The sequence below is a fragment of the Coenobita brevimanus genome, chromosome 75 (genome assembly GCF_032717465.1).
Source record: "Coenobita brevimanus isolate Jiangsu-jjx chromosome 75, ASM3271746v2, whole genome shotgun sequence".
Taxonomy (NCBI): Eukaryota; Metazoa; Arthropoda; class Malacostraca; order Decapoda; family Coenobitidae; genus Coenobita; species Coenobita brevimanus.
In genome coordinates this window covers 14,196,602-14,264,160 of record NC_137028.1, presented here as the reverse complement: position 1 = coordinate 14,264,160, position 67,559 = coordinate 14,196,602, and the positions used below count along the sequence as shown (strand labels likewise).

General features: G+C 41.3%; 1 protein-coding gene across 1 annotated transcript; it reads left to right on the top strand.

The window, feature by feature from the left end:
* The first annotated feature begins 7,130 nt into the window (after positions 1–7,130).
* On the top strand, positions 7,131–62,643 carry LOC145408000 (solute carrier family 49 member 4 homolog). Its single transcript, XM_080278803.1, has 11 exons — positions 7,131–7,218; positions 24,252–24,376; positions 25,661–25,814; positions 32,795–32,885; positions 33,587–33,699; positions 39,888–40,049; positions 50,306–50,441; positions 52,110–52,215; positions 52,460–52,646; positions 59,958–60,143; positions 62,439–62,643. The coding sequence occupies exons 1-11, from the start codon at positions 7,176–7,178 to the stop codon at positions 62,588–62,590; spliced, it is 1,455 nt and encodes a 484-aa protein (XP_080134929.1). The 5' UTR covers positions 7,131–7,175; the 3' UTR covers positions 62,591–62,643.
* The last annotated feature ends 4,916 nt before the right edge of the window (positions 62,644–67,559 follow it).

Sequence of the window (67,559 nt, the reverse complement as noted above, 5' to 3'; positions counted from 1 at the left end):
AAATAACATTGAACTTCATGCAGCCACGACTATGTTCATGCTGTTGGAGCGGCCCAGTTCCGTCTGATAAAAAGTAAACGAACTAGGGTCAGTTTCAAATAAGAACTAGGAACGATGCGTTTTCTTTCAGTAATTTTTTCTTGCTTATTGTGGGTTATGTGTCTGCTGTCTTGACTAATAAACATCAAAGATTTTTTTTTTCCTGATGGTCTGGGAAAAGTATTGGCACGATTCAGAAAAAGGGGGAGGGGGGTTCGAACTGCCCTGGACACTTCCCCCCATCTCTCTGGATCCACCATTGGACAAACGTAAATGGTAAACGGTAAGTCAGTCCTATCTTGCTTCCTCAGAGATGTAAGGATTCGAAGCTAAGCATAATCCAGTATGATTAAGAGTAGTGCCCATCCTACTTCCCTTGGTGGCATTACATGACCGAAAAACCTCTAGTCACCTCTTGTGGATGGAACCTTACATACAAGGTCGTCAGTTCGACTGGGACGTTCACACCACTAGACCACCAAGCGTAATGTAGCCTAATAAAGAACAGGTTGAGCTCATATCTGTTGTGGCCTACTCAACAAATCTTGCAGGTATATATTCATTACAAGGGTTTTACATACTAGACCTGAGTTGTAAAATAAATGATTTTTTTTCAGCGGTGTTACAGACATGCCTACTTTCCCTCTCTCCTCCTTTGTGCTCTAGGACTACTGACAGCTCTTCTCCTTCCCTACGAGAGCGTCTTTTCTGTTTTGTTTTCCCTGTCTTCAGATGGTATTATTCAGATTAGAGGAAACATCTGGAACAGGACTGATCAGATACGTTTTAATCAGTTCCTTCACTGTTAGAACATTAAATTCATGGTGTCATATGACTGAAACAGAGTCCAAGGGCTGAAGTGAATAAAGCACATCAACCTTCCTATGCATCCTATGTAGGTAATATATTTTAGCCTTCGGACTGCATACGCCTAACCTGAGCGAGAAGCTCGATGGGAAAACTGCACTTTGTCACCGGAGGGATGCTCCATTCCCACCCAGTGCTTCAACACATGTGTAGGCCTATACAGTAGATGTGAAGGACTTTTGGAGCGTAGGGTAAGAAATGCACAAGACAATGTTTTACCGGAGTGTTTGCGCTTATGACTGAAGTCATTGTATCATCAAGGGACCCCTAACAGGGTGGGAACATGTGAGAAATTACGAAAGGAAAATACTTCAACATCCTCATAGGTATCCGCCCTAGGGCAAGATAACGTAAGTCCGAACAGAGAGCCGAAGTGCGACGTTACGTAACCATGAGATGACAACCGCCGTGCTGGTCCTGCACAATAATCCGTCATTGGGGCTTATACATTGTCGTTTCTCGTTTCCTTCTTCTGGGAGGAAGGCAGTCAATAAGTAAGTGCGAAAACCACTATAAATATATTCATAAATCAACCTTCTCATACTCAAGTGGTGTAATATTAGGTAAAGTTAAGGTTAGCCTCAAAGAAAGTTGACAAAACTAGGGTGTCTAGAATGTATCAGGTTTGGCTGCAGACTTTTACTTAATATAAACCTTTTCGCTATTTCATGGTAAAATTTATCAGTGCTGGCAGAAACAAAGTTTATGCAGGGATTTCATTGCAGCGTTTTTTAAAATTCGACATAATACTGGAAAGGGTCTTTAAAAATGTTCTTCCATTCCACAGTAAAGGACAGTTCAGTACCAATGAAATGAAAATGGAAACAAATTGTGCCAGGTACAACAAATCTCGCCCGACAGCAGTTATTTTACTGCTGTTAAATACTGGCTTGTTTCTGCCATTTAGTGTCAGCGCACAATTAAAGTTTAAGGTAATGACGCAAATCTTTTCAAGTTACACCTTCTGAAAATCCGTGATCTTGTTTGACCTTTCAAGGTCATTCAAGGTCAAAGGTCATGCTGCCAAACGAAAGCCCACATGAGACTTCCTATATCTTGGTAATTGTATCTTCAACGAATTTCGAGTTATAGCCCCCTAAATACCCGTGACCTTGAGCTTGACCTTACAAGGTCACTTACAGAGGTCAAGGTACCAATCAAAAACCCATAATTATGGGATTTCCTATATGCAGAAAATGGGTAAATATCTCTTTCATCAACTAGTTTCGAGTTATAGCCCCCTGAATATCCGTGACCTCGAGGTTTACCATTGAAGATCATTCAAGGTCAAAGGTCTTGGTGCCAAATGAAAGCCCATATTACGAGTTCCTGTATGTTCATAATAGTAAATATCTCTATCTTCAACCGTTTTCAAGTTATAGCCCTCTGAAAATCAGTGACCTTGATTTTGAGCGTTCAGGTTCACTCGATTAGGCCTACCTCCACAATTTAATCACTTTCTTTGGGGACCATTGCCCACATATCCTGAAAGTTTCATACAATGTCATTTAGTTGTTTTTCCATAATGTTGCTAACAAACAAAGAAACAAACAAACGACCAAAAACAATACCTCGTCGGACTCCGCCCGGGTGAGGTAAAAAGAATTCCTGGGAGCAGAAAACATCCCAAAAGAATAAACTTGCGCTTGAACGAGTAAGATGTCGAAATACAGTACAGTACCGTAAATACCAGCATGTCTCTGGTGTTATGCAAAACTCTTCGTATAACCGTGTGCAAGAGTTTTATACCTTCTAAAGTAGAATGCAGTAGCTACTAATGATAGTATTGACTAAAGCAATCATTCGTCATATTACTAGCCTACCACTAAACCTAACCTAACCAAACTAAACCAACCTTGCTGATTGATCTAGACTACCGCTGGCGCTAACCTAATCAAATCAAATTTCGACCACTAGACCTAACACTAGCTGGCTGTCACTAGTCCAAACTAGCACAAACTGTCACTAGACCTAACTATATCAGATTCTGACCTGACCTTACTTATTACAACTTTGCCCGCGAACAAAACCCAACGGAACCTATAGAACCGGAAGTAATAGTAAATGAACCTGAAATTGGCTGCTGGACACAAAGTGTTTGTAGTGTGACCTAGCGAACATAACTGTGGCAAAATATAAAATCAGATTAAGCAGTTGAAAAGATAATTAATACTACTGTATCTACTATTCTGATAAGAGCCTTTGCTTAATTCATGGTTTTCTTTGAAATTTATATTGCACTGAATTCTAGTTTGCTTTCTATGTTACAGAACCAAAGTTCAGTACTTATCATCTGAGAACGCATTATATTCACCGACTTAAGCTTTGCAATTCAGAAAAAAAAAATGGTTACATAAAGAAACTGCTGCCAGTGATGGCAAATTAAATATGACCATAAAGTAACGAAAAGATGTATATTAAGAAAATGTTTGCAGCCAAACCTGACACATTCCAGACACTCTAGTTATTTGAGGGTAGCCTTACCTTTACCTAATATAACACCACTGAAGTAAGAGAAGGGATATATGAATATATAGTGGTTTTCGCACTTACATATTTATTTCCTTCCTCCCAGAAGAAAGAAACAGGAGTTGATATTGTTAAGGCCACAATCTTTGATATTTTAGAGCCAGTAAATCGTTGCCATGGTAACCTAACGTCATGATATACACAGTGGACACTCACACACATGCTTTGCTAAGTTTGCTTCACTGACCTGAAAACGTCTGTAGGCACCAACGAATAGCTGGTGAATGAACGCCGTGGATTATTCTTGTCTTGCCACTGTTGTAATGCAAAATATAGTCACATTGCCGTAAATCTCTGTGTGCATATTATCAACACTGATGTTCACTTGCTATGAAACAGTCGAAACTGATGGTAGGCTAAATATTTACATGTGTCGTTACTTTTAGCATCATCGCAAGTGGAATCCTCATGTAGCCTATGCGACATAGTCTTCTGCAACTTGAACATCTTAATGTTTAGTTCGTTTTGTGTGAACTGTAATAAACAGAGACAAAACCAACGCCTCAATGCTGAAGTTATGAGCATTATGTGGAACTGAGAAATTCTTATAAAAAACGACTCATTAAATTCTTGTGACGATGAAATATAGTTACTAGAGCAATGGCAAATTTTCTCATTTTAAGTTCTTTGTCTTAGTTCTTGTTAAAAGTGTACCGTCACTTCAGTCACATGATTACCGTCTTTCTCTGAATAAAAAAGTACATTGGCCAAAGGTTGCTTATATTTGGAGACTTTAAGCAGGAAACATGTATTTATATGTTAAACAATTTGCACAATTGGTCGTAGATATACGTTATATTAAACAGTTGATAAAGCTCTGCCCACACGGGTCCGAACACCGTAAACAAAGCCACTCGCATCAGCTGATACAGTACTGTGATCTCACCTCACCACGGGATAGCGTCATCCATATACGCTGTTGTATCTACTGTACAGTAATTCCCAGACCGTGGTTAAGTAAGTATCTTACCGTGATAGCTGCAGTCTGATTATAAATACAACAGAATACTAATAATGGACCTCACAGATCCCTCTTTAATGCCTGAAAAGAAAATGAATGCCCTTCGTAGTACTGTGTACCGACTACCGACCCCTCCCTAGGTCAGTTTGGTACAACCATACGACACGCATAATTTCATGATGCGTCACACTGCCTGTTTGTACCACTTGATTGATTTTGAAGAGATAAGGGTAGGCTACACAAGGCTGGCTGTTACCAGTTCTCAGTCAGGGGGCTTCTGTTTCTGAGAGGATGAAAGTTAGGTCAAGCTTGAGTTATAATGCAGATAGATACATTAGGCCCAGTAGTAAGGTAATTATATAAGAGATTAGGGCCACCTTAGTTTTGGTTCTGTTTTCCATCTTTTGGTACTTTCACTATGCTGCCATGGTCAGTACAAATTTTAGTAAATGTTTACAATACTACAACACAGGATTCCAGTGGAATAATAATGCGAATCACTTTGTTGCACAGTTGTTAGTCAGCTTTTTTCAGTGATGTTTCTTCTGCAAATTAAGAATAAGCAAAATATTGTCGGGTCTGTAATGTGGTGTTAAGGGTTTGTAAACATTAACTCCAACCTGTTTCTTTTTTTTTTTTCTTAGTGATGAAAATAAACAAACAGGAATTTTAAGCCAAGTTAGTCATTAACCTACCCAATCATGACATACCCTTGTCTAAATTTATGTCATTCATGCCTGAGACCAATTTCCCATCTTACCCCAAGTTGTCGGCGGAGTCCATTTTGACATATCAAATTTGAAAACACGTGACAGACCCAGTTCCAGCCCTGTGACTGGCTGAACAAGAAGTGTAATGCACCAGCAAAAACAAAAGCATACCATTTATGACCATAATGCACCACCGAGAAACAAAGTTTCATCATTTTTAATGGACGAAATTTAAGTACACCACCAGCACAGGCATACATTCAAGACCCCACAATATCTTGTTTATTTTTAATTTGAGGAAGAAACATCACAGAAGAAAGTTGACTTAGAAATGTGCTATGAATTAATGCACGTTATTATTTCTCAGGAATCTGATGTTATGGCTTTGTAAACATTGTCCCAAATTTAGATTAGCATATTTATGGTTAGAGTTAATTTTAACTCCTGTAGCATAAGAACATATCTCATTGGTTGAGTAAAAATGTTTGTGTAACCAGCGATTTCATGAAATCCCTAGAGATTTCATGAAATCACGGGTTACACAAATTCCCTGTAACATAATTATCAATCTGTCCATGAGTCTCTCTCTCTCACTAGATATAGATAGATATAAAATCCCAGGCATCCAGTTTGGGCTTGGATATTATATATCAGCTACCGCTATGGTGTCTGCCAGGTCAAGTTGTCACTACTTTTTTCCTCGCTTTTTTTTTTATTAATACTCATATCTGCAGTTACATGCATACTCCCTTACTCTAATAAACATCCAGTGCCACTGCCACAACTGTAAAAATGAAATTCACTCCAGGCAACTCATATTACAATATTCGCCACTTAAAAGAATCGCATCTCAAGTGGTTTCCTACTTTACTGACAAATGAAACTGGAACATACTGGTACACAATCTTAAAGGCTCAGCACAAAATTTTTATCTCATTCTTAACTCTCCTTGTGGCTCTGTAAAATCTCACCCTAAACACCACATAGCTACTGTTAATAATTATGAACTTAGTTTGAGAAAATAGCATACTAGTATTAAGTACAGTACTGTACAAATATTATTTCAGCAGTTTCATGACAGTCTAAATAATATTGTCAATGCTTTTTTTCATGACATACTCAAAAGGATCTGTTATTAGTACCTAAATATTCAAAATAGCATGTACCCATACCATGGATCCTAATTAAGAGTCACAGAGGGAAATTTATTCATTCATAAAGTTACCTAGTGTAGTCAAGTAGTGTCTGGTTTACTGGTACTGTCTACACAAACTTATCCTGACAGCAGCGCCCCTCAGGTGCGTGTTCACTCAAGCTGATATACCGGTCAGTACGGTATTTGTCTAGACAGAATTAAGCTAACAGATAAGGTCTTGTATTACTGTGAGTTCACTGTGTCTGCCAGACATTCTTGTGCTGTGTCATGTACATTATAGCTACTGAATGGTATGTGTGTAGCAGGTGTTGTGGAAAGTTGCTTTGTTTTCTACCATTATGAACTCTATATGTCCACTAATATTTCTTCATATAAAAAGCAAGGAAAAGGGGTGGGAATGGAGGTTGGGAAATTGTCTTTTTGTGAGGGTCTTTAGATATGGTGATCCCATTACCCTGCGGTCATGTTGCAGCCACCCTCATAGATATATACAGTACCTGGGAATGGGAGGTGGTTGTACATGGAGATTCATTTCTCATTTGATTAATGTCCCCAAGCAGATTGCAAAACCATACTCTAGCTATTTTACCTAATATCTCTTTCTAATGAGACCAGGCAAGATTGGATTATTATCAAACCATAAATGACTGTTGTGAACCACTTGAAGTAAGCGAAGTTAGCTACAGCATCTGTGATGTATGTTACCGTATATACCGTACTGTAGTTACATTATTAATTCCATCCACGATCCAATCCTATGTTGCCCCATGAGGAGCGTTGGAGCCTCAGGCTAGGCAAGTTGTTCGTGACATTTCAGATGAGAGTGATACATTATTAATATGTTCATATTTTCAGTGTGTGGGCAGGGCAGGGAGTGAGAGAGCAGCAGTAGGCTACATCCTCAGGAGTCAAGATGCCTGCTGCAGAAGATTTAGAGGCAATTTTACCTGCTGAAGGTACTGCTTCCTTACTTGACACTGATAATGCAATTGCAAGTTCTTTTTAAATATATATACCATAGCTATACAGCCACTGTTTAAGACAGTTGGGTTGCATTATAATGATGGTACAGTACTACTTTATTTAATCAGGCCATTATAGTGTACTGTCATTGCTTGGTATTTGTATGTTTCCATTGCTGGAGTGTTTAGTGTACTTGTACCAGAATTTTCTGTTGTGTTAGTTTTTCTGGTACAGTACTACAGTAAGGTAAATGCAAGTTCCATTTTTGCATCACTAGAATATGCCAGTGAAGAAAGGCAGTGTACAAAATTTCCATTAGTACTTACAGGCACAGTATAACTCTCTTGTGTACTTTGGTAATACTGTATGTGCTTCATTTAAGGACATGGCTTTTTTTTTTTTTTTTTTTTTTTTTTTTTTTTACTAAAAAGTCAATCTTCCATGTGAAATGAGTTAAAAGTTCCACCTTTTAGCAACATCTTGTAGAAATTTACAATGTGGCCCAGCCATAGTTACTGTTTTTATTCAATATTTTTTTCTTGGAGGCATTTAATTAGATATTAAGGACAATATGCCAACCCATAATAAAAGCCTCCATGGTTAGATTTGGAAACTACCTTAAAGTGCAAAGTCACAGCTGGTCCGCTCTTGACTTTGCTGTGGCAATAGCAACCCTGATAAACATTCCTTATGAGGCAGACCGCTTGTCAAAGACCTTTGTCACAGAGAAATATTTAGGTACTGGTTTCATAAAGACCCCAAGGGAATGCAACATAGTCAGGGAGACAGTACGGTACTTCAAAGCTAAGAAAAGAGAAAAGAAAGTTGGCAGATAGACTGTGCTCCTGGAACATATGGTACCGGTAGCATGGCTAGAAGTATTAACTATATGGAGACTAAGGAAGTGGTCCATCACATGTAATAATAAAACCCTGGCTAGTCTGTGAAGGTTATAATCCTTCACTAATGCCCCAGTCTCTACTTCTTCAGAATTCCTTACACAGTGTTATATGTCATTTGCATTTTAGTAATGGCAGGTAAAAGGAGAAAAATCAGAAAAAATAATATTCTTAAAACTAAGATTTTTATGTTGAAGTCTCTTTCCATCCCTGCTTAAGGATCAGTTTTAATTCTGTTGGTGTCATTCCAAAACTCTTGAGATTGTCTACACTTAGCAAATAGAAAATGTCTGTCAGTTTCATATTTTTTGTTTTCTTAATTTTTAAAGTTGCACTTTTACTACAAGCACAGATGCATTCTCTCTCTCTCTCTCACACACACACACACACACACACACACACACACACACACACACTTACTTTTACTGTGAATGTTCATGCTTTATTTTCACACACAGACACTTTTGCTATTCACCATTTGGTCATCCAGATATCTGTATTTATCCATATATATGTGAATAGTATCATTGCTCGAAATTTTAATCAGTCTTTAAAAGTTTGGGGAAAAAATGCAAAATTTTGTTAAAAATTGGTATCAATATATGCCAAAACTTTATTAAGAACAGTCAGAATAAGTGTGGCCATCCTGTAACATTAAGTCCAAGTTACATTTTTAAGTTATAGGTGAAATATCCAAAATGCCCAAGACCCAAGAGTGTATGAATCTTTCTGTCTATGGATTCTTGACTGGATGTAGGTGACTGGTTATGTAATGGTCTAAGGCACCAGTTAGGGAGAATGCAATGTGCTAGTTGTGCATCAGTTTGAAACCTAGAGATGGCTGGAGATTAGTCATTGATGTAATACCACTAGGGACATAGGCCAGCCACCTACCTGTAACTGTTGTGGATTATGGTAGCCTAGCCTCAGGCCCCTAAACCCACACCTTGGGACTGAGTGTTATTGTTGAACAGATGTGTTAAAAAAAAAAAAAAAAAGGTGCATGCACAGAAGTAGGCACTGTATGTTTCATTGAGTAAGAAAAGTAAAAGGTGAATTACATTGATCCTCTGCCAGCCACACTATTTTGTCACTAAGAGATCATATGACTGCCTCTGCCATATACTGTCTATAAGAGATCATATGACTACCTCTGCCATATACTGTCTATCTATCTATTGCCAGACGAATTAATCCCTACAGGGTGGCCACAAACGAATCGCCTCCACATTGCCCTGTCCCCAGCCATTTCACTGCCCTGCTCCCAACTCACACCCCCCTCTCTCATATACCTCTCCACTCCATCCCTCCATCTCATCCTCGCCCTCACCCTCCCTCTCCCCCCCCTCCACCTCACTCACATACACTCTCCTCGTCAGTCTCTCACCCTCCATCCTCTCCATGTGGCCAAAACACCTCAGTTTGTTCCTCCTAACGCTTCCTATCACATCCACATCCACACCACAATGCTCATTTATATCCTCATTTGTCAGCCTGTCACTCCATGTGACTCCACAGGCTCCTCTTAAATAACTCATTTCCACTACTCTCACTCTTGACTTGTGTCCTTCCAACAACATCCAAGCTTCACTTCCATATGTTAGAATTGGTATCACAATACTGTCATGCAGTAACTTTTTCACTTCCATGCTCACTTCCCTGTTTCTTATCACTGCTTTCAAGGAACCAGCAACCTTTCTTCCTTGTTGTACCCTTTCAAGCACTTCACCCTCCAAACTTCCATCCTTACTCATCACACTCCCCAAGTACTTAAACGTACTCACATTTTCCATTTCCTCACCATCCAACCTCACTGTACATTCACTGACTTCACCTTTCTCAAAGACCATCACTTTACTCTTCCCTACATTCACCTTCAGATTCCATTTCTTACACACACTTCCAAACTCATCCACCAAGCCTTGCAGCTTCCCTTTGTCTTCACTTAACAACCCAATATCATCTGCAAACAACAGTACAGGGAGTTTCCAAACACTACGCTTTCTCACTAGGGCCACTCCAACATCCACTGCCCTACCATGTATCTCATTTATTATTACCCCATCCTTGTACAGACTGAACAACCATGGAGACATGACACATCCCTGTTTCAACCCAACCTTCAAAGAGAAAAATTCACTCAGTTCACCATCCACACATACTGCAGCCTTAGCACCGTCATACATACTCTTGACAGCATTCAACAACTTCCCATCTACTCCATATATTCTTAATACTTTCCACAATCCTTGTCTATCCACCCTGTCATATGCTTTCTCCAAATCCATGAAAGCCACATACAATTTCTTTCCCTTCTCTAGAAACTTTTCCACTAATGATCTAAGAATGAATATCTGATCTACACAACCTCTTCCCCTCCTAAAGCCTCTCTGTTCTTCTCCAACTAATTCCTCTGTTATTTCCCTAACTCTGTCAATAAGTATCCTACCATACGCTTTTCCTATTACACTAAGAAGACAAATGCCCCTATGATTACCACACACTTCTTTTTCCCCTTTTCCTTTGTACAAGGGAATAATTATACCTGTCTTCCAATCATCCGGGACTATACCTTCCTCCCAGGCCAATCTGTACATCTTCCACATCCATTCTACTACTCTCACTCCCCCATGCTTCAGCATTTCACCTCACACTCCATCAATTCCTGGGGCTTTCCCCATTTTGACTTTCTTCATTGTTTCCACAACTTCTATCGTGCTGATTTCTTCGTCTCTCACCTCCTTTCTTCTCCCAGCCATTCCCCAGCCTCTTAACAATTCCTTAAAGTGTTCTCTCCATCTGCTCACTTTTTCTCCCTTCTCCACTAGTAATCTACCATTTTTTATCTTTCACTCCCCTAATAACTTCACTACTACCCTGTCTTACTCTCTTCACCTTTTTCCAGAACATTTTCTTACAGTCCCTACACTTTACACTCAAATTCCTTCCAAATTCCTCATCCACTCTCTTCTTACTCTCTCTTACTAATCTTTTCACCTCTCTCTTCCTTTATACTTATAACTTTCTCTTCCGCCTCTCGCCTTCTTCCACGCCCCTATTTCTCATCCATTCATTGTATGCTTTCTTCTTTTGTGCCACAGCCTGTCTTACCTCTTCAGTCCACCATGCTGTTCCTTGCACCCCCTTCCGTCTACTCTTCACCCCACACACCACATCACATGCTGCACATATTTCTTCTGTGAATATCTTGCACACACCTTCCACATCCCCCATCTGCTCCAATTCATATTTACCCTATCGTTCCTCCACTTCTCTCTTATATTCTGCCTTTTTCCCATCCTCTTGTAACTTTTCCACTCTCCTTGCAACTACTCCTTCCTCCCATCCTTCCCTTCTTCTATTTCTCCATTTTACTTGGATCTTGATTGTGGCCACCACCAAGTAGTGGTCAGAAAGTAAACTCCCCCAACTTCTATAAGATCTTGCATCCATTACACATCTTTGCATCCTTTCATCCACACACACATAATCAATCATTGCCTTCCTTTCATTCAGTTTACCACCCACCCTTCTTATCACTTGCCATGTATACCTGTGGATCATTTTGTGCCTGAGAGGGTATTGGCTATCACCAACCCCCTCCTGGCACAAATGTCCACTAATGCACTGCCATTCTCATCTGTCTCAGCAGGCACACCCCATTCACCAACTATTCCATATACCAATTATTATTATTATTATTATTTTTTTCTTTTACTGTTACTGCTGTTTTTATGTTATATGCACTTTATAATATACCATACCAGGATATCATTGTGATTTCAACTCCTACTCCCACCTGTGTTTGGGATTGTCAAATTTTAGATCCTGAGCTTTGGCTGTATTGATGTACAGTAGTATCACTAAATGTGACCTATATATAAGTATTGTCATTATTATTAGTCTTTCCTTCCATTAGGACAAAAGCCCCTCCTAACTTTTACCACTTGAATCATCTGAGTGTTAGCTTGTTAAGAGTGGCCTGTGTTTCATTTTGTTTCATTTTTAAAGGCTCCAACATGCTTGCATGCATTGGCCTTGGTCATCTAATGGCTGCTGTCCATGCTGCTCGATCTATGACAGCCTCCCTGTTCAGTCCCTTAACCCTAACGTCACACTTAATGACCTTGTCCCACATCTTTTCCAGTCTACCCCATGCAACCCCACCCCCATTATTAACCCCTTCGGTACCGGACCTCCTACTGCACGTGATGTGGTGTATCCCAGCATTTTCCCATGGTGTACTGGTGCAATATTATACCAAATAAAAGTGTCATGTATCTTATGTAACAAGGAACTATTCTAAACCACTTTGTAGTAGATCTGAATGGAGTAAATTAAATAATAATAATAATATAAGAAGAAGAAGAAGAAGAATTATCATCATCTACACTACTAAAAGAACAAATTACAAAACTTCCATAAATAAATGTAATAATGGTGACATACCTTTCTAATGTAGCAACACATCAGATGTATCTATTTTGCAGTCTGGCGCCTCCTCTTGCGAGGAGGGTCTCCACTAGGTCCTGGTTGGGTGTCGTCTGGTGCCTTTTGTTCTTGCCACACACAGTAATGATCCATTGACACAGTCCTGGCTCTCCAGGGCACCCAGGGCAATGGTATGCAGTGTCTTTCCTTTTGGGGTAGCACACACGACATCTCTTTTGTCTTCCTTTTTCAACACGCACAAACTGGTGTGTGTCACTTGGCATTTCAACCTTTGCACTTACAGTTTTCTGGGTTTTATACATATCTAGTACAACTGCTGCACCCAAGCTATGTTCATTTAGCACTTCATAGCAAGTGCCCAAAATGAACTGCAGGAAATCACCACTGTACCCTGTAGCAGCTCGCAATGCAATATGTCCACTAAGCATCACATGTAACATAAAATGAATGCCTATTTTCTTGAACCATGCAAGACTTTTCTTATTTGGTTCGTATGGTTCAAGCGACTGATCAGCAAGATCTACACTACCCATCATCTCACTGTACCTTTCTATATGGAGTGGCTTATTCATAAAAACTGTCTTATTTCCAAAGTATGTTTTAGTTTTCTCAACTAATCCTGCATCATACTTTGTGGTTAGCACAGTCACCTCCTTATCCTGCCACTTCACAAGCAATGTATTTCCTTGCCTTGCAAACAAAGACTGATTTCTTTCCAACTTTTCTTGCACAACTGTCTTTGGTTGGCCCCTCCCACTTCTTACAACACCAGTCAGCACTGTCTGATGTCGCTCCAGGTATTCACTCAATCTCAGACACGTGTACCAATTGTCTGTCACGACATGACGTCCAGTATCAAGTAAATCTTTCATCATGTGCACAACGATTTTCTCTGACACTGACAACGGCGATGCAGCAGAATCTGTGACAGCAAAAGTATCTTTACCATAATATATTTCAAAATTCCATGAGTACCCACTCCACTCCTTATCAGATGGACACAGAACAAATGCCTTTATCCCAAACCTTGCACGTTTTGTCTTGATGAACTGTTGGAAGCCAAGACGACCTTTCCATAAAATTAGGGCTTCATCAACTGCTATGTGTTTATGTGGCCTCATCAGTTACTGACTTCTGTCTCTTATCAAATCTAAGTATGATTCAATCCTTGTACCAGGTTGGTTTTTCACTACTGTGGATGGGGGAGAGAACCTCAAAAATTTCAAAATGCTAAAGAATCTGCCTCTTCTCATGACCTCTTTGCAGAAAATAGGCAGCCCTGTATATATAGCACCTTTGGTCTAGTACATTTTCATTTGTGGTAGTTTAGTTATGGCCATTCCCATCACATGACCAAGAAACATATAGATTTCATCCTGTGTAACCTTGTGCCATTTCAGTCCGTTGATTTTCCCATTTTTCTGGGGATTTTTTCAGAAAAACACTTCTGCTTTTTCATTACACCACTCACAGAGAGAGGAAATTACCTCTCAGTCAAAAAAGTATTTGAAAGCATCTCCAGGCGTTGTAAGGGGTGAGGGACCTAGCGCAGGATTTATGCCTGAGAATTGTGCAGTGAAGCGTGGTTTTTCTTCCGGCCGCTTATCATTGAAAATGTCCGACACCAAGCACCAGCCTCCCTCCACGACAAGTTCCTCGATATCACTCGTTTCGTCACTTATTTCACTGCTTGAAAGGTCATCATCACTCTCAGATCCACTATCATCTGGTACAAATTCTTCACCAGAACTATCACTGAGCTCCTCCACCACGTTGAGAAAAAGACCGCAGAAAAAAAAGCGAAAAAAACAGCTCAACACTCCCCAAACTGACCACAGTAGGCAACTGATTGGTTGTGCTGGCTTGCTGATAGATCATAGACGTCACAGAGTCCCTAACCAAGAGTTCCCTGTGATTGGACGAGACCGAAAAGGGGAGGAGCTAAAACTGGACTAATAGCTGTGTCCTGCATTCTGGATCAACACCTGGAAGCCTGGGCCAGCTGCTCTGTACTTCCCAGACTCATCACAATAAACTGACGTCTGGGAAACGTCATGGCCCTGCCGACCGGATGGATCATGACGTTGTATTTACGTCATGGTACTGAAGGGGTTAACGCTTCTCACCCTCTGTACTCAATTATCATCCCCCATCCTCTCCATATGCCCAAACCACCTCAATCTACCTCTCCTCATCACAACGTCAGTACACTTCAGTCCCATCCTACCTCTTAACTCTTCCATCATAAACCTAGCCCCCCCCAGGCCTTGCACGCAGGGATGCAGTACACGTCCACCTAATCATTGTCATTTCTGTACATTTGAGCTTGTGAATATCCTCTTCCTTTACTGCCCAGGTCTCACTACCATACAGTATTACATTCCTAACGCATGCTGCATACAAAGACCCCTTAGCATGTAGGGAAAGCCCTCTCAGTGTCAGGAGAGGCAACAGCTCCCTGAACTTCTTCCAACCACTTCTCACCCTAGCCACAGAGCTAGCTCCAGCCCCACCTTCAGCACATAACTTGTCTCTCAAATAACAAAACTCTTCCACACGCTCAAGAGACTCGCCAGCAAGTTCAATCCTTTCATCCCTGACAATCTCCACCTGCTCTCCCTGACACGCCACACAAATAAAGTCAGCATTATCTCACAGTCTGCCTCTAATACCTCTACATCGCTTATCTATCTATTCTATCTATTTATTGCCAGATGCCTCAATCCCGTTTGGGGTGGCCACAAACAAATCACCTCCACGTCGTCCTGTCCCCCGCCATTTCACTGCCCTGCTCCCAACTCATCCCCCTCTCTCATATACCTCTCCACCCCATCCCTCCACCTCATCCTCAGCCTCCCCTTCCATCTTCCCCCCTCCACCTCACTCACATACACTCTCTTCGTCAGTCTCTCACCCTCCATCCTCTCCACATGGCCAAACCACCTCAGTGTGTTTCTCATAACACTTCCTATCACATCCATATCCACACCACAACACTCCTTTATGTCCTCATTCGTCAGCCTGTCTCTCCATGTGACTCCACAGGCTCCTCTTAAATAACTCATTTCCATTGCTCTCACTCTCGACTTGTGTCCTTCCAACAACTCCAAGCTTCACTTCCATACGTTAGAGTTGGTATGACAATGTACTGTCATGTAGTAACTTTTTCACTTCCATGCTCACTTCCCTGTTTCTTATCACTGCTTTCAAAGAACCAGCAACCTTTCTTCCCTGCTGCACCCTTTCAAGCTCTTCACCCTCCAAACCTCCATCCTTATTCATCATACTACCCAAGTACTTAAACGTACTCACATTTTCCAATTCCTCACCATCCAACCTCGCTGTACATTCACTGACTTCACCTCTCTCAAAGACCATCACTTTACTCTTCCCTACATTCACCTTTAGATTCCATTTCTTGCACACTCTCCCAAACTCATCCACCAAGCCTTGCAGCTCCCCTTGGTCTTCACTCAACAACACAGTATCATCTGCAAACAACAGTACAGGGAGTTTCCAAACACCATCCTCTCTCACCAGGGCCACTCCAACATCCACTACCCTACCTTGTACCTCTCTTATACCCCATCCATGAACAGAATGAACAACCATGGAGACATGACACATCCCTGTTTCAACCCAACCTCCAAAGAGAAAAATTCACTTAGTTCACCATCCACACGCACTGCAACCTTAGCACCATCATACATACTCTTGACAGCATTCAACAACTTTCCATCTACTCCATATATTCTTAATACTTTCCACAATCCTTCTCTATCCACCCTGTCATATGCTTTCTCCAAATCCATGAAAGCCGCATACAACTTCTTTCCCTTCTCTAGAAACTTTTCCACTAAAGATCTCAGAATGAATATCTGATCTACACAACCTCTTCCCTTCCTAAAGCCTCCCTGTTCTTCTCCAACTAATTCCTCTGTTCTTTCTCTAACTCTGTCAATAAGTATCCTACCATACACTTTTCCTATTATACTAAGAAGACAAATGCCCGTATGATTACCACACACTTCTTTTTCCCCTTTTCCTTTGTACAAGGGAATAATTATACCTGACTTCCAATCCTCCGGGACTCTACCTTCCTCCCAGGCCAATCTGCACATTTTCCACATCCATTCTGCTACTATCTCTCCCCCATGCTTCAGCATTTCACCACACACTCCATCAATTCCTGGGGCTTTCCCCAATTTAACTTTCTTCATTGCTTCCACAACTTCTATCCTACTGATTTCTTCCTGTCTTCTCACCTCCCTCCTTCTCCCAGCCATTCCCCAGCCACTTATACTCGCATTACTTCCATTGTTTATGCAACCACTTATCACAAACACTGCACAAGATGGAATTACTTCCCACACCCGTGTGGCAAATTGCACATAGTCACTCTCCTTTTTCTTTGATAGTACAGCCACCAACACTAGATATCATCATATTTGTTTTATCTGCATTTACCCTTAAGCCCTTGTGCCCCATACCATCTCTCCACTTCCTAAATGTTTCCTACCCCTCTTTTTCATTCTCTGCAATCAACACCAAATCATCAGCTTACAACATCTCCCACTGGAGTCATTTCTTAAGTCACATGAGAGGGCTTCAGGTACCATGATAAACAACAAGGGACTCAAAATTGACCCCTGATGCACACCAACATTCACGGAAAACTTATCAATCAAATCTCCATTCTCTCTTACCTGGGAGCAAGCACCCACATACATGGCCATAACCACCTTAACCAGCCACTCCTCCAACCCAAGCTTTCTCATTGCCCACTCCACCACCTCTCTAGGGACTCTGTCAAAGGCCTTCTCCAAATCAATAAAAACAAAGTACAGTTCCCTTTTCTTTCCTATATATTTTTACTGAAGCTGTTGAACAATGAATATGGCATCAGTGATCCCCCTGCCTGACATAAACCCGAACTGCATCCCATCAATATTCACTCCTTCTCAAATCATACCTTCTAGAACTCTCTCCATTACCTTCATTATCTGACCTAAAAGCTTTATACCTCTATAATTTCCTCTTTCTAGGGCATCACCCATCCCCATGTACACATTTACAATTACACTCTTCTGCAAATCATCTGGGACAACACACTCATATATAATCCTATTTATCAGGTCAGGGACTGCCCCCACTCCTATACCTCCTGAGGCGTTCACCATATCAGCGTCAACCCAGACACACCTGCTGCCATTCCCACCTGCATCCTGCTTATTGCCTCACACACAGTAGCAGTGTCAATCAAAGGCCAATAACCTTGCCTGTCCCAGTCAAACTCCTCATTCAAAAACTGGCTGTAATGCTTTCTCCATGCATCTTTAATATCCCCACTGTTCACCACTACCCTTCCTTCATCATTCTTGTCACACCACTTACCTGTAATATCCTGATTATCCCTCTTCACTTGATTTGCCACCTTAAATATTATATTCTTCCTTTCCACATGATTTAGGTTATCAGGTAAAAGTCTCTGTAACTCAGATTTCGCCCTGTATACCTCTCTTCTAGCCCTACACTTGGCAGCCAAGTATTCCTCTTTGTTACCACCCTTCTTCCATTCCCGGAAAAACCTTCTTTTCTCCTTAACTACAGCTTCTACACCCTCATCCCACCACCAAATTACTTTATGTCTTGATGGGCCTCTTTTGTCCAACAGCATACTGGATCAGTAACTCTCAAGAGGCTGTTCTTGAGGGCTCTTTACTGTTCAGTAACGCTTCTGTCAATGGCTCCCTGTTCAGCCACCACTCTCCTCATCTCACAATAGAAAGCATCCCTTACTGCTTGATTTTCCAGCTTCCGTATTTTCCTTCTAGGAACATAAGTCCTTTTTGTAATCACTCGTTCTTTAAGCACCATGTCACATATCAATAAGTTGTGCGGCTGCACACACTCCTCGCCTTCTATAACTTTAACATCCCTCACTAACCTCCTGTCAGCCCTCCACACCAGAAAATAATCTGACTGCTATTTCCTTCAGACTCGTATGTAATTAACCTACTCTTTCTTTTCCTAAAATGAGTGTTGCACGCAATCATGTTCATTGCCTCCCCAAACTCAAGTATCCCTTCCCCTTCCGCATTTCTTGTACCACATGCACATCTCTGTAGCTGCTTCACCTACATGACCATTTAAGTCCCCTCCCAAAACCACTATCTCCTCATCCTCCTTACTACCTACCCCACATATTAAGTCATCCCAAAAGCTATCCTTTTCCTTACAGGGAATTAACATAGACACAAAAATGAAAATTAAGAGTAAGAGTAGTAGAGGTGGGGTTGTTGAGGATTGTGTGTGGAGTGCAGGGAGTGGATAGTACTGTATTAGGAATAATGTGATCCGTGAAGGAAATCTGTGAACATCAGAACTGAAGAGAGTGAGCTTAGATGGTATGGTCGTATGGAGAGAATGTGTGTAATTATGGTTGTAAAAAGGGTAAATCTGAATGAGTTTGAAGGTGAGATGAGGTGTGGCAAGCCAAGAAGGTGGATTGCATTGTTTATAAACACTTCAAAATGCATGCATGCATTGGCCCTGGTCTCCTAATGACAAATCTCATGCTACTTGATCTCTGGCAGCCTCCCTGTTCAGTCCCTTATCTCTGAGGTCACACTTTATAACCTTGTCCCATTTTTTTTTTTTTTTTTTTTTTTTGGCTGCCTCTTGCAACCCTACCCCCAACATTCACACTTCCCACTTTGCACCCAATTGTCATCCCTCATCCTCTCCATATGCCCAGAGCATCTCAGCCTCTCCATATCAGAACACCAATACTCTCTAGTCCCATCCTTCCACTTAAGTCTTCCATTGTAAACCTAGTCCCCCAAGGTCTCGCATTCAAGGGTGCACTGCACAGCCACCTAATCGTTGTCATTTCTGTATGTTTATCCTGTGAATATCCTCTTCCATTACCTCCAAGGTCTCACTCCCATATGGCATTACATTCCTAACACATGAACACGTGCCGCATACAAAGATCCCTTAGCACACAGGGAGAGCCCTCTCAGTGTCAGAAGAGGATAGATACGGTAACAAGCGTGTAAAAAAGAGTTGCATGAAATCTGTTGAGGTTAGGGAACTGACAAGAGGTTAAGCTGGCTGGGTGACATGTACAGTACCCTCGCGTCCAACACAGTAATATTGTAATGCATGGGTCCCGTGTTGGACTAAAAACGTGTTGGACAAACAACAGAGCTTAAGGGGAAAAATGAATTATGTCAGCAACCCTAGGAAACGTCACCCTAAATACCTACCATAAACCTATACATATATTGGTACTACTGTAATTATAATAAATGATACTGTACTATGAATGATAACTAACCTTTTAGGATAATGTTGGTGGGCTTGCTGGGAATGGAAGGTGATATCCAAGACTGTAGGTAGTCCTACTGGGTCGGTCCTTGGAGGATGGGTGCTGGTGTCACTAGCGGGTAATGGCTGCTGCTCCTCCTCAACCTCCCTCATAAATCCTTTGAAATTCCTCTTCCCTTTCTTCTGCCTCTCGATGAATTCTAGCTTGGTGGCCTGAGGGAGGTGCTGCCGCTTCTTGGGGTTCTCTGAAGGCTTCCTAGGCATCGTGAGCATGGTAAAATGCAGTAACAAGGGCAGAAAATGCAGCAAGAAGAAAGCACCGTCCAATGCGAATTATGCGACTGATTGGCGCTGTGGCGGGAGAAATTTAAACAAAACATCACGTGAGAGCAGAAGCATTTTTCATTGGGCGACATCACGATCTCGTCACGATAGCGGGCGGGGGAGGCTACTTGATCAGAAGTTTTGATTGGCTGTCAGCGTCACGGGAACGTCCAGTATGACCATGTTGGACCAGGGGTGATCGTGCTAGTGGCGAACACTGCGGATTTCGCCCACTTCTCGGAGCTCCATCAGTGTTATGCTTACACACCTGTTTTACAGTACTTAAATCATATTAAATCGTACTAATTTTTTGCTCTCCGTCCTGGATGCGAATCGTGCTGGACAAACACGTGTTGGACGCGAGGGTACTGTACACAGAAGTGTATGACAAAGGCATCCCTTTCTAACTTAACTGTAGACAAATGACTGTCTGATACAGTGACCAGGTGTACCTATCAAGTGGAGCCAGGATTAGGGAGGCTTGAACAGTAAATTGAACAGAATAATGGATTTCTGGTGCCAGGTATCAAAGACCATATGGCATTAATTCAAAGCAAAAAGGTATGGCTTGCAATGGAAAAGAAATGGGGAAGGAAATTTAGAAGTCAGTAGAGTCAGAAGAGTTTTGTTATTTGGGAGACATGTTGTGTGCTGGAGATGGGGCTGGAGCTAGCTCTGTGGCTAGGGTGAGAAGTGGTTGGAAGAAGTTCAGGAAGCTGTTGTCTCTCCTGACATTGAAAAGACTCTCCCTACGTGCTAAGAGGTCTTTGTATGCAGCCTGTGTTAGGAGTGTAATGCTGTATGGTAGTGAGACCTGGGCAGTAAAGAAGGAGGATATTCACAGACTCAGACATACAGAAATGACAAAATGTGGATGTACAGTGCGTCCCTGTGTGCAAGGTCTGGGGGGGCTGGTTTTACGATGGAAGAGTTGAGAGGTAGGATGGGACTGAAGTGTATTGGTGTTGTGATGAGGAGAGGTAGATTGAAGTGGTTTGGGCATGTGGAGAGGATGGGGGATGATAATTGGGTGCAGAAGGTGAGAAGTGTTAATACTGGGGGTGGGATTATGAGGAGTAGACCGAGAAAGACATGGGACGAGGTCATTAAGTGTGACCTCAGGGTTAACCCCTACACCGCGGGCATGTTTACCAATGTTTTGCGTGTGCCGCGGGGTTATTCGGGCTCCGACAGACTCTCAAAAAATATTTGCCAAAAATCAGTTATTAGTCCTAAAATATTAAAATTACATATGCTTATGGCACATACCTTCAGCTTTCTCCTGGAATGTTTGTTGAGCCTTCGTTGGTTACCGTAGGACTTGTGGAGACCTCTGAAGTTGGGTAACGAAGTCTTCACTTTACACTTCCCGACAACCTGTAATATGATTACCACAGCCAGATATTAACACTATAAACACTACTCTATGATTTTCAAGTAGTTTGGGATCCATACACCAAAAAAAAAACACTGTGAAAGCAATGAAAATTACGAGCGCGTCTGACCGTCGCACTTGCGCTAGTTCGCTCTTGGTACTCTGTCATTTATTATTCATAAAACCCCTCACACTTTATATTTCTATTACTATATAACACTTATATATATCTACAGTCTTTATCCATAAGTTTCCTTCAGTAGTATTAGTTTATTGTCACTGTAGGGATTGAGTTTCTTTCAGTAAAATACGTAGCATTCACTTTCTCGTCCTGTATACTAGCATTGAGAGTGAATGTCACTTTCACCTCCCCTCTCATAACTCATAGTATTTAGACATGCTCGAGTGAAACTTTCACTTTCATTACTCCTAGGGTATATACTCGTATTCTTATAATACTACTCATTTACATTTCTATTTACGTTCTCTATTTCATTTACGTTATTTACATTTCTATTTTATTTACACTGTGTTATGCACTGTCACTTGAAGTAACTTATAAAACTATTTTCCACTGTTCACGTATATTTACATCCATTACTTTCACTTGCTGTTTACACATTATTTACACATTATTTACAATTCCACTTGCACTGTTTTACTCAATAGAAAGTTCGTAGTCACTCTTTTATCAATTGTCAGCTCTTTACCTCTTTCCACACGAGGTTTAGTAGGGGGAAAAGGTCACAGGGCCCTTTGCATGGGGGTGAAAAGTCCTTGAAGCTAGCAAGAGCGAACAGACGTACCTCCACTTCGGAAGATGAGAGTGAACTGATAAGGGTGGGCCGGGGTGGTGGCATACCTAGGGAAATTCATTACTACCAACGTGAGCCTCTTGAAACAGCTATATATAGCAGTGAAATGATTGGCAGGAAATCTAGACAATACATTATAAATTAGGTAGTTCCAGGTGAATGTAAATATCACTTAGGCTTCTCCCTTCCCTCCTTATATGTATATTTATTACGAAAATAGATTATACGGCATATTTCAAGGGGAAATAAACAGCGAAAATTAGCGAATGAGTGCACATGAGGTGTTGTCAGGTGATAATTAGCCAATTCCAGGTGTATGGCACTCTCACTTACCTTATTTCTTTCTTGTATATATTATTTGGTATAAGAATAGGGCATAGGGCTTATTTCAATGGATGAAATCAGTGAAAAATTCCAGGGAAGATTTACTTAGCATAGCACGGCCGGGCAGGCGAGAGGATAGGGTAATGGAGGGGGGGTAGGGAGGGGAGTCAAGAACGGGGAGAAATGGCTAAATTGTCAACAATGGATGGGAGTACAGATGAGATTAGGAGTGCTGACTAGTGTTGGACATTGGCAGTACTGATAGATGATACAAGCCCCCACTTGGAAGCCCGGGTGAATTCAAAATAACACAGAATCACAAAAGCGACACTCTGCGGTATGATCCCTCGCTCCCAAGTGTCACGAAAGTGACGCCCCGCAGTTAAGGAGTTAAGGGACTGAACAGGGAGGCTGCAATATATCGTGCAGCATGGAGAGCTGCCATTAGGTGACCACGGCTGACGCATGCAAGCATGTTGGAGTCTTCAAAAACGAATGCGAACGAAAATGAAATGTAGAAGTGGTTTTGATGTAGAAATGGTGATGGCATAGAAATGGTCTTGGTGCAAAAGTGGTCTTGGCATTGAAGTAGCTGTAGTCATGGTGGTGAAGTGTTTTTGGCATTGAAGGAGCTTTGTGATAAAGTGGCTTGATTGGTCAGCTGGCTGAAGGGCTTGACCTAGGAAAGGAGAAGTAGTTGATGTCAGTGGAAGGTCCGTAAACTGTTCATGCCACGAAACCAAATATCTAACATGATGGGAATAGAGGGAAAATAAAGGCCAGAAGAAATATGGAAAATATGAAGAAGAGCGGTAGGACAGGAGAGAAAGACTGAAGACAAAAGAGACCCCTTTTAGTTGCCTCTTATGACAAGCTGGGATACTGGGGAAATATTCTTTCTCCCTCATCCCATGGGAGTTCAGTGGTGGATCAGTGCAAGTGTGGCTCATTTCTTTGAGCATGTTGTTGATTAGTTCTCCCACTATTGTATTCTTTTGTTCATGTGGCTTTATGTACACTCCCAAAAAAGTATCGGCACCATTGGGTGTGATAGTTGTGAAAATGAGCAACTTCTGCAGATGCACATGAGTCTATAGATGTGGTGCCTCAAAACATATACCACCCAGTAAGTGAAACTTTTTGCAAGTTTGAGTTGTTCTAATAATTATGAAATATAATATCTGCACAAATAATTACAGGATGCCGCATAAATCACAATGCTTCATCCATGTTTCAGAATGATACATGCTGTAAGAGTGCTAATACTTTTTTGAGAGGGTGTACCTTCACCCCACCTAGAGGTGGGGAAAAAGAGTGTGAATAATGGTATGGTAGTTCCTTCACTAGGAGAAGGCTCTCCTAAGTTTAATAAAATTATTTGATAATAGCTAAGATAGAGTATGTAAGGTGTCATTACTGTATTGTGAAGGAGTTAAGGATTAGAAATTAGTGAGGTGAGATTTAACTGTGTTGTGAGCTAATTGTTGTATCATTGTGGTATGCAGTCTTTCCTGAGGATGGCCATGATGGTGCCACTGTGCCTTCTCCCATGACCTCCAGTGTTGAAGTTAAGGTGTACAAGCGACGATGGTATATCCTCTTTCTCTTCGCTGGGATGGGCTTCATGCAGGTATGTTGGTGGCAAACAGATTTCATGCTTTTTTCTGTAATGTACAGTGCCGTGATTCCTCCTGGGAACCTGCCCAACAGGTGATGGCTGTAACAAAACTACCATCTGGTTACATTGTTCTTTCCAGTAAGTGTTGGGAGTAGGTAGCTGGTTTTGGTGAAATGCCAAGGTCACTGGCCAGTCATTTACCATTAAATGTTGTGGAATATTACAAAGGGTAATATGAAGCTAACTTTCTCATTTCTCATGTAGCATGTACTGTATTGTTCAGCAATATCATTCATAACACCTCTTCAAAATCATTGTACTACATCCAGACCTGTTATGTTCTCAGTGTTTCATGTAAAACAAAGGTTCACACTGGAACAGTATTTTTCAGTCTTCATTTACCTGCAGCCTTCAGTCTTTTAAGCAGTATGCCCAGCCATCTCTAGATTCACAAATCTTGATATTGTAGTGCTGCTTTGGGTGTCTCCCCTTTCCTCTCTTCCACCCTTCCTCTTCTGTCTTTCTTTCCTTCATTCTTTCCTCTTTCTTCCGCTTACTGGTGGCTTTACACTCCCACTTCTATCTATCGTTCCTTCATTCTGTCCTCTGCTTTCTGCCTGTGGGTGGCTCTACACTGAGTGACCAGCCAAATGGTTTCCTGTACACCAGGAAACCATTTACTACGCTGGGTGGTAACCACATAACCAAATTATGGCGCCTGGTGATTTAGCGGTTAATTAAGGTACCCCAATTGGATTGAGCCTGTGTAGGTTTATACTCAAGGGTTGGTTGGGGTTTATTGCTCATGTAATGCCACTCATGGATGAGTGAGGCTGGTCACTCTCATCTTAAATGTCGGGACCAACTTGCCTAGCCCCGGGTTCCTATGCTCCTTATGGGGCAACATAGGATTGGATGATGGATGGATATTGTCCCTCTTTGGAAGGGACACTTTTTGTTTTTTCTCTTTCTTTTTCAGACCTTGGCCAATGGTTCCTTCTTTGTGAATAAAGGAAAAATTCAGTTTTGTTTCATATTGCATCAAGATGACAGAAGCACTATTTAACCTTTTCAATCTGTATTTTGAATTTTATTCCTGATAACATCATACTGGTTCGTGATACTTTGGGGAAAACTTTTGTAGTGAAGGAAGTAATAAATGCAACACTTATTCTTTCCCTCCAGTTTTGAGAATTTTCTTCTAGCAGAATAACAGCATCTGGTTGTTGAAGAAATAAACTGAAAAAATATGTGACCAGATTCAAGGCATTTAGATAGTTATTATGTTGTGTGCAGTGTTCAGTGTGGAACACATGGGGTCCCATTGTGGAGTCCATGAAACTGGCGTACCCCAACTGGGATGATGGGGAGGTGGCTCTGCTGTCCATGTGGGGCACCATCACCATGATCACAGGACTCATACCAATGACACTCCTCCTCCAGACCAAAGGTACTGTACACCATTGTTCCCCAGGAAATAGGATCAAAATGATTAATGGCTGAGGAATTAGTCACTAAAGTTACGTGTGATTCATTGTAAATTTTTCTGAAGTCAGAAGTGAGATTTTCTGCTTGCATTTTGTGTGTATGTGGGTGGGTGAGAGGGGAGGCTGCCTGCTTGATTTTACAGTGTTGTGGCCCATGGCACACACAGTACAGTAGTTTGATTGAAAAATAATGCAAATATCTGAATAGCTCTCGCATGCTCACCATGAAAGAAGAGGCATGCAGAGTTAAAACAGTGTCTGGTGTAACGGAATAATCAAGAGTGTAATACAGTGTAACACTGTGGCAAAGACAAAGAGACGTAAGAGAGTTTTTGAGTGGTGGGGAGTTGATGTGATGTATGGTGCACAAAGAATGCATGCTTTGGTGTATGAACAATGTTATGCAGTACTGTTTATAGATATATGTGTTATGTATCTGTATTATGATATTTTTCACCCTGGATCACATACAGATGAACATGATGGGCTGCATAAGTGTGGGTAGTCCCCCAAAACTCCTATAGTGGTTGTTTTGAAGGAATGTACAGGAGTATGTTGGATTAAAAAAAAAAAAATAATTATACAGTACATCTATAGTCCTTACAAAATATCCAGATCATTTAGGCATTGTTCCTCACAGGTATTCCCCTTCGTGCAACGCTGCCGAATCTATACCAAAACACACCTCTCTGTCTCATGTCAGCTATTTACCATTCCTAAATGAAATTTATTTACAGTATATATATATATATATATATATATATATATATACAGTGAAATCTCAAATTTCGACAATTTAGAATTCGATGAATCAAATTTAGATGCATTTTAGAGGGGTCTGCCTACCTTACTTTTCGATGCAAATTCACGAATTTCGATGTTCTCAGGGCCAGACTCCAACCAAAACCAGCAAATATTTTTTATGCAAACCAAAATGCTAGAAGTGAAGGAAAATTATAAGAAAAAGTATGAGCATAACCATATGTGGACATGCATTTCACTGCAATTTAGTTGTATGCATTTTCTTTGTATTTTCGTTGCAACTTACCTGTTTCAAAATGGCAAGCAAGAGTGGTTCTTTGGGTTGCAGTGGTAATGTACGAGAGCAGCCTGGCACCTCTAAATCTTTGAAGGCAAAGGAGAAATGGCAATACAGGAAAGGGCAGAAATACACCAAGTATACACTTGCTGACAGTATGGCAATACAATGCAGAACTACAGTTACTTAACCACAATTATAGTTCATAAAGTTGACAGGGGGTGTGGGCAAAAAATCATGATTCTAGGTAGTTAGGTTCAGAGGCCCCAGACCCAAACTAATTTTTCCCATAAGAAGTTCAGTTTAAATTTTGATGTTTTCAATTTTGATGCGGTTTTATGGTACATATCCCCATCTAAATTTGAGATTTTACTGTATATATATATACTGATATATGTATATAATTCTCTAATAAGGCTATATAGTGTAAGAAAATGCCTATTGTTTTTAATAATAACAGTGACTTTTTATAAATACCTCAGCACTTGGCAACGTTGCTTTCCAACGCTGTCATGCTTGTAGGTGAGTCAATGGGCGTAGGTCAGGTGTCAATTCGCAGGTCACTCTAACTGCCATCAAAGATGGCGAGAGGGGGAGGGAGGGAGAGAGAGAGAGAGAAAGTCAGGAGGTATATCCTCAAATTCTAATAATTCATAAAACTGTATAGACTTTTTATAGAAATGAAAATCTCCATAAAATGTTGATTTTAGATGCAGAGAGTGAGAGAGAGAGGTAGTGAGCTGGGAGTGAGGGCTAACCCATGTCTCTAATCCAATAATTGGCCTGGTAGAAACTGTGGCAACGTCGCACGTAGGGGAATTCCTGTGAGGAACAACGCCTAAATGATCTGGATATTTTGGAAGGACTATAAAACTGTAGTCTTGTTTACCATGTTCCTATGGGTTTGAGAGATCTACAGCAAAGCTCTTTCATCCCTATCTAGAGGTGAGTGAAAGGAAAAGGATACAAAGTCCCATGTCCCTTTTCCCTATATTTAATGTAGTCAGGAAGTGCAGGGCTGCCTGCACCAAAAGTGTCTAGTGATGGGGCTGCATATAACTTTATATTCATAAAAGTGGCCAGGTTTCCAGCCACTTGCTTCTTGCCATTTTATTCACACTTTTTCAAAAGGAATATGCTTGTGATTTTTTTTTTTTTTTTTTAAACACTGGTATATGCATCACCGTGGATTAGTTACATTATTATTGGAAGTATCATTATAGTATACTGTATTGATAAAATGCAGTTATAGCATTACAGGATGGCCAAGAAGATACCATAGTATGTTCATTCATAATACACTGCAGTTGTCAAATATACAGTACTGTAATCATGATGGTGGTAGGTGGGGGCACTGACCATCCGCTTATTTGGGTGTCTGCCCTTCTCTCTCTTCCTTCCATCCTCTTCTGCCTTTCTTTCCTTCATTCTTTTCTCTTCCTTCTGCCCATGGGTGACTTTATATTCCCTCTTCTTTCTTTTTTTTTCTTTTGCTTTTTCCTCTTCTGCCTGTGGGTGACCACACTGAGTGACAAGTCAAATGGTTTCCTGTACACCAGGAAACCATTGACCACTCTGGATGGTAACCATATATATATAATAAAATTATGGCGCCTGGTGATCAAGTGGGTAGTTAAGGCTCTCCAATCGGATTAAGCCTATGTAGGTTTATATCGAAAGGGTGGTTGGGGTTTATTGCTCATGTAATGCCACTCGGAGATGAGTGAGGCTGGTCACTCTCATTTTAAATGTCAGGACCATCTTGTCTAGCCCCGGGGTCCTACGTTTCTCTTGGGGCAACATAGGATTGGATGATGGATGGTTGGATGGTAATCATGATGAAATACTGATTGTTCACTTGCATTCAGTGTATGGGAGTTGAATGTCTGTATTCCATGCATTTCTGAAATGAAAAGCAGGAAAGTCTAGTGCACCAGAAAAAGGTGGCACGTTACCCAGAAAAGTGTTATCTGTCAGTCCCAGGTAGCTGTGTCTAATTAGCCTTTTGTTTTGTGTAGAGAAAAGATAACATTGGTCAGTTGTTTTACTCAAACTGTACCCACAGTGGCACTCTAATCAGATTTTGTCAGTTTCCATGGTTGAAAATTTTTGGCAGATGTAAACAAGAACTCTCTGAGAGCATACCTCTGCCAAGGAAGCTCTATCCCCCCTTTTGACGATGCCCTCCGACATTTTTTAGCGAAAATTTAATCTCTTGATCATCTAATGGTCCTGTCATTGTTTCATATTTCGTACACCTCAGTCCAGTAATGTTGCTAATTTACAGACAGACAAAAAATCAAGCCAAAATTATAACCCATTTGGTGGAGGTAATAAGGCAGCAAAACACATTAAATAAATCTTGAGAAATTGTAGAAAGTATACTGGGAATTCTGACAGGGAACCAGCTCATTATCCCCATTATCTTAACCCAGTTTCTTACATATGTGCAACCGTATAAGAAGATTCAGTGGATGTATCTTGGATGTAATTGGATTTCTCATCTCAAAGGGAATGGAAGAAGGGTGGTAGCAAAGAGGAATATTTGGCTGCCAAGCATAGGGCTAGAAGAGAGGTATACAGGGCAAAGTCTGAGTCACAGAGACTTTTACTTGATAACCTAAATCATGGGGAAAGGAAAAATATGATATTTAGGGTGGCAGGTCAGGTGAAAAGGGATAATCAGAATATTATAAGTGAGCAGTGTGTGAAGAATGATGAAGGAAGGGTAGTGGTGAACAGTGAGGATATTAAAGATGCATGGAGAGAGCATTATAACTGGTTGTTGAATGAGGAGTTTGACTGGGACAGAGAAGGTTTGGAGCCAGCAGATCCAGTGTTTGGCCCTTGGCCTTTGATTGATGGTGCTACTGTGAGTGAGGCAATAGGCAGGATGAAGGTAGGGAAGGCAGCAGGTGTGTCTGGGTTGACTGCTGAAATGTTGATGGCCTCAGGTGATATAGGGGTGAAGTTAGTCACTGACCTGATAAATAAGATTATTTATGAGTGTGTTGTCCCAGATGATTGGCTGAAGAGTGTAATTGTAAATGTGTATAAAGGGAAGGGTAATGCCCTGGAAAGGGGAAATTATAGAGGTATAAAGCTTTCAGATCAGATAATGAAGGTAATGGAGAGAGTTTTAGACAGTATGATTAGAGAAAGAGTGAATATTGATGAGATGCAGTTTGGGTTTATGCCAGGTAGGGGGACCACTGATGCCATATTCATTGTTTGACAGTTTCAGGAAAAATATATTGGTAGAAGGGATCTTTATTTTGTTTTTGTTGATTAGGAAAAGGCCTTTGACAGAGTCCCTAGAGAGGTGGTGAAGTGGGCAATGAGAAAGCTTGGCTTGGAGGAGTGGCTGGTTAGGGTGGTTATGGCTATGTATGTGGGTGCTCACACCCAGGTAAGAGTGACTGGAGATTTGAGTGATGGATTTTCCTTGAATGTTGGTGTGCATCAGGGGTCAGTTTTGAGTCCCATGTTGTTTATCATGGTACTTGAAGCCCTTTCAAGTGACTTTAGAAACGGACTCCTGTGGGAGTTGTTGTATGCTGATGATTTGGTGTTGATTGTAGCGAACGAAAGGGAGGTGGAGGAAAGGTTTAGGAAGTGGAGAGATGGTATGGGGCACAAGGGCTTAAGGGTAAATGCAGATAAAACAAAAGTGATGATATCTAGGGTTGGTGGCGGTACTGTCAAAGACGAGGGAGAGTGGCCATGTGCAGTTTGCCACAAGGGCGTGGGAAGTAATTCTATCTTGTGCGGTGTTTCTGATAAATGGGTGCGTAAGAGATGTAGTGGTATCAGAGGTAGACTGCGAGATAATGCTGATTTTATGTGTATGGCGTGTCGGGGAGCGCAGGTGGAGATTGTCAGACGTGAAAGAATTGAACTTGCTGGTGAATCTCTTGAGTGTGTGGAAGAGTTTTGTTATTTGGGAGACATGTTGTGTGCTGGAGGTGGGGCTGGAGCTAGCTCTGTGGCTAGGGTGAGAAGTGGTTGGAAGAAGTTCAGGGAGCTCTTGCCTCTCCTGACATTGAGAGGACTCTTCCTACATACTAAGGGGTCTTTGTATGCAGCATGTGTTAGGAGTGTAATGCTTTATGGTGGTGAGACCTCGGCAGTGAAGGAGGAGGATATTCTCCGGCTCAGACATACAGAAATGACAATGATTAGGTGGATGTGTAGTGCGTCCCTGCGTCCAAGGTCTTGGGGGGGCTGGGTTCACGATGGAAGAGTTGAGAGGTAGGATGGGACTGGAGTGTATTGGTGTTGTGATGAGGAGAGGTAGATTGAGATGGTTTGGACATGTGGAGAAGATGGGGGATGATAATTGGGTGAGGAAGATGAGAAGTGTTAATATTGGGGGTGGGGTTATGAGGGGTAGACCGAGAAAGACATGGGACGAGGTCATTAAGTGTGACCTCAGGGTTAAAGGACTGAACAGGGAGGCTGCAATGGATCGTGCAGCATGGAGAGCCGCCATTAGGTGACCAAGGCCGACGCATGCAAGCATGTTGGAGCCTTTAAAAACGAAACGAAACGTACCATCTCTGCATTCCTCCTATGTCACTGAAGGTATTAGTACAGTACTGCTTGCAGTGCAAGTGCATGTTGGTGGAATTTCCTCATTCTTGTACCAGATATAATGATGTGGGGATTCATACCCATTTTAGCTACTATTAACCCCCTTGTGCACTATGACACGAAACAAGTCAAAAATGGATGTTAGGCTGAAGAGGAACCGATGATGCATGAAGACACGCTTATCAGTGTTGGTCTGGAGCAATGCCAATTAGGCAATTTTGGACGAAAATATTCACCAAAAATTAAGTTTTATCATGAAGTGTGCCAATATTTGCTTTGTCATAGGGAAGGGTGTCTATTTCAAAGCCAACACTCTCAAACAGTCAGCTCTCTCGGCTTTCTGTGGGGGGGGAGGGGTGTGTGTGTGTGCAAGCGATTTTTGGCGATTTGGTGAAAAACTGTTGGTCATATCAAAATTCCAAAGCCACCACATGAAAGCTCATGAAATTCTGCATATATACATATGCTTAGCTCTTGCATGGTGCGAGAAAAATATTGTGGTAGGGTGTTGGGAAGTTATTTTCACAATGACAGCGCAGTACTGTATTCTCACTGCATTTTGGTACTTTCATGGAACTTTCACTCATCAGTTTTGTGTGTTTTTATTAGCTTATCGTATAGTATAAACATCAGCGAAAATAATGGTATACAGTTTATACCAGTATAACCAATTTCTGGGGCAAATAAAATCCATGGGAATGTTTTCCTTTGAGCGTGAGTCCAGGCTGCTCTTGTGGCATTTTCTTTGATCATGTCACACAAACTTACAGAAATCTTAGGTGTGCGAAGGGGTTAATAACATTCAAGGCACATTATATGTCAGTACGGTATATTTTGTTGCCATTCAGTTTGTGGGAGACCTTTCTTAGTGAAAGAATTAGAAATAAGTGTGAATCTTCCTAACCCTAGTACAGACAGTCCTTATTAATTAGGGATGTTTTCTAAAATGTCATCATGTACCATGGAGGTGGAAGAATTATTGCCACATATGGAAAAGTTGTTTATCAGAATATACAGCACTCTGCCTGACTTGAACTCACTTCAGGTGTAAACAGCTTCAGTTTATATGAGTAAAATTTTTCAAGTTGAACTGTTAATGGCCCTGTGAAATTAGGACACATTATTTCATACGGGTGACATTGGAAATTGGAGGAGATAAGTAGATCATTTGTATACGTAAGATAGTACCAGTAAGAGAGCTGTGAACGAAAATTTATAAAGATACATATTTTCTTTTATCGTGTATGCTTTACTCCTACATCATAAAAAAATTAATGGCATTTTTATAGTAGTGTGTGACACTGTTTGCAGGTATTCGTGTGTCAATGCTGTTGACGGGATTGTTTTTGGGCCTGGGGACAGCAGTGAGGTGCATCACTACGGAGGAGTTTCACTTCACTGTGTAAGTTGTACCACTGTGCCTTACAACCACCACCACCACCACCAACTCCTCATAATCATCATCATCATCAGAGCCCCATTTGATTCAAATAATCAGAGCAGGTGTGCTCCAAAAATATAAGGAAGAAAAAAAGTATCTGTATGATTCTCAGTGCTTGCAGTTGTCTTCTGGAAAGTAAGAATAACTCACAAACTCATAGCCTCGTCAGTTTAGGAGGCTTTACAGCACTCGTCTCACAAGTATATATATATATATATATATTTTTTTTTCTTTTGGCATCTTATGTGGCCTGTGTCAATTTATAGAGGATATGAAGAAAACATGCCAGCATATTTAGATGTAGCATGCAAAAATATATTTCTGAGGAAGAACTAGCCATGCAGTCATCACTCTTAAGTAGGAAACATGCAGCCATAAGGAAATAGAATCAAAATCCAAGCTGAGATTCTCGCATCATAAAAATTTGTGTTATACATCATAGATTTTTTTCAGCTACTTTCAATAACTATTAAGAAGTACAGTAATTAGGTGGCTTCGGCACTTGGTTTAGCTTCCAGGTCATAGAAAACATCAGCCATATCATGACCAACCCAAGTAAGGAGGAAGCATGGTCTCATTTTTATGTATGTATGAGGTGCTAGAAGGCTTTTTAAGTTGACAAGAATATGTTTATAGTTTGTCATTTATTTTGGTGTTGACAGTTTGGCTCATGTTGGTGCAGTGCTCAATGGCTTTGCTGGGATTATAATTGGTGCGGCCCCGTCCCTCATCTCCTCCCGCTGGTTCCCTCCCAATGAACGCACCACTGCCACAGGTAAGCATAGCACGGGCACTCCTTGTTATGGGTCAGGTATATTTTCTTAATATTCCAGCTTTTCTCATATAACAGGTGATGTACTGTGTAACTGAGGAAACTGACAAGTCAGCTTTTTAAGCAGCACTGAAGCTATTAAGGGAGTTTAACATTTCAGTGTGGGGACACCCACCATCCATTAACTCAGTTTAGTTCTGCCTTCAGGTGACATCTATACTGAATGTCAAGCCAGATGGTTAACTGTAACTCAAGAAAACATTTACTATATAGGATGGTAACCATATAACCAAATGACACCTGGCATTCTAGTGAGTTGAGGCAGTCCATCCAAATGGGGCCTACAAGGGTTTATATCTGATAGATGGCTGGAGTATTGCTCATACAATAATAATGTCATTTACAGGGGAGTGAGCCTGGTCACCGTCGATTTAAATGTTGGGACTGAGCAGCCTAGCCCCAGGCCTCCATGCTCCTGATGAGGCAATAAAAGATTAGATGGTGGCTGGATGGATGAACTGAGGAATTCTATCTATCTGTCTATCTCTCCATTGCAAGACACCTTAATCCTGTAAGCGTTGGCCAAATTGCCTCCGTGTTGCCCTGTCCCTCACAATTTCACTGCCCTGCTCCCAGCTCACACACCCCTCTCTCATACCTCTCCACTCCATCTCATCCTTGGCCTCCCCCTCCCTCTCCCCCCCTCCACCTCACTCACATACACTCTTCTCATCAGTCTCTTGCTCTCCATCCTCTCCTTATGGCCAAACCACCTCACTGTATTTCTCTTGATGCTTTTTATCACATCCACATCCACACTACAACACTCCTTCACTTCCTCATTTGTCAGTCCATCTCTCCATGTGACTCCATATGCTCCTCTCGAATAACTAATTTCCACTGCTCTCACTCGACTTGTGTTCCTCCAGCAAGGTCCAAGCTTCATTTCCATACGTTAGAGTTGGTATCACAATACTGTCATGTAGCGAGTTTTTTACTTCTATGCTTACTTCCATGTTTCTTTTCACTGCTTCCAAAGAACCAGCAACCATTCTTCCCTGTTGTACCCTTTCAAGCACATCTCCCTCTAAACTTTCTTCCTAACTCGTTATCCAAGTACTTAAACTTACTCACATTTTTCATTTCCTCCTCATTCACCCTCACTCTACATTCACTGACTTAATGTCTCTTGAAGACCATAATTTTACTCTTCCTTACATTCACCTTTAGCTTCTGTTTGTTACATTGTCTCCCAAACTCATTCACCAAGCCTTGCAGCTCCCTTTTGTCTTACAACACCAGTGGTGGGCAGCGCAAACGAAGAAGGACCTTGGTGCAAGCACAAAGCACAATCCACAGTTCACTATCTTGCGCAAGCGCAAGTGCACAATCTGACAAATATTTAGCTTGCACAATGTCGCAAAGTGCAAGCGCAAACCATTTGCATATATTTGTGGGAAGTACTGTAAAATATTGAGATATTTAAATAAAATAGCATACTTACTTTTATTTATAATTATTCCATCTATCTATCTATTGCCAGATGCCTTAATCCCATTAGGGGTGGCCACTGGCCACAAACAAGCAACAAATCGCCTCCGTCACCCTGTCCCACGCCATTTCACAGCCCTGCTCCCACCTCACATCCCCCTCTCTCGTATACTTCATCCCTCCATCTCATCCTTGGCCCCCCCCTCCCCCCCTCCACCTCACTCACATACATTCTCCTCGTTAGTCTCTCACTCTCCATTCTCTCCATATGACCAAACCACCTCAATGTGTTTCTCCTAATGCTTCCTATCACATCCACATCTACTCCACAATGATCCTTTACTTCCTCATTTGTCAGTCTCTCTCTCCATGTAACTCCACATGCTCCTCTCAAATAACTAATTTGTTTCCACAGCTCTCAGTCTTGACTTCTGTCCCTCCAACAAGGTCAAAGCTTCACTTCCATACATTAGAGCTGGTATCACAGTACTGTTATGTAGTAACTTTTTCACTCATGGAAGTTCAAACAGACAAGTGAGCGGGCTGTGAAACGGAGAGACAGGGAAACAAAGGCTGTGATGTTCCCAATTTTACTTTTATCTGCATTTTCACAAGATGTGTTATTTAATAATTCAATATAGATATACAGTAGCATGTGTAATTCTTTACAAAAATCATTAAAACATATTATTTAAATCAAATATCCACAACCTAATAAATTATTAAGCTGTGGATATTTGATTTAAATAATATGTTTTAATGATTTTTTTAAGGAACTGCATATGCTACTCTTAATAATGTATTTTTAATTTATTATTATTTACTAAAAATAATAATAATTTAAAAAAATATTAAAATACATTATCTCTGTTGAAGCATTTTAAGAAATTCTACTACCCTCCATCCCTCCTGCCTCCCCCCAGCAGAACCCTTGTGACCTGCCTGAGCCTCCCCCATCCCTTGTCCAGGCATACGGGAAGCTCCCAAGACCACTTGTCCCTTGGATTGCGCAGTGCGCAATCCACAGGACAGGTGCGCAAGGCATGTGCGCAAGCACAAATAAATTTGCATTTGTGCACCTGCCTCTTCATGTGCGAAAACGCAATATTGCGCATGGTCTCGTGTGGTGTGCAATGCACAAATGACATTCACTGGAGCGCAACGGTGTGCAATTGCGCTTTTTGCAAGTGTTTGCGCACCTGCTCAGCATTGAACAACACAGTATCATCTGCAGACAACAGTACAGTGAGTTTTCAAACACTGTCCTCACATTCGGGCCGCGCCAGCATCCATTGCCCTACGATGTATCTCATTTTAACCCCATCCATATACAGATTGAACAACGGAGACATGACACATCCCCGTTTCAGTCCAATCTTCATATAGAAAAATTCACTCAGTTCACTATCCAAACGCACTGCAGCCTTAGCACCCTCATACATACTCTTCACGGCATTCAGCAACTTCTTATTTACTCCATATATTCTTAATTCTTTCCATATTCCTTGTCTGTCCACCCTGTCATATTTCATCATTTCATTTCATTGCCAGACGCCATGTATCCCAAACGGGGTGGCCAAGGGCTTAGAGTTAATTGTTTTACAGGGAGGGATACTAATCCTCCACCAACCCCACTTGACACGTAGGTGCTTTCTGCAAATCCATGAAGGCTGGACACAACTTCTTTCCCTTCTCTAGAAACTTTTCCACTGAAGATCTGAGAATGATTATCTGATCTACACAACCTCTTCCCTTCCTAAAGCCTCCCTGTTCTTCTCCAACTAATTCCTGTTATTTCCCTAACTTGGTCAGTAAGTATCCTATCATATACTTTTTCCTTGTGGTAGGTGAAGGTACTCACCAATCACTCAACTGATGTAGTGCTGCTCTCAGGTGTCTGCCCTTTCCTCTCCTCCATCCTTCTTTCCTTTCATCCTCTTCTGTCTTTCTTTCCTTCATTTTTTCCTCATCCTTCTGCCTGCGGGTGTCTTTACACTCCCTCTTCTGGCTTTCTTTCTTTCATTCTTTCCTCTTCATTCTGCCTGTGGGTGACTCTACACTGAGTGGTAATATAACCAATTTATGGCGCCTGTTGGTTTAGTGGGTAATTAAGGTGCTCCAATCAGATTGAGCCAGTGAAGGTTTATATCCAAGGGGTGGATGGGGTGCTCATGTAATGCCACTCAGGGATGAGTGAGGCTGGCCACTTTCATCTTAAATGTTAGGACCAACTTGCCTAGCCCAGGGCTCCTACGCTTCTCATGGGGCAATGTAAGATTGGATGGTGGATGGATGGATGGGTTACACTAATAAAACAAATGCCTCTATGATTACCACACACTTCATTTTCATCTTTTCCATTCTACAGGGGAACAATTATACCTGACTCCCAATCCTCCAGGACTCTACCTTCCTCCCTGGCCAATTTGCACATTTTCCATATCCATTCTACTCCCATCTTTCCCCCATGCTTCAGCATTTCACCACTCCATCAATTCCTGGGGTTTTCCCCATTTTGATTCTCTTCATTGCTTCCACTACTTCTAACCTACTGATTCCTTCCTATCTCTCTTCTCACCTCCCTCCTTCTCCCAGCCATTCTCCAGCAGTGGACAGGATGACGTGGATGCAATTTCTTTGTGGCCACCCCTTATGGGATTGAGGTGTCTGGCAGTAGATAGATAGACAGACATGCATTGATGGCCACAGTCATCAGAAACATAATTGTAGCTAAATGATTCGTAATATACAGTAGCTTTTATATACATCTTTTAACAACACTGGATTTACTTTCAGTTTTGTCCAACATAAGAGAGACCTTTCATAATGAAAGGATCTCCATTAAGCCCTTTAGTGTGGTAACCTCATATACAGAGGTTGGGTATGATTAGCATGGTGAAAAGGTATATGTGAGTAAGTTTGAAGGTGGAAGGAGATAGGGGAGACCTAGAAAAAAGTGAGTGGAAATGGTATATGAATGTGTGAGAAAGCAAGGTATGGAAGTTGATGAGGATAGGGAACAGAAAAGGGATTGAGATGGTTGACTGAATTTTGATGGAGGAGTAATAGCTACAGCATATGTGGTAAAGTGTACCTGTGAGGTAGAGTCATGATTCTGTGGGCTTAAATGGTGAATAAATGAGTGTGTGACTCAGTAGGCTTGCTGTTGGTTAGTTTTCCCACTGTTTTATTTATTTATTTATTTTTTTTCATCCTACTTATCCCCATCTGTGGGAGAGAGAGGTGAGATGATGATGAGGTTGTCTTTATTAACAACCCTGAGTTTCTTACCTGCAGCTGATGCGTCTGCTCGATCATATAGAAAGGGGTAACACAACAACGACAGTAACAACAGCTAGATGATTCTGTTCAGTTTTGGCAAAACTCTTATTAACCTTCTGATTATGAAATAAGAACAGTACAGTACTGTATTAATTTTTTACCAATGTCAGATGATTTTTTTCAGATATGAGAAAAGTCCACCATAGCAAAACTGCTAAGAACTGTGGTGCTTAATGCTGTAGCTTAGGATTAACAACTTCAGTCAGTATTTCAGCTGTTGACAGAAAATTATATTCAGCAAAAAGGATTCACTTAGTTAACCACATCACTACAGTGATATATTTTTCATTGTAAGCTAATTAGGCTATCACTAGATGATTTCTTAGGAAGGATGTGTAGCAGTAAGGGGATTGAAAACATATGCCATTTTCTGCTTCATGGTAAGGGGTCCTCTACAAGTTGAATAAATTCATGTGGGTGGTAGCAAGTGGACAGTTTAACCCATACCCGCCGGGCGTCAGTCGGGACCGATGCAAAAGAGGTTGAGAGGGCTCTCCGGATATCAGTTGGAACCACAAATGTATTCTGCAATAGTTTGAAGTGGCGACCACTTGATCCTGTCACCAAAGGGTAGGGAGGGAGTCCCGCCATCTCACGCAAGGGTACCTCAGTCTTCTCTGTGACTTAGCCAGGTGGTGAATGATGTTTTCTGAGACTCCTCGTCCCATTCCATTCCCCCCTTACATGGACCCCTTGGATGCCAGTGTGTCTTGTTTATCTAGTAGTGGAGAAGTTATCACATTGAGAGCGAAGCCAAAGTTGGGGCTGCATGCACATGCACAAAGACATCCTGCATTGAGTGCCAAAAGTTACTTGTATTCTTCACGTCAGTACTCATTGACGCCACCACCTGCAGACCTAGGGATACTTTTATTTGCAAAGAGAAGAGCTGATGAGTAATATGGCCTTTACTTTGTTTCTCTGACTGCTATACTTTCCCAGATATGAAGGTTTGAAATAAGGCTATTTTGGGAAATATTGCCATATTGAGAGAGCAGCTGCACCTAAAGAATGCTGGTGTGTAGAGGTTAAAAAGACACCATTGTAGCGTAGAGGTTTGACTATAGTTCATCCACCTTAATGTGGAAGAGATTTTTATCTTTCACAGCTTGTTTTGCATAGCTCAGTGGCAGGGTAAAGCTCTGTTTCTAGCTATTTCATAGTGTTCATTTGTTATACCATAATGGGAGAATGAGACTATTACAGCTCTCATCTTTTTCATAGCACTTCTTGTGATTAGAATCATATTCTTATGTTAATCTCTTGTTGTGGCTCAACATTCAAGATGTAGAGATTACAGTTTTAGATCAAGTTACAACGGAAAGAGTCTAGAGCTAATTTATCTCGTGTATCTCCAGCTGTTGGATGTACATTCAATCAACTTGGTAATGCTGGTGGGTTCTTCCTGGGTCCACTGCTGGTGCCAGTGCCCACTAACATTTCCAATACCACTGGCCCACCTATTAGCGATGATGATGTTGACCATCTACGAAGGAGCATCTGGGATTATATGTGGATCAGTAAGTACTGGAATCATCTAGCGGCAGCATTGCATCTGTTTCACACTTGTTCTTTGATTTTTTGTCATCATAGGGCTGTGTTTTGGACAGCAAAACCCTATGTACTAATGTTGGTAACAGAATGAGAATATATCCGATAATCAGAATCACATTAGAATTTGCTGATTCCTGTAATAATATTCATAATACAGTAAAGTCTCAATTATTCGTTGTACAGTATATCAGCCAAGCCCTACACCGAATAACGTGAAATGCCGGATATTGCATAGTAATCCCCCATTGGCTCAACATTCGGCGTCTACCAAGATATTGTGCTACTGTCTGTCTCAACTCTCTATCCTAAAAACTTTCCCATGAGTAAATGATGAATACTAAGCATAAAATACTATAAAATAATGATATAGAACAGAAATACAGTAATACAGCTCCAGTTAGCCACTGATTGCGAGCCAGTTGATACGCCTCAACACCAGATATTGCATAGAGCTGGTTACGCCCCGTTTTTGGTGCCAGATATTGCATAATTTTGCCAGATATTGCTTTAATAGAGCCGAGCCAGCAGCGCTGGATATTGCATTGGGCTGGGTATTGTGACTACGGTTAATGAGAGTTTGCCTCTTAACTCTTCTTTCCAAAATTATGAAACTGATGTTACATACACTGTGCTCTTTTCATGGTCATAAACAGCAGATGCAGTTGCATGATACAGAATGTATGCCATATTTGCTGTGGGCAGTGGCATGAACAACCAACTATCCACAGTCCACTTCACTTGCCGTGAATATTTGCAGTGAGGTTTGCTGGAAGTTGGTGTGTAAGATTTGTGAGTAAATTTTAGGTACCGGGTAAGCTTTATTCATAAATGCTATCTCTTCATACTGTTTTGTTATTCATTATTGATCATGTGTGCATTGTACCCTAACTTAAACAGTACTCTTTACACAGTTTACAAATTACCGCAACTTAATACAGTCACCCCCTGGTATGCAGTGGCTGATAATGCAGTCAGTCAGTAAAACAATAAAAATAGTTGTATAGTCTGGTCTCTTTATGCAACAGGGTTGTGTCTAGTGAAGACCTATTGCATAACAATTTATTGCATAGCAAGGTTGATATAGGGTGGGTTCAGTGGGGTTAGGGAGGGTGACATTGACTGCAAAATCTAAAATGCTCCAAAAAACTTCTGCCACCCACCTGAATTTTCCCAGTGCTGGTACAAGTTGTCACCTAGAGCACCCCCACCTTGCCATCATGGGACCACACGTCAGTCTGTATAAAATTAAAGTGTTTTCACTCATGAATTCTGTTTGCCAGTGGCATTTGAACCTTCAAGCAAACATTAAACACTGCTGAAAACAGAACATTGTGAAGTATTAGGATGTCATATAGTGGTGAGAACAGAACTTTGGTATATAGTGTATTTGATAATCATGGTGCAAGCACACAATTAATGTTAAATCTAATGAAAATGTACTGACATCAAAGAGTATAGAATTTAGCATACAATGAGACCCAGTGGCACCAGATATATCTTTAATCCCTGAAGTCCTATGACCGACGATCGTTGGTTTCTGAACTTGGTATGTATGGCTGATGATCTTAGAGAGGTTACAAAAAATTGGAGTGCTGTAATGTTGCCTCCGTTATGATAAAAATGGTACCTAGCCAATGGAAACTAAGAGATTAGGTGGTGGGAAGCATGCTCCAGCCCCCTCCCTGGGTGTGGGGAGGGACTAATCCCATCCCATCTCGCACCTCCGTCTGCTTTGTTGGATTCTGCTCTCTGTGTCCCCTCCCATCCAAACTACCCCCTGTACCCCCTCTAAACCATATTTTCTGTGTGTGGCAGGCATATTTCCTCTCTTTCCCCCTCTCCTGATGCCCCGTCACACTATCTCCACCTCCTTATTCCCCCTTATTTCTCAAGGACATCCCAATCTTGTTCATAGCGAGGAGTGGCTTTTTTTTTATTTTTGATGGCCGATTGTGCAGCAACCATTATACATATGAGAGTGAAATATACATTTTCTGGTGTGTAAAAGCAAGCTCTTCAAACCTATAAAACCAAAATTTACTTTGGTGCATTTTTTCCCTCTCGCTTTATACTGTAAGCGAGGGGTAACTTCTGTTATTTTTTACATTCTTTGTCGGTCAATATTGCGGTAACCGTTAGTCATATGAGAGTGAACTATACATTTTCAGGTGTTTAAATTCAAGCTCTTGAAATCTGTAAGAAAAAAATTAACTTTGGTAAAATAATCAGGCTCCTTTTGTGTTTCTTGGGATAGGGGGGCTGGGAGATTTGCAGTCTTTTATGCTTAAATATGAGTCTTCCTTTCACAGACTCAGGGCTCTCTAATTTCAAAACAGTCTGCTCTATAGATATGGCTGCAAAGTCTGGGACCTCAGAATCTTTGAAAGTCAGAAACCCAGGCTGCACATTCTGTGATTATATTTTATGAAAAAAGCAAATGTCCATGCATTGTTTTTTGGCCCAGTTAAGTTGGGCAACACACTTTATACATATAATGATAGTCTTTGCCATGTCCTCTATATGGATTGCACACCATAATATAATGACCCTTTACCATCCTGCAGTTGGGATTTGTAAGTCTGCTCATAGTACAGTAGAACTTTGATATAACGGACTGCAATAGACCAGAATTCGCCTTTATCGGACTTGAGGAGCTACCAGACTAAATTCCTATATATCGGAAAAAGTCCGATAAAGCCAGAAGCAGTCCGGACTGTCTGACCACTTCAGGTATGGTCACATTCATTCATTCATTCATTGCCAGACACCATGTATCCCAGACGGGGTGGCCAATGGCTTAGAGTTAATTGTTTTACAGGGAGGGGCACTAATCCTCCACCAACCCCACTTGACACAATAAGGTAAATAAAAGACATATTTATCAGTGTACAGTACAGTATTATTATATATATTATACCATTTGATTAATGTAGTGAAGTTATAACACAGTAGAGTACTACAATGGTGGTCAAAACAGTTTAAAAACCATTCATGCGATCTAGACTAATGTCTGATATATCGGAAAAAGTCCGGGTTAGCAGGGGGAAGTCCGGATGTCGCGTTTATCGGAATTTCGCGTTTTTTGGAATAGCTTGAGCCCCAATTAGTCCGTTATAGTGAAGTCTTACTGTATTTGTTACTGTTTCATTTACAGGTAAATGAACAACAGCATATTAGCTAGCTTGTTTAGTGTGTGAAATACTGTATGTTCACAACAGTTAATATCGTGATCGCAATTACCTCGTCATGGCGTTGGCACAGCTGCCCCATTGGTGCATATAAGGGACTACACGCAATACAGTAAAACCTTGATATGACGGACATCAGTAGCCTGGAATTCGCTTTTATTGGAATCGAGGAGCTACTGGATTAAATTCTTATATATCGGAAGAAGTCCAATAAAGTCAGAAGCATGCCGGACTGCCGGACTACTTCAGCTATGTTCACCACAATAAGGTAAATATATGACATGTTTAGCAGTGCACAGTACAGTATTATTACAGTAATTCTTCATTTCTCCGAACATAAGAGCCAAAGGCTTGTCCGGGTAGTGGCAACATCCGGATAATGAACACTGTTCCCCTACCATACCGAGACCCAACCTATATCCAACTTCCAACCTGTACTTAACCTATTTGTACAGTACCTATGCTTAATTTGGCAGTGTTTGCCAGTCATTCAGGCATACTTAGACATCAAAACACACATAGGAATATCCAAAGTAATGCTAAACACCAAGAAAACCGTGCAGAAAAAATACTGAAAACCAAAAAACACCCTACCTATACACTATTGTATGAACAGTAACCCTCCTTATTTTGGGAGTGTTTTCTGGTCATGCAGCCATATTTTAACATCAAATCATACACAGGATTATTCAAAATAATTTTCAGCATCAAGAAAACCATGCAAAAATACCACTGAAAACCAAAAAAACACCCTATCTATACACCACTGTATGTATAGTACCCCTCCTAATTTTGGCACTGTTTTTCTGGTCATTCAGCCATATTTTGACATCAAAACATACATAGGATTATCCAAAATAATATTCAACACCAAGAAAACCATGCAAAAATACCATTGGAAAAAAAAAAAAAAAAAAAAAAAAAAAAAAAAAAGGCCTACCCTACCTATACACTACTGTATGTACAGTACCCCTCTTAATTTTGGCACTGTTTTCAGGTCAGTCTGCATATTTAGACATCAGATTGCTCACAGGACTATCCAAAGTAATGCTAAACACCAAGAAAATCATGAAAAAGAAAAGTTGAGAACCATAAAACACCCACCTATACACTACTGTAAGTGCAGTACCCCTCCTAATTTTGGCACTGTTTTCAGGTCAGTCTGCCATATTTAGACATTAAAACACACATAGGAATATCCAGAGTAATGCTAAACACCAAGGAAACCATGAAAAAAAAAAAAAAAAAAAATTGAAAACCAAAAACACCCTACCTATACCCCACAGTATGTACAGTACCCTTCCTAATTTTGGCACTGTTTTCTGATCATTCTGCCATGTTGAGACATCAAAACACACACAGAATTATTCATATTAATACTAAATATTAGGAAGACAATGCATAAACAACAATAATCCACAAAAAAACTGAAGATGGTTTGAAAATCAGTTATCTGTGATGAGTGATTGCTCCTTGGTTATATTGGTATAAATGGTATACCATCATCTTCGCAGGTATTTGTACTGTAAGGTAAGCTAATGAAAACACAAAAACTGATAAGTACAAGTACAGAAATGCAGTGAGAGCAAAGTGCTCAGGAGTAAAACTTATCATCATATACCTTCCCACCATCCTAGTGCAAAATTTTACCAGCACCTTCGAAGAGTTCAGCATATGCCTAGATGCAGAATTTCATGAGCTTCCTTGTGGATATTGTGGAATTTTGATATAACCAATAGTAGTTAGATAAAAAAAAAAAAAAAAAAAAAAAAAAAAAAAAAAACGAGTCAGTGTTATCACCATGGAGAAGGGTAAGGATTGAGGGAGTAAAGGGGGAGCTGGGAGGGTATGGAGGAGGGATGGGAGGGGGGGAGAAGCAAGGCTGTGGGCAGGATTCTCCCCCTTCTGTTACGAGGTGGACGGCTGCTGTCACTGAACATGTACTCGTGGCTTGCGGTCTGTGTTACAATCTCGGGGGCAGTTAGGAAAGACTTAGTCTGGTGGCCATGTGGGACATTGGGTGGGGATGCGTACCAACCTTTTGACACCGCTTGTGGGTTACAGTTGTATTACTTGGGTGCTGGATGTTCATTGGGAGTGCACGACTTTGACCATTCAGTATAGGGGCGGACAGATATTTTAGCTCTGGTTGTGGGTTACGGCCTACTTCCCGCTCATGGCTTGAGCCCAGCAACCTCGATACCGAATGTTTGAACATGTCGGCTGGCCGGTTGAAGTTCTTGGGGACTTTTACGTCCGGATAATAGCAAGTAAATTCAGATAATGGTTTAGTAGAGCCAAGGTCCAGCGTCCAGATAATGAACATGTCTAGATAAATGAGGGACTACTGTATAGATATTATACCATTTGATTATTGCAGTGAAGGTATAATACAGTACATTACTGCAGTGGTAGAGAAAACCGTTTAAAACCATTGGTGCGATTCGGACTAATGCCTAATATACTGTATCGGAAAACATCTGGGTTATCAGGGGGAAGTCCGGATATCGCTTTTATCGGAATTTCGCATTTTTTGGAATGGCTTAGGATCCAATTAGTCCATTATAGTGAGATTTTACCGTATGCTGAATGCTGTAAATCCACAATTGCCATAACTTTCCTTTTAATGTCCACAATTACTGACAGCATTTTGAAGTGTGCAGGCATTTTAATTCATTGATCACCAAACCTTAGTATTTCCAGCTAATGTTTTTGTAAAAAAAATTGATATTAACCATTTCCCTGTAAGAAGAATACATAGCACAGTAAACTCTGAACTGTCCCTTTTAATTTGGCCAAGCCCCATGCCAAATAAAGTGAAATGCCAGATACTGCATAGTATCCCCCCCATTGGCTAAATATTCGGCATCATGTCAGATATTGTGTTACCATCTGTCTTGACCCTCTATCCTAAAAACTTTCCCATGAGTAAAAGATGAAAACTAAGCATAAAATACAATAAAATAATGATACAGAAATAGTAACACAGTAATACAAAGCTGGTTGGCTACGTCTCTACGCCAGATATTGCGTAGACCTGCCGGTTATGTCCTGTTTCTGCGCCAGATATTGCTTTAATAGAGATGAGCCAACAGTGCCGGATATTGCGTTTGGCCGGGTATTGTGATGATGTATAAATGAGAGTTTACTGTAATCATGTAACATGATGAAATTTTGGGATTGTGTAGTAATTTGAGTACACTGTACTGTAGTGAATAAATTTTAGAGGTGGGCAAGTGGTACTCCTAAAGTACTGGCGGTAGCAATGGCAATAGTGGTCGAAAACAGTACCGGCGGTAGTGATAGTGTTACAACTTTTGAAAAGTACCGGCAGTAGTGCTATCGGTACTTCCTAGCGGTACTTTTTTATTTACTATTTGAGTTGTCCCTTGACCAAACCTATACAATAATCCCAGTACGAGCATAGTTGTGGTTTAACCCCTTAACCGCGGGGCGTCACTTTCGTGACGCTTGGGAGCAAGAGATCATACCGTGGGGCATCGCTTTTGTGATTCTGTGTTATTTTGAATTCACCTAGGCTTCCAAGTGGGGGCTTGTATCATCTATCAGTACTGCCAATGTCCAACACTAGTCAGCACTCCTAATGTCATCTGTACTCCCATCCATTGTTGACAATTTAGCCATTTCTCCCCGTTCTTGACTCCCCTTCCTACTCCCCCTCCATTACCCTATCCTCTCGCCTGCCCGGCCGTGCTACGCTAAGTAAATCTTCCCTGGAATTTTTCACCGATTTCATCCATTGAAATAAGCCCTATGCCCTATTCTTATACCAAATAATATATACAAGAAAGAAATAAGGTAAGTGAGAGTGCCATACACCTGGAATTGGCTAATTATCACCTGACAACACCTCGCGTGCACTCGTTCGCTAAGTTTCGCTGTTTATTTCCCCTTGAAATATGCCGTATAATCTATTTTCGTAATAAATATACATATAAGGAGGGAGGGGAGAAGCCTAAGTGATATTTACATTCACCTGGAACTACCTAATTTATAATGTATTGTCTAGATTTCTTGCCAGTCATTTCACTGCTATATATAGCTGTTTCAAGAGGCTAACATTGGTAGTAATGAATTTCCCTAGGTAGGCCACCACCCCGGCCCACCCTTATCAGTTCACTCTCATCTTCTAACGTGGAGGTACGTCAGTTCGCTCTTGCTAGCTTCAGGGACTTTTCACCCCCATGCAAAGGGCCCTGTGACCTTTACCCCCTACTAAACCTCATGTGGAAAGAGGTAAAGGGCTGACAATTGATAAAAGAGTGACTACGATCTTTCTATTGAGTAAAACAGTGCAAGTGGAATTGTAAATAATGTGTAAACAGCAAGTGAAAGTAATGAATGTAAATATACATGAACAGTGGATAATAGTTTTATAAGTTACTTCAAGTGACAGTGCATAACACAGTGTAAATAAAATAGAAATGTAAATAGCGTAAATAAAATAGAGAACGTAAATAGAAATGTAAATGAGTAGTACAGTATTCTAAGAATACGAGTATATACCCTAGGAGTAATAAAAGTGAAAGTTTCACTCTAGCTTGTCTGAATACTATGAGTTATGAGAGTGAAGGTGAAAGTGACAATCACTCTAAGTGCCAGTATACAGGACGAGAAAGTGAATGCTACGTATTTTACTGAAAGATATTGAATCTCTACAGTGACAATAAACTAATACTACTGAAGGAAACTTATGGATAAAGACTGTAGATATATATAAGTGTTATATAGTAATAGAAATATAAAGTGTGAGGGGTTTTATGAATAATAAATGACAGAGTACCAAGAACGAACTAGGGCAAGTGCGACGGTCAGACGTGCTCATAATTTTCATTGCTTTCACGGTGTTTTTTTTTTTTTTTTGAGTATGGATCCCAAACTACTTGAAAATCATAGAGTAGTGTTTATAGTGTTGGTATCTGGCTGTGGTAATCATATTACGGGTTGTCGGGAAGTGTAAAGTGGAGACTTCGTTACCCAACTTCAGAGGTCTCCACAAGTCCTACGGTAACCGACGAAGGCTCAACAAACATTCCAGGAGAAAGCTGAAGGTATGTGCCATAAGCATATGTAATTTTAATATTCTAGGACTAATAACTGATTTCTGGCAAATATTTTTTGAGAGTCTGTCGGAGCCCGAATAACCCCACGGCACACGCAAAACATTGGTAAACATGCCCGCGGTGTAGGGGTTAAAGGTTTAAATAAAAATTTAAAAATGGTGTTACAGCTTATATTCTAAAACTTGTTATTCACTGATGTACCACTTTCCACATATTCCTGTTTACAGCCCTTTTACATCTGGTTTATTATTTATTTCTCATCAAAACTACAAGCTTTTCAAAATGATGGTCGCTTAGTCCTGCTTGTTTTGGTTTGAGGACATCTTTTCCCATTGAGAACAGTCATTCTGCTGCAGCACTGGAGGGGATCGGTGTGCTGAACCTAATGAATAAATCCATCAGTGCTTTGCATGGGAACATGTAGCTGTTTAAGTCTTTCTCTGACCTGTCTTCCAAAAAACTTCACACCAAATTTCCAGTCTCCTTGCTTTTCTTTCCACTGTCATACCATGCTTTGAAATAGTCATCCACCTTGACCTTGTGCTCTTTAGACTTTTGCTTCAACCTCCCTGCCACTGGTACTCTGCGTGTCTTCTTCTCTGTTACTGGCTTTCTCCAACAAACTGACTAATTGATTTGTCACTCTCCTATTCATTCCTTCCACATTCAGTGTGTCGTTGATAAGTCACTCCATCCAAAATGCCAATTTGAACTTCGGGTTGTTAGCAGGGCATACGATGCCGTTCAGCATTTCATCGATTTTGGGTAGCATCCATCAGAGTTCACTGTTACTGTGGGACACTTTTCTAAAAGTTGAATACTCTCACCAAAATGCAACGATTATCGCTGCTGCTAAGGAAATGGCTAAGAAAGTACCAGTGGTATCAGTAACGGTACTGTCTGTCTATATATCTATCTACTACCAGACGCCATAATCCCGTAAGGGATGGCCATTTGACTTTGAGTTATTTGTTTTACGGGGAGGGGCACTAACCCTCCAGCAACCCACTTGTTGACAGGGAGGGAACACGTGCGGGTTGGTTATATGGTTACCTCGCCGGTGTTTTAAATGGCTTTTTGGCTTACAGGAAACCATTAGGCTTGTCACTCAGTGTAAAGCCACCTGAAAAGGAAAGAAGAGTAATAAAAAGTGACAGGAAAGATGGGAGATATAGGAAGAGAGGAGGACAGACACAGAAAAAGAATGATAAAGGCTAAGGATGAAGTAGGTAGCAATATATCAAGTGAGTGGATGATGGTCACTAACCCCCAAAAATACTGCCGGCACCAATAGCAGTACTAAAAAAGCACCGCCGGTAGTACTGCCGTTACTTGTACCAGTGGTACTGCTCACCTCTGATAAATTCCAAATGGTTATGTTTCAGTAAATACTACAAATTTTGGTAACCACTTGTATACAGTAAAATCTTATTATACAGGATCAGTTGAAGGGAAACTCTATCTCATGAAGCCGAAAAAACATTCTATCCAATATTCCTCCTGTGGTGTGATTTCAAGGACATATTTGAATGTAAATGGGTACAACAGCATATTCTAATACTAAAATTGAAAACTGTACCCATTGTACATTAACTTGGCCCATAATTTTGCCCTTTTGCAGTTTACTGTATATCACATCCTTGTCATTGTAGTTCTTCATGAAACACATATCTTATACCCCATTTAATGGACATTGTTTGTTATAACTGGTGGAAGTTGGTGGCTTTGTAGTGTCTCCATTAAATTTGATAGCTATTTGGTCTGTCAAGGTACGTTATATTGAGGTTTTTCTATAATGGACACTTTCCAGTAGTTGGCGCAATAGCCCTATATTTGACGCAATTACCCTGCTGTGTGGTACATTAGTTTGGTATGAGATGACCATTGTAATTGGGGACTCAAGTGTTATTCCTAGAATGATAAGTGTACAAAATATTCTTTCCCTACTAGGTGCTGGGCTGTGCAATGCTCTCTTCATTGGGGTGATTGCATACTTCCCTGAGCGTCCTCGTCGCCCTCCCTCACTCACCTCGCTCATCCATGACCATCCTAAGCCAATAAGGGCAGAAATCATTTCTCTTCTTGGGTAAGATTTTGTTTTTCAAATTTTAACACACTCTTGCTTCAATATGATGGCCAGTCTGCAGTTGGCAGTATAGTATTATGCCAGACCTCTCTTTTATCATCATCAACATTATTTGTGAACCGATTTACCTTATGGCAGCTCTACAAGCTGCACATTCTTGTGCTACCTTCCAGGTTAATTCCAGAGCCGCCAAATAATCCCATAACACTGTTTCCCATGTTCTCTTGTGAGAGCTCTTGTTCTTCCATCAACATGTCATACTCATGTACCCTCTACCCAGTTATCATCCTCCCTTCTGTGCACACATCCAGACCACCTCACTCTAGCCCTAGTCAAGAGTTTGCTGCTGTTTTCTAGGATCATACCAGAGGGTTCTGTTTCAGACCCGATTACCCTGACATACACTTGAATTGTGCTTTCATTCTACTTGTATGTAATTTCAACACTGCCACTTGAGCTTCTGAAGAAAATGAGATATATGCATATGTGTTGATACTGTTTATCTGTCTGTGTATCAATCTGTCAGTCTATTTGTTTGTCTTGCCAGATGCTTTAATCCTGTATGGAGTGTCCACAGACAAGCCACATTTCTCCCTTCCTCTGCCATTAGGCTGCCCTCCTTCTAACTCACTCCCCCTGCCCCCTTTCATCACTATCACATCTTAGTTTTATCCTTGGTGCTCTACTATGTTCTATGGTCCAGACCCATTTTTTCAGTTTTGCTAAAGATATACTTGTAAATGATATCATCATCATGAATTTTTTTGCCTCATCGAGAGTGTAAGAACCTGGGGCTAGGCTGCTCATTCCCACCAATTAAGACAGGAGTGACTGGCCTCACTCACCCTGAATGGCATTACGGTACATGAGCAATAAACTCCAGCTACCTCTCAGATGTAAACCCTTACTGACACAACCTGTTTAGAGCACCTTAACCCACAAAACCAGCAGGTGTCATTTGGTTATATGGTTAACATCCAGTGTAGTGAATGAATTCCTGGTTTATGGGAAACCATTTGGCCTGTCTCTTAGTGTAAAATCACTTGAAAGGAACACTGCTTTGTGTGAGTAGGTGGTGGACACCCCCACCTTCCACATCTTCATTTATGGGCAACATATACTCTATATCTATTATATAGAGTGATAAGGCTATTAATGTGTTATACTTTAGTTTCATTCTAGGAATCCAGAGAGTAGCAAACTCTTTTGAAGCTCTTGTTTATGATTTTCATATTGTTTATGCAGTTCTGTATTCTTCATTCTCTTCACATACACCCTATGCAGTTTTGACCTAGGCCAGCCTTACTATGAAGGTTTCTTTTGAGGAATTAGTGTTGTTTTGACTGATGTTCTTAATGCTGTTCATACCAGGGACACATTACTTACTGTATATGTTTGTTTATGTATGTACGGTAGGGTAGTTACTCGGTATGTGTGCATGTGTGGTGCATTTTGGTTACTTACATCCAGAAAATCGTTGTCATTTGTTGGCTCTTGATTCCCCCCCCCACCCCAAAGTCCAGGTCATCCCATAAAGTTGTCATACCAATTTCCTGCAGTTTTCAGTACCAGTTGTGTGAAAAAAATTGTCATACTCATGGAGCTGACATATTGTGATGACTTACTGTACTCTGCAGAGTTTTAAGTATTGTATATTTTGTGATACAGGAATAAGAACCTTTGGCTTCTAGTGGTGCCATACAGCATAACTATGGGCATCAATGTGGCATGGTCCAGTGTGCTTGACATCAACCTCGCCCTTCTCATTCACCAGGTATTTTTTATCCAATCAGCATGGGGACATACTTTTCAGTTTATCCATGCTGTCTCCTGATTATTTTACTGATATAAACTTTTGAAATGGCAAATTTAGATACAGCCTAAACAAACCACTTCAATAATATTAACAGTTAAGATTGGGATACATGTACTTTTAGTCCATTTGAGGTTTTATGGTCATTGGCCGAGGAATATTGTGAGACCAACAAGTCTTCTATAAAAATGCTTGTTTTCTGCAGGATGAGGCAAGTATGATGGGTGTATACGTGACACTGGGAGGTGTCATTATGGCACTACTGGCCTCCCGCTTCTCAGATCTGCTGTTTGGCTATCTCAAGCTGACCATCATCACACTCATGATCATTGCCACTGGGGGCTACACCTGGTTCCTCCTCCTTATGAATCAGTGTCTTCCATTCAGTAAAGGTGTGTATACAGTACTTCTCTTATCAGTCTGTACCAGTATATATATACAGTAAATGTCCTATTATTTGGCATTTATGGGACCGAGATGATGCCGAGAAATTGGATTTGCCAAATAATTAAAAAACCTACCTACTCAGTACCTTAAATATATTGGTGAACACTGTCATCATACCACTTACGGTATTACAACTGTGTTTGGAGAGAGTACTGTATACTGTACAATACTGCAATCAATACAGTACTATACCTGAATCTGAAATTATATAAATTAATGAACATAAACAAGTGTAATGACACAGTAGGCCTACGTGTAAGATTACACTTCCTGGATGGCCGAAATGATATGGAATATTACCTACCAGCTCAGGACATCACTTGTATTGGTGAACTCATCACTTCTTATACTATTACAAATATGTTTGGAGTGAGTACTGTATAGAGTACTTTTTCCAAACACAAAATAAAATAGTCAGAAAATTACATAAATTAAAGTAAAGGAATATGAACTGGTAAGGTCTTTTTGATGAAAGTTAAATGTACATTTAGCACTCATTCTTTTGTTCGTTTTTTTTTTTACTTGTGAAAGGGAGAGTATTGATGCAAACAGTAATGTATTCCATTAACCCCTTAACCTCCGGCATTGAACAACCCTTTACAGTACTGATGTCAGTGAGTCGAGTTAGTGAGCTATGAAAAAACTGTGAACAATTATGGGAAGGGAACGAAAGTCACTGGTATGTTTACACGACTCTACGCTACGATTCCAAGCAGTCAGGGGGTCGGTTAATCTCAGATGTTTTCGCCCATTTGGTAAATGCACCGTAACTTTGTAATTTCTCCCGTGAATCATAGCGAATCATAGCATGGGTTTAGGAAGCTAAATAACACATTACTAGGTGCGCCAGATGATTATCTTCAAATCTTTCAGAAAATGAAAGAAATTTAATCCCTCTCTGAGTACCTAGAGTAAGTTTCTTCCATCCTTCTGAAATCAATTTATTTTTCTAAAAGCTGTGAAGATAATCGTCTGCCTCACCTAGCAATGTGTTATTTAGCTTCTTAAACCCATGCTATGATTCGCTATGAGTCACGGAAAATTGATAAAGTTACGGTGCATTTACCAAATGGGCAAAAACATCGGAGATTAACCCTTATCTGCTGGTTGACGTGTATGCATGACAGGATTCAGGGCGCACAGGGCCGCTGGTTGACTTACTATACTGCACTCACCTTCCCGCCACTGTTTGAGCACGGGACCATTTTCTGTGATACCTACGGGGTAGGCAGGACCCACAGGTACCCCACGGTTGCACGGTTCAGTTTGTACTCGGCAGTGGTAGCGAGAGGAGCCATGTCATCTTCCTCAACGTCATCCGATTCCGTTCCACCGCGTGAAGGGCCGATCGCCTCATCGACCCCCGCTAAAGTCATGCCCTTTGTGCCAGGGAAAGGCTTTAGTGATAGTGCCATAGGACGTGCCCTAGACGAAATTGTGTCATCTAGGACACTTAGTGAAAGTACGTCGTCAGAGGGTAAAGATAGCTACCACCTGGAGAGCTCTCTTTCTCTCGCCCTCCAACCCCTACTCACTCTCCGATGCAAGTGAGGGCTCTCCAACTTCTACGGGAGGAAGGGACAGCCTACGAGAACGATGATTTTGGTGATGAGGAGGCGCAAGATGACCCAGGAGATCGGGAAAGTGGCCATGGACCTGGCGGACATCTGCGGAAAAAACGTCGCAGAGCCATTTCCCCCACACTCTCCCCTCCTGCTCGCCGACATATCTTCCTCCACCGCTCCCCCACACCTCAGCCTGCCACTTCAAGGGCAGAATTGCCTCAACCAGGCCCTTCAGGAGTTGTATTTCCTAGACGGGAGCCACATGGTGATACGCAGCGCTGAGCATCTTCTATGGAAAGTTCCACGTCAGGTGAGCCATCACCTGCTTACTCCCCCACCTCTCCCTTTCCCTCTCCCTCTCCCTCTCCTCCCCTCCCCCCTGCCCGTGACCGTGCACGAGTGATGGAAAAACGTAGTGGAACTGCCAGACGGCTTGCTCTACCACGGGTGGGTAGAGTGGATACATTTGTGTGGGAGGATGGTGCCGGCTTTGAGCCATCTGTGCCAGCAGTTGATAAGGAGGGTGCAGGTGTGCAGGAGGATGCGCTTCCCCTCAGGCCCTGGACTATTAACAGTCTATTAAAGGCCATTTTCATGACTGCAATTATGCAGTACCTGGTGGATGCAATAAATTTCCACCAGGCCATGTGTGTGCGTTGGCTGGATGTACCTGCAAGCGAGAGCATGCACATGCGTGAATGGATACCTGTTGAGGTGGGGGAGATGTTTGTGTGGCTCACCCTGACCATGCTGATAGCGCACGTAAAAAAACGTGCTCCACGACTATCGGTCAGTGGATGAACTCGTTGGCACACCTGTCTTTGGCAAGTACATTGCCCGTGATAGGTACCTGGCAGTCCTGAGGTTCCTACACTTCAATCGAAATTACGGGCCTGAATCGAACAACAGGATATGGAAAATAAGACCAATCCTGACAATGCTGAAAGAGTCATTCTCCAGGGTTTTCCATCCGTTCCAGAAAATGGTTATTGACAAGTCGCTGGTGTTATTGAGGGGCAGGCTTGCATTTATTCAGTATGTGCCATCGAAGCATTACAGATTTGGCCTCAAATTCTTTGTGCTTTGTGACTGTAAAACTGGATATGTGCTGGATGTAATAGTTTACTCGGCAACAGATGTTGGTATACCTAGTGATGATCCTCATGGATTCTCTGCATCAGTAGTGAAATTGCTGATGGAAAGGTATTTCAACAGGCACCACAGTCTGTATACCGATAATTATTACACAGCCCCGGCGTTGACAAAGTATTTGCTTGACCATGGTACTGGGTCCTGTGGAACTGATAGGGCCAACAGAAAGATTTCCCAGTATTTCTGGCAAATACTGAGAAAGGAGCCCTTCTGACAAAGAAATTTGGGAACGTTAGCACTTCTTTGGCATGACAAGAGACGGGTTAACATGTTGTCTACAGTTCATAAGGGTGTGCTGGAGGAAACTGGTAAAACAGACTACAGGACCAGGAACCCGTGGTAAAGCCAGATGCAGTCAATGATTACAATATCAACATGCAGCTGGTTGATAAATCGGACATGCAAATTGGTGAGGTCAGTTGCCTACGTAAGTCCTGCAGGTGGTACAAGAAGGCTTTCTTACATCTTGATATCGCCGTCCTGAACAGTTTCATACTGTTCAAGGAGCTTGTCAGGAAACCTCTCTCTATATGAGAGTTTGAGAGAGAGCTGGCACGCGAACTCCTTGAGCAATATTCAACTGCTCCGGTGACAGGTGCTAGGCGGGGGACAACGGCTCCAGCGGACTGGCTCAGCTGTGCAAGTATTTCCGTCGGCACAAGATTGTGGAGATCGGGAGAACAGCAGCAGGCTGTCTGGCATACAGGCGGTGTCACGTCTGCCGCACAACCAAACGCCGTCCCCCAGCACGAAAAGAGACCTCGTTCCAATGTGCAGAATGCAAGGTCCCTCAATGCCCCAAATGCTTCTCAGAGTATCACTCCGAGCGTGAGTACTGAGCAGGTGTGTGGGGAAGTGTAAATAATGTACAGCAATGCACAAGTTTGTGTATTTTCATAAACAGGTGAAAAGTGTGATAGTATGAGTGAAGTATACAGTAGTAAGTGCTAAGATATAAGTCATTTATAAGAAGTTCTACAAATGCATATAAGTGATTTATAAGTGCAGTACAGAAATTGATACTGTGTATTGGATATTGGTTAGAAAATTATTGGAAATACTTTGCGTTTGCCTACGTGTCACCTGAAAGAAAACCACTTGTGAGAGGACCACAAAGAACAATACCTGCTTGGCTATACCTAAATTATTTCACTCAGTACTCAGGGAGATTGTGCCAAATATGAGCATCAGTGCATCTGTGATGTGAAGTACAAATAATGTTAGTTGTGTGAAACATTTTTATGATTTTCATTATAACCCTGATTAGTACAAAGCAGTCTGATTTACAGTACAAATAATTACCTCATACTCTACGATAATGCGTGAAAGAGCAACAATATTTACTTGTCAAAGTGTAATTAAGCGTAATGGTGATGTATGTGCAGTTCTAAGTGTCATAGTAAAGGAGAAATATGATTATTTATGGAAGAAGTGAGAACAGAAAAACGAGGTAAAGGAGAAATATTCCATACGGAGCAGTGAGTACAGAAAAACGACGAGATATTTCCTTTCTCACACACCTACGGGGCATAGAGGCATAATGGAGCGGGCGGTAATTCCTTGGGTGAGCCACATGAACCGGGTGATGACTCATTTTCACGGCGTTGAGCAAGGAGGAGTAGAAAAAATTAGTGGAATCTTCCGCATTCCATCCAAGGACGAATAGGCAGTGTTACAGTCACCACTCCAGGCAGTGCTGCCAATGCTAGCTGGCTGGGCCAAGGCCACAGCCAGTGGCTCGCGCTCGGAGCAGCGCGCAAAAACATGAAAACCACTCATCTTCAACTCATCGACGGGACCACCTAGAGACCTCGGGATACCTTCACTGGAAAGAGGAAGAGTTGGTGAGTCTTATGAACTTTATTTGAATCTCTAGTTATTATAGTTTGTCAGATATAAGGGTTTGAAGTAAGGATATTTTTCCCAAAATCTTGGAAATCCCCAGTAGGGAGGAGTGTGAGGTGGCCGGGAACCCCCCGGCGGCTAAGGTTTAACCGACTGCCTGACTGCTTGGAATCGTAGCGTAGAGTCGTATAAACATACCAATGATCTTCGTTCCCTCCCCATAATTGTTCAGTTTTCTATATAGCTCACACTAGCTTGACCACTGACATCGGTACTGTAAAGGGTTGTTCAGTGCCGAAGGTTATTAAGGGATTACTGGGACATATTACTGTTTGCATGAATACTCTCTCTTTCACATTAAACACAAAAACGAACAAAAGAATGAGCGCTAAATGTACGTTTAACTTTCATCAGAAAGACCTTAGCAATTCACATTCCTCCAGTTCATTTTTAAGTATTTTTCTGTCTTTAGGTTAGGTTAGGTTTGGTTTGGTTAAATTATTAGGTACAGTTAAACTCGGTTAGGTTAGGTTTAGTTAAACAGGACAGTCCCTTCGACCATTATGCTGAGGAATAAAAATACTAGAGCTGTCACAGCCGTACTGCTAAAAACAACGGGAAAACTGATTTAACAAACAGCATTTATTTACAGGTAATGCATTACAGTATCAGTGGTTCATGGGCTATGCAATTACAAGTAAATGTCATTTTCAGGAAGGCATTAAGAATGAACGAATTTCAAGAATAGCGAGGGGGCTTGGAACGTAACCCTCGCTAATTTGGTGGGGGTGGTTACTGTACTGTATGATACTGTGCAAAATTGTAATCAATACAGTACTATACCTGAATCTGAAAAAATATAGAAATTAGTGAACATACAGAAGCGTAATGAAACATTAGGCCTACAAGTCACACATAACACTTCCTGGACTGCCGAGATGATTCTGGACATCTGCCGAACAATCAAAGATTTTCGTAAATGGGTCACCCACAGGCATAAGGGAAAGGAAAGAATGAAGGAATGAAAGACAGAAGAGGGAGTGTAAAGTCACCCATAGGCAGAAGGAAGACTTTACACTCCCTCTTCTGTCTTTCATTCCTTCATTCTTTCCTCTCCCTTCTGCCTGTGGGTGACTCTACACTAAGTGACAAGCCAAATGGTTTCCTGTACACCAGGAAACCATTTACTATGCTGGGTGGTAACCATATAACCAAATTTTGGCACCTGGTGGTTTAGTGGGTAATTATTGTGCTCCCGTCGGATTGAACCGGTGAAGGTTTAAAACTATCCAAGGGGTGATTGGGGTTTATTGCTTATGTAATGCCACTCAGGGATGAGTGAGGCTGGTCACTCTCATCTTAAATGTCAGGACCAACTGCCTAGCCCCGGGCTTCTACGCTCCTCATGGGGCAACGTAGGATTGGATGATGGATGGATGGATGGGACTATTTCTCAAAACTGCTGAAATGTCGGATCTACCAAATAATCAGCTGCCGAATAATAGGACTTTTACTGTATCTGTCTATTGCTAGATGCTTTAATCCCATAGGGGGTGGCCATAAACAAATTGCCTCCATATTGCCCTGTCTTCCGCCATTTTGCTGCCCTCCCCCCAGCTCACACCACCCCCTCATATACTTGTCCACTCTGTCTCCATCTCATCCTCGGCCTCCTCTTCCCTCTCCACCCCCTCCACCTCACTTACACTCTCCTCGTTATTCTTTCATTCTCTATCCTCTCCACACGGGCAAACCACCTCAATATATATCTCCTGATGCTTTCTATCACATCCACATCCACACCACAGCACTCTTTCACATTCTTATTTGTCAGCCTATCTCTCCATATAACTCCACATGCTCCTTTCAAATAACTCATTTCCACTGCTCTCACTTTTGACTTGTGTCCTTCCAACAAGGTCCAAGCTTCGCCTCCGTACGTTAGAGTTGGCATCACAATACTATCATGCAGCGACTTTTATACCTCCATGCTCACTTCCCTATTTCTTATTACTGCGTTCAAAGAACCATCAAGCATTCTTCCCTGTTGTACCCTTTGAAGCACTTCATCCTCCAGACTTTCATCCTTACACATCACACTACCCAAGTACTTAAATGCACTCACATTTTCCATTTCCTTATCGTCCAACCTCTAATACAAGAGCTGAATGAATTTTCAGTCCTTGATATTTGCAACTGTTCATTTCTGAAACCGGCATCCTCAGTCTGTCAAGTCTCCAACCTCCAGCTTTCAAACTTTATTGTTTAGTTAGCAATCTGTTTTGTAGCTTTTACCTAAACCTAAAAGGCCCATGGTAGTTTAGTAGCCAAAATTGCAAGCGAGGCTCAGAGTAAAATGCTTAGAGCATTTTTCTACATGTACTTAATTCGTTGTGAGGGGTTTTACAGTAAAATGTTAATACCAGAGACATAGAAAGTAGTTGCACTGAAGCACAAGTTCATATTAGAAGTTTGCCACAGTCTCCAGTGGCATACATTTTGTGGGCTAAATTACCATCCTGACACTAGAGGCATGCTAGAATCAGGAGCAAGAAACATAAGTGGTATCTTACTTCTTTATCCTACCTGATACATTCTTTGGGTACACTATGTAGAGACCTTAGTACAGTATTTTGCAGCCTTGGCTGTTCTGTAACAAGTAACTACTCTGATCAATTTGTTATCCACCACCAGTTCAGCTCTTCATCAGTGTGATCATTGGGTCATCATTCAACTATGCCTGCTCGCCACTGTTCTTTGAGTTGGCAGTGGAGCTGGCGTACCCTGTGCCTGAGGGGATGGTGGGGGCCTTCCTTACCATGTGTTGGAACATTATTGCTGCATTCTTCCTCCTCACCATACAAACTGGACTAATTAAAGGTTAGGCCATAGTTGTGTTGTGCGTATTATTTGTTGTGCTCACCATCCACTCACTTGATGTAGTGCTGCTCTCGGGTGTCTGCCCTTTCCTCTCCTCCCTCCATTCCTTCCTTCTACTTCTGTCTTTCTTTACTTTATTCTTTCCATGTCCTGCTGCCTGTGGGTGACTTTACACTCCCTCTTTTGTCATGCTGTCCTTCGTTCTTTCCTCTTCCTTCTGTCTGTGGGTGACTCAACACTTGAGTGACAAGCCAAATGGTTTCCTGTACACCAGGAAACCATTTACTATGCTGGGTGGTAACCATATAACCAAATTATGATGCCTGGTGGTTTTGTGGGTAATTACGGCACTCCAGTCGGATTGAGCCAGTGAAGGTTTATATCCAAGGGATGGTTGGGGTTATTGCTCATGTAATGCCACTCAGGGATAAGCGAGGCTGGTCACGCTCATTGTAAATGTCAGGACCAACTTGCCTAGCCCTAGGCTCCTACGCTTCTCGTGGGGCAACGTAGGATTGGATGATAGATGGATGGATTTATTTTTTTTAATTACACAAAGTAGCTTATGGGCTATTATATCACATCACGTTTTGATATTCCGAGGAAGAAGTAGGGTTTGAGAGATGAGATAATGATAATGTTATTGTTTGTTGTTATTAGAGTTGTATGCTGACATTAACTTGGACTGCAGGAATTTGTTTGTAGCAGCCTTGTAGCTGCAGTTCATTGGGTATCTGTCAGCTCCGGCTTGACTGCAAATGTTCTTGACTAGTTAGAGGGCAATGGTTCTTGACCATACCAAGTACAGGGGTTCTTGACCTGTTGAAATACAGTGGTTCGCAGAGAGGAAGTTTGATATTATGATTTCTTTCATTAATTGAGTTCACTACTGCTGGAAGGGGAAGGAAAAATCGGGGACATTTGTATGTCTAGACAGTGCTGCATAGGCTACCTTAAAACATACTGGTGGGAAAGCATAAGGGCATCCCTCTTTAGTGCTTGGTAGGTGGTTAATCAGACAGGATGTTAACAGCATTACTAGAGATTGTAGTTAGATGCAGTCGTTATAATAATCATAGTCTTGTTTCCCATGTAAAGCTACAATACCAGTGACAGTATGGTACTGTATAGCATGTGAAAGAAAATTATATCCCATTCAGATGCAGAGTTTTTCTGCAGCTAAATAAAATTGTTTGGCGGTAGGTGGTATCCTTTTCCCACTTTTCCATTCATATCTCCAATCAAAAACACTCAAACTTCTCCATGCATGCCGCAACATTCACCAGAACTCATCATTCACTCTGGCCACTTGGTCCTTTCTTGGAGCATACACACAAACACTTACTGTACTGACTTTTGTATTTCAACTTTCATTTTTATTCATACAATCCAAGATCCAACTGATCCATACTTTCTTCAGCCTCTTGCATGCAGCTAGTTAAACTGATAAGGAAGAGGTCCTAGAAGACGTCCTAAGGTGACACGAATATAACCCTACGACACACACCATTGTGGCAGTGGGACTGAGTTTGCACAGGCAGTTCTTACTTTATCCATTCAATCTGGTGATGTAGTCACTTTCTTTTTTAATCTTGCATAATCCAGGTCATATTATTTGCATTTGAATAGCCTTCTTGAATGTGAGGGGATTGTATAGCCTACATTAGCCCCTTCTGTACACTCGCTCCAGAAGGTATCGATGCACTGCGGGTCTGATGCCATCTGGAATGATTCGACCATGTGGCAGTGATAGCCCGTTAATACCTGTATATAATACAGTGTTTATGGCCATTCCCTACCCATTATGAAGGACACAAGTGGTATATGACATAGCAGTCATCTAAGCAGTCATCTGTTGTCTGGGATGCCTGCTTATGGGAGGACAGAACCACAATTTCCAGTTTCCTTTGTTCCGTGTGTCATAATATTTAACACATATTCTGCATCGATACTTTCTGGAGCGTGTACATGAGATCTTTCCTAAGCTGAATACAGTTGTCTTGGTAGCTAGCAAGAATAAGATACAAAAGTAAATCACTGGATTGAAAGGGTTAAATTTCAGAATGTGTGCAGGCAAAATGCTACAGAAAATGAGACATGCTGCTGGTTCATGATGTAGGTGTTAAAGAAAGAAAGAAAAAAAAAACTCATTTCTGACTCTGAAGCAAATATATAAAGAATCATAATTAACCATTAATGAAGATGAGTATTATCATCATCATCATCATCTCAGTAATGAAAGAACTGTAAGTGCAACAACTTTAAACGAGGACTGACTGTAATTTGCATTTGCAGGTGTGCTGTGGATGGACTACCTTTTGGCAGTGCAGGGTCTTGTGGTGGTTGTGCTCATGGTTTTGGTGCGAGAACAGTACTGCCGTTCCTCTGTTGACAAGACCACACCTCGTGATGGATACGCTCCAATCCCACCTCTTGAGGAGGTATAGTGCCTGAGGGGCGCTAGTCCCAGCGCCCTGCTCTAGAGAGTTAGAGTGAATAAAGAGATATTATTGTTTGAAATATATGAATAACTGTTGTGTGAAATTGTGAATGATAGGTCATTAGGAAATGCAGCACTCCTTGCCTAACTCTCTTATTGTGAGGGTTCTCACCTGAGCTGAGTAAAGTCACCAGATGATAAGAAATATTCATGGATGTTAGGAAAAGCAAGCTGGAGGTATGTCAAAAAGACTTGTACAAATTACTGTGTCTGAACAGCAGACTGTCAGTGTCTGCAGACTGGATGGTGATGGAGGATTTCATAGGTTCATGCTTTTCATGATGAATTGTAGTTTACTAATATCAGTAATGTAAAAACAAGGAATCTTTTTAATCTGCAATATTTATTGATCCACTTTCAGATAAACCACACTCTAGTTCATAGCTTCCTTAGTGTTTCCTAGCACAAGTATACTGTACTTAAATACTATGCCAATGGATTCTCTTGCAGTTCTTGTGGCACATTGCAGTGATGAGTGCTGTGCATATTTTCTTGTGACAAGAGTTTGAACCTGGAGTGCATAGCAAAATAATTTTTGTTGTGTCTAGAGGTTGCTGTAACATGTATGATCAGAGGTATAAGCTGTGTTTTTGTGTTTTGGAGAAAGGAATTGTTTCAGTCTGACCTTGATAATATATGACATCACTGAATTATAACTCGAGTTCTTCATTGGGTGAATCAGAGTACTGAACAGGTACTCTGTATTACAGTGAGAGTAGGTTGATTTTTTTTCAGTGGTGTATATTATAACTGTTAGCTTTAGTTGATAATTTATTATGTTTAGTCCATCAGAGACAGTGACTCATCTCATTGCTTTCATCATATTCATCCTCCTTTATGATGGAGGAGGGGGGGGATGCCGGAAATAGGAATAGGAAAACACTAAAGCAGGAGGAGCTATGAGGCAATTGCCCCAGTGAAATGGGCCATCCAGCAAGTAGCTCAGTCAAGCATTTGAAATTCATGGCTCCATCCTGTAGGTTATACCATCCACACACATCTTATTGTTAATGTGCATCTTTCATGACACCTTTTGGTTGGAGCACTTCTCATAACTGTCCTGTAAATGAGGTTTCTAGAAGAGGAACCAGAGGCATGAAGCCCACAATGTTGTTTGCTTCAATGTATGTGTGTGTGTGTGTGTGTGTGTATATATATATACATACCCAGTAACCTCTCAAATAACACGAGGGTTAAGTTCCTGGAGAGGTTGCGTTAGTTAAAAACGTGTTATTTAAACAATTTTCCCATAAGAAACAACGGTAATATTGGGGGTTTACGTTCCTGGACTCTGGGAAAGTCTACCCATTTGGGGAGTTATGCTACTCTAAACTTAAAAGCCATCCATCCATCCATCATCCATTCCTACATTGCCCCATGAGGAGCGTAGGGGCCTGGGGCTAGGCAGTTGGTCTTGACATTTAAGATGAGAGTGACCAGCCTCACTCATCCATGAGTGGCATTACATGAGCAATCAATTCCAACCACCCCTTGGATATAAACCTTCACCGGCTCAATCCGATTGGATTGCAATCACCACCCACTAAACCACCAGGTGCCAAAATTTGGTTATATGGTTACCACCCTGCGTAGTAGGCTAAATGGTTTCCTGGTGTTCAGGAAACCATTTGGCTTATCACTCAGTGTAGAGTCACCCACAGGCAGAAGGAAGAGGAAAGAATGAAGGAAAGAAAGACAGAAGAGGGAGTGTAAAGTCACTCGTAGGCAGAACAACAATATTAATTTGAAATAAAATCTACGTAAAAAACAAAAACAGTATATTTGGGGAGAAATAAACAACATTTGAGCCCTAGTTGGGCCGAAGCGTTGTTTACTTCTCCCCAAATACATACTATTTTCGTTTTTTACGTGGATTTTCTTTCAATTCTACTTCATTCACGGCATTGTGAAAGTTCCTCAACATTATTAAGACATTAGTAGGCCATAAAAACACTACAGTAAAAGCAACATTTTCATTACAGTAAGTAGGTCACAAACAATAACAACACACAGCCTCACTTCATCTAAGCATCACTTGTCGACTGCTGCTGTCCCTCCTCACCCCGCTCCCCCACCTCCTGCTGCTCCCCACCCTAAATCTGTTGTCCCTCCTTGCTCTGCTGTCCTTCCTCTTCCTCTGACTTCTGCGCTATTGGTGATGAAGATAACTCCCTTCAGTTTTCTGTCTTGTTCATAAAGAACTGCTCTATTTTGGTCCGAGTGGTTTTCTTTCTGTTCTGCAGCATCAAGTTGTAACAATTAAGATCTGCCATCACTTTCCTGGCCAAATTTTGTCTGAAAATGAGCTAAATTGCTCATAATGGGGCCAAACTTCATTTCTGAATATTATAATTCGAATAAAACCAGTTTAAGCAACAGGCAAATAAAAAATTGTATTTATACATAAACTGCCACACACGGTCTTATCATCTCGGGACTGTCCAAGGCACACGCGGCTAATTTGAAACCATCACCTACGTGTAAAATTGCGTTAAATTGAGAAACCCTTGTTAGTTAAACATATCTCCTTAAATATTTGCTCGTGTTTAACGAAAACGCGTTTTTTAAACTCGCGTTAGTTGAGAGGTTACCGTGTATATATATATATATATATATATATATATATATATATATCTTTATTATGCAAGGAAAAAGGAACCAAAAGCCAAGAGCCCGTAAATTGTACCCTCAAAGAAAAAACAAAAAACAAGATAACACAGAGCGAAATTCAAGACCCATTCATTTCGAGATGCTAGTACACACTGCAATTGAAAGACTGGAGATCATAGGCCGTAGGAAATACAGAGGGAGCCAGTTCCAGAGTTCACCTGTTGCATACATGAAGGACTGGGAGTAACAGTAACTCTTGTATTAGAGAGTTGGTTAGAAAAGGGGTGGGAATTTATTGCTACATGGGTGCTATGCACTTGCCATAGTGACGGAAGGATGCAAGCAGACAGTTCAGAGGAGCAGTGACCATTGATGCAGTGATAGAAAAGAGATAAAGATGCAACAGTGTGGCAAAGAGACAGAGGTCGAAGGGAGCCTTTAAGAGGAGGAGAGGTAATGTGACGAAAGCCATTGACTCCACCATGTTGAGAAGAGTTGTATTTGGGGAGCCACCTCACACATGAGAGTTGTACTCTACACAGGGGTGAATTAAACCCTATGCAGGGGTAAAGAAGGCACAGAGTTGGCTTAGCACACCTAATCTCTTAGAAACATATTTTACAAGAGAGGTAATATGATCTTTCCATGATAAATCCCAAGAGAATGAAACCCCAAGTATGTTAAAGATGATGCAGGATTAAGTTGGATATTGTTAAAAATTTGAGAGTACTCTGTGGAAGATCTTGTCAGGCTGATAGATGTAAGAACTGAGTATTTGATGGATTAAAAACAAGATTATTTTTACCCCAGTCAGAGATATGAGCCAGGTCAGACATTAGGTGTGCCATAGCCTCGTCCCTTGTTTGATGAAGTAACTGCTGAGGTGGACACTGCAGGAAGTGAATGGAAAGGTGAGGGGTGGAGCCATCAGTGTATGAGTGGATAGAATTAGATGTACAGCTTAGTAGGTCTTTGATGAATAAAAGGAAAAGAGTTGGTGATAGAACTGGGCCATGAGGAACACCAATATTGATAGCTCTAGGAGAAGAATGATGGCCATCTACACCAGCAACTATAGAATGACCAGAGAGGAAGCTGGAGATGAAGGCACAGATAGAAAGATAGAAACCATAATAGAGCAGGTTGGAGATTAAAGATTTATGCCAGACTCGATCTAAAATCTTTGAGATGTCAAGTGCAATGGCAAAGCTTTCACCAAAGTCCTGAAAGGAGGATCAACAGGAGTCAGAGAGGTAGGTGAGAAGATTGTCAGTGGAGCGTCCCAGTTGGAACCCATACTGATGATCACAAAGAAGGTTGTGATGGGAAAGATGCTTTTATATATATATATATATATATATATATATATATATATATATAAGAATAGACTCAAAAACTTTTGACACACAAGATGTTAAAACAGTTGGTCAATAGTTAGAAGGATGGGAAAGGGCACCCTTCTCTGGGGTAGGCTGAATGAGAGCAAACTTCCAGCAAGAAGGAAAGGTACAAGATGACAGACAAAGGCGAAAGAGTTTACCTAGGCAGGGTGTGAACACAGAAGTGCAGTTCTTGAGGATAACAGGAGGGACCCCATCAGGCCCCTATGCCTTGTTAGTGATGGCAAATATACATTAACTAAAGAAATTTTAATGTCAGCCAAGGGGAAGCCAGAGAGGGGAAGTGATGGAGGAACAGCACCGGAATCGTTTAAGTTGGAATTGAAGGAGAAAATCTGAGCGAAGAGTTCAGCTTATTAGTAGAGGAAATAGATACAGAGCCATCATAGTGGAAAAGAGGAGGGAAGAATCATGAGGTATACTTGTTTGAAAGGTTTTTGGCAAGGTGCCAGAAAGAGCAGGAAGAATATGAGTGGGAGAGTACAGAGCATATAGTACAAATGAAATTATTTTAAGCAGAGTGAAGAAGTGACTTAGCACGATTTCGGAGAGAAACATGAAAGAGGTGATTCAGGGGTGGATTGGCTCTGGTACTTTTTGAAGGCCTTCTCCCTGTTGTGGACAGCATCAGAACAAGCATGAATAAACCAATTTATTTTTGCATTTGTCAGAGGATATGAGAAAGGAATATAGTATGCTTCCATGCCTGAAAGAATAACCTCCATAATGCACATGACACACTCAGATGGCTCTTGGCCATGGAAGCAATACTCATTCCAGGGAAAATCAAAGAAGCAGTGCCTGAGGGCCTCCCAATCCGCAGTTCCAAATTGCCACAACTGTTGCTTCTTGGGGGGTTCCACAGGCCTTACTGGAGCGAAAGGACAGGTTAATGTAATAAGGTTG

Bases quoted from the DNA above. Each gene is read 5' to 3' on its own strand.
- LOC145408000 (XM_080278803.1), top strand. From the start codon at position 7,176: ATGCCTGCTGCAGAAGATTTAGAGGCAATTTTACCTGCTGAAG. The intron at 7,219-24,251 runs GTACTGCTTCCT...TGTGGTATGCAG, and splicing joins GGCAATTTTACCTGCTGAAG to TCTTTCCTGAGGATGGCCAT. The intron at 52,216-52,459 runs GTATTTTTTATC...TGTTTTCTGCAG, and splicing joins TCGCCCTTCTCATTCACCAG to GATGAGGCAAGTATGATGGG.